Genomic DNA, 70763 nt, shown 5'->3' on the forward strand with positions numbered 1-70763 from the left:
TACTGCTCTGATTTCCTCCCAGGATAGCAGCTTCCTGGTCTGGGAGCATATCACTCAAGGCTGCCTGCTTTGCTCCCAAGGTGGGCTGAGTTATATTGTCTGTTTGTGAAGAAACTTTCTTTTTAACTAATTGGGTTTTAAGATGCAATCTTATTTTCAAGATAGAATCCTTCCTGTTTTTACTAGTTGTTTTGGGCTTGCTTGCTACATTGCCCAGGCTGTAAATCATTTGTTTAGAACTGGACGAAGAAAAGCAGCACCTGGGTAAAGTTAGAAAAATTAATTGGGCCCCCCAGCAGGCCAAAGAAAATCTCACAATGGATTATTTTGCTTTGTGTTTTCTGGAGGCCCTCACCTACTCTGTCTAAACCTACGGTCCCTGTCTCATGGGTAAAGAGCTTAATCTCCTAAGAGAGTGTGTGAGTACGTCAGAATAGCCAGGGGTTAAGCATCAGTTTTCTAAGTAGAAAAACAGAAACTGCACTGTTTAGGCAGAAAGTCAGACATGAGTGGGGTAGAGAGAGAATAAAGCCAGTAAAGCCCACTAAAAGAGAGTCAGAGAGTTAACCAGATAGAACAAGAGAACCAGAAAGGGCTCACAGAGATAGTTAACTAGCTCAATTTGCAAAGGCCCGGAGTGACTTGGAATGTCCAGATATTCCCCAGATAAAGAAAAACGTCAGAGCCCAGCCCATGCCTTCATTGTACCAACTGGATCACATGTCCAAGGCCGAAGATTGTCAATCAAGAACTTCTCTGGCTACTCCAGGGAAATAGAACAAGGGTCATGCCATTGTAAAATCTACTCAGCCTGCAGAAAAGGCCCAGCTTATTCTTTAACTTAATCTATATGCTGTTTTTCCTCTTCTTCAAGCCCCTTAATCAATTAAGTAACTTTGTAACCAGGACAGGAGATAGACTTGAAGGGTAAATGAACCTATGTGGGCAAAGAATGCTGGGATCCAGACCAACACAGTCACCTAAATAACCCTGTTCTTAAGACAAAATTTCAAAGGAATTATGAATCACCTGTATACATCATGCCTTATGCCAACCCTTACCCAAAAAGCCCTATAAAATCTCAGACCTTAAACCCTTAAGTGTGACTACTCTTAGAGGTCGCCCACACTCCTGTCTGAGTGTGTACTCATATCACATAAACTTTCTTGTTGCATAAACTGTTCTCCACAATAAAAAAAAAACTCTCCAACCTCCACCTCTGGTAGTATGTGCCTTTGTCACTTTGCTATCTCATTCTATTTTCTATTTTCCTGACTTAAGCACAAGGCTTCACTCTGTCTCTGTTTTACTCCAGATAAGCAGGGAGGGGCTACTGAGAGCTCTGATTTGGGCTTGCAAGTTCCTGTCACCTGGGTGACCCGGACAGGACTGCAGCTGTACAATCATGCTCTTTAGTAGCCTGGCCTGTCTAACCTTAGGTAGGCCCGTTCTTGACTTAGTTTTTACTCTGACTTCCCTGCATCTCCAAACTGAATTCCTTCCCAACAACACCACTTATTTTGAGAGAGATAGTTTAACACAAAGAATTACTAACCACTGATAGAGGTGCTGAAAAGATAAAATGGAAACATTGATGTTTTCCCAGCTGCCACTCCCAGGTCTGGGAGAGAACAGGTGTTGCAGTTACCTGAATCTTCTTGCTCAAAAGAGAGAACCCTCCTGCCCCCAAGGAGCTGGAACTCAGAGCCCTGTGGATGGGCTGGATGGTGCTGATGCAGAGGAAGTTTCTGCAGAGCTGGGACTCGGAGCTCTGGGAGAAGGTGGTGGCATCTCTGAGGGGAATCATGAGGCCAGTGTGGGGAATGTTGAATGGCAACCTGCAGTCAGGTACTGCTGCTGAAACCGGGGCTGATGCCAGAGTGAAGAAGAGTTGCTAGGGTGACACTACCAGCAACAGGAGAGAGCAGATCCCTCACCCCTCTTGCCTTCTAGTTTCCCCATTGAGGCCCTGTTAGAAGATCCTATCAGGGAGAGCTGGAAGAAGGGAAATATGCTTTGCAGAGTCCCAGGCAGCTGCATAAAACAAGGCAAAGAAGAGCAGAAGCTTACAGAAAACAATGGCATAGCCAGCTTGCTCCATCCCTTCAGCTCCTCAGCATCCACTCAATCCCCCTACACATAGTGAAGGTCCATGAAAGAACAAATCAACTTCATGTCTTTGATGACAAGATGCAACTTTCCTTTTCACAAAGACATTCTCATTCTTTCCCGTAAGGGGAAGACGCAAAGTCCTAACCTTCACTGTGTCCATCCCTGGGTGACGAGCACAGCACCCACCTCTGGAAGAAAGCACTGCCTGACTCCCATCCTGTACCTCATTCATTACAGTGAGACCTCAAGTCATTTTCCATTTCCGGAAGAGAAAAGGGGTTCAATTTTAAACAGGTTTGTAGCTCTGAAAAATAGCTGCATTAAGCTTCAGGTGCTAGTTCACAGTGAATGCTTTGCTTACCAACCTCAGTTTCTTCTAGTTGGATACTCTAAGAAAGCATTCCCTCCTGCAGCTAACTTGTGTGGACCCAAGCGGCTCTGTGAAGCAGCCCACTGCAGAGTATACAGGAATCAAAGGAAAGCTCTCCTGGTCTCCTCAAGCTGCTCCTCACACCTGATCCAGCACTGTTGACTTCCTTAAGCACTGCCTTCTTCTGCTCACCTGTCTCATCTACCAGGTTGCACCCTTGCATCACATTTTTGACTGAGCACTTGGTACTAGTACCAGCCTTAGCACCCTCCTACAGATGATAAGTTTCTTTTTCTGTCTATGTAACCTCTTCCCTCTTAGGTAAAAGCTCATCCTGTTGAGCTCAGCCCAGGACTCACCGAGCTCATCTGCCAAGACTGGGCACGGACAACACCCCGTGTAGTGGTACAGCAACACTGCAGCTCACAAACTCTCCCTGTTTGTATTTTCAAGGCTGACTACACAAATCCTCAACTCTCTCTACTGCAGCCATGGTTTGTGGTAATTCACCTGAGCCAGTTGACCCTCTTATGAATTCTGTCCCTGTGGCATTAACTAGTCTGCAGACCTGACAAACTCCCTTGTATCAGACAGTTGGGTAATCTTAGTACCCTTTGGCCCACTGAGAACCTGCTTGTTCACTTACTTCAATGCGCTCAATTTGTAGCTATAATCCCTTGATCCTGAAGGGCACAAAGCTACTGCATCCTTCCAGACCTAGATTTCCTGGAGCATACAACCCCCTACCCCTTGAGCATACATCCCACCACCCCTTGCACTGAATGACCAAATTCCAGTCTGTGAGTGTTTCTTCTGAGGTTTAGTATCTTGGATCTGGAGGGGACCTGGATTTGAGGGAATTATGACCTTATTTTCAAGAGAGCATGCTTCTTTTTAATTCTTCCAAGTCAAAAGTGTTGGCAAAGATGAAAGTGAATCGATTGTTCTGATCTTTATCACTATCACTTACTTACCAGGCTCTTATTTATGTATTTTTCAGGGTTTTATAATAAATACCAATTCTTTCTTTTTAACACTTAGTTCTCTAAGATGAATAAGACATATGTCACTTATACTCTTTCTACTAAACTAAACTACATCTGTATTTAGCATTCTCTTGTGTCACTTCAGTCTTTACCCTGATTAATTGGCATAATTATGTTCAGAGCTCAAAGTCCCAGGACCTGTTCTGGAACTTCACTCTACTTATTGAGCCTTATTTTCCTTAGACCGTGTCCCTAAGGATGGTTGTGTGAATTTAAATGGAAGGATCCTAGCCAACTGATTTTCAAATGTAATTTAACACTGTTGAATGGAGCACTAAAGGCTGGATGTTGTTATGGAGGAGTATTTCTCAACTTTTCATTTGGCTGTGAATGAGCTGGGGATCTTGTTAAAATGTGGATTCTGATTCAGTAAGTGTGGTGTGGGGCCTGAGATTCTGCATTTTAAAATAAATTCCCAAGTAATGCAGTGATGCTAGTGTACAGAACATTTGTTAAATAGCAAGGTTCTGGACTGTGAGACAAGTGGCCTCTCCCTGCTTTCCAGCACGCTCAGGGTGGGTGTCATGAACACTTTCAAAAAAGCAGGTTCCCAGGGCCTGTTCATGCACATGCTGTGACTTTTGAGATTGGGTGTAAGAAAAGCAACAAATAATGGAAGATTTGGCACATTAATTTTTGTCTGTCTCTACTGAATGTCCACTAAATTGAGAGTAATTGCCTTTTGAAATTAGACAATATACACACAGGAAGAAGAGAAGGCTCACAGCAATGAAATTTTAGCAAATAGAAAGCAAGTGGACAAGTGGTAAATGATTTAACAGAACTGAAAATATTGAATAACAAGCCAGCAATGGGGAACCTAAGAAGCAACTCAGTTGAACTCCCCAAAGGCTCAAGAACTGGGGCTCTAGAAGTCTCTGGAAATGGGGGCAAAGGAAGGACTGAGAAAAGCAGGATTGTTAGACAGCCCATTTAGGAAACAGGCCATTAGACATTTTCCCAATACATAAAGCAACTTTCTCTCCCATGCCTGGGAAGAGGGCATAAAAACAATGAGTATCTAGATGACAGTGGGGGACACTTGGCAGAGGTAAGGACATGGCTATTTATTGGACTAGGACAGAGCAAAGACACACACAACTGTTAGGCAGAAAATAGATATGAGTGGGTGGTGGGAGCCTAAAAGGAACTAAACCCACTAAAAGGAACTCAAAGAATTAACTAGATAAAACTAGAGAGCCAGAAAAAAACTCACAGAGTTAATGAGTTAATTAGTTAACTTATTCAGGAGTAATTTAGAATGTCCAGATATCCCCCAGGTAAAGAAAAGTATCCCAGCACAGCCTATGTCTTCATTGTCTGAATTAGATCATGCCATTGCAAGATTTACTTTAGCCTGCACAAAGGCCCAGCTTGTTCTTTAACTTAACCTATATACCATTTTCTCCTCTTCCTCCAGCCCCTAATCAAGTAATTTTGTAACCAAGGCAGGAGACAGACCCCAGAAGTGTAAATAAACCTATGTGGACAAAGAATGCTGAAGTCCCAAACCTACAGTCACCTAAATAACCCTGTTCTTAAGACAAAACTCCAAAGGAATGATAGATCACCTGTATACATCATGCCTTATGCTGACCCTTACCCAAAAAAGCCCTCTAAAACTCCTCACCCCAAACTCTTAAGCACACCTCTCTGAGGTTGCCCACAGTCCCCTTTATTCGAGTGCATCACTCTCTCTGTCCTATTTCAGATAAGTAGGGAGGGGCTGCTGAGAGCTCTGATCTGGAGCTTGCAAGTTCCCATCACCCAGGTGACCTGGACAGGACTGCAGCTATATGACCATGCTCCTTAGCAGCCTGCCTGAAAATCTCTTTTATTTGCCTTTGGGATGTTCTCAGAACATAATCTCACTCCATCCAGTGCTCTGTGGCTCCCCCAAAGTCTGGGGTGGTAAGGACTTAGTTCCCATGTCATGCAGGTCCAAGTAGATGCTGGATGCCAGGTGACACTGGCTTTAGGAGTTGGTAAGAGATTATGTATGCCCAATGCTGAGCAGCAGTTCAATGAGCTTCCCTTTCCTCCCTCTCTGTTTTATTCAAGTAAACCAGCCTTTGCCTATCTTGACTCTAGCCCACTCCTCCCTTGGAGTGTAGTCAAATAAACCCACCTCTATCTACCTTACTCTGGCCTGCTCTTCTCTTTGGAATGCATTCATATAAAACTTTTATTCTGCTTCACTACTCTGTCTCTGCCCTTCAATTCTTTGTTGCAGCAGGAACAAGAACCAAGGAAAATAAACTCAATCCCTGTTAGCACAATGAGTACTGAAGCCCTGAGCCCAGACTTCTTCCTGGATTTGGCAACCACAACAGTGGCAGTCAGACACACTCCCTCCAGGCGAGAGACCAGAAAAAGTCTGAGGTATCTGACAAACCCAAGAGAAAGAAAGGTGTAGGACACTGCTATCAGGGGTCCACTGAAACAAACCAGTCACAAAAAGTAATGAAGATCATAATCAGCAACACGACCTGTTTTCAGTTCTTTAGTTTAAAAGTGAAAAAATAGCTAAGGATCAACAGACATTAGAAGAAAACATCAAGCATGAAAGATAGAGATCAAAATGAGCTCAGAGAATAAAGCCACCTGCAGGAAGCAGAAAAACAAGGGGGAAACATACACAAAACACTCTTGATATCTTCACAGAGATAAGTGAAAATATTGCACACATGAAACAAGAAGAGGATGCTATTAAAAAGGACATTTAGAGAACTAAAAAGAACTCTTAAAAATTGAAAAGCACAAAGGAAAGCTTAATGGAAGGGCTAGAATATTAAGTGAGAGCAAATCTCTCTTTAAAACAAAAGGCAAAGACATGGAATGCAGAAAAGAAAAATGTACAAAGCACCACCTCCCAATAATAGGAATTCAAAAAGAAGGCATAAAAATGACAGGGATAAAATTATCAAAGAAAAAATTTCTGGAAATGAAAGACATGAATTTTCAAATTGATAGGGTCCATGGAGCACCCAGTACAGTGGGTGAAATCAGACCCTTACTATGGCAGTGGGGTATGTGAGTGTGAAAGTCAGGAACAGTGGAGACAAAGGGAAGACCTTACAGACTTCCAGAGAGGAAAACATAATTCTTATAAAGGGTTTGTGAGAATCGCATCACATTTCTCAATAACAATGATGGAAGAGAAGGGAGCTATCCCTTAAATATGCAAAAGGAAAGGGATTTCCATTTTGGGGTTCCACACCCAGCCAATATCAATTAAATGTGAACATAAAATAAATGAAAACATTTTCAGACATGTAAATTTTCAAAAATATTATCTCCCAAGCACCCTTTGTTAGAAGACTACTCCAAAATGGGGGAATTAACAAAAAAAAAAAAAGAGGAAGATTTGAAAATCCAGGCAGCAGTGGAGCCAACATAAGAAACAGGAAAGAGGGAACCCCCCACTAGGACACAGGGGAAGGGTACCCCAGACAGCTGTGCAGAGGCAAGAGTAATCAGTCCAGACTGAGCAAGTCCAAGTCCCCAAGAAATTGTTCTATAAGATGAAATTTTACACAATACCTAAAGTGCTTGATCATACTGTGTTTTGCCAATGAGTTTCAGCCCTGGGCAAGTTCACTATAGATTCAGTGTGACCAAAGAAATCAACAGCAAACATTCTTGGGGTGAAAGGGTTATACCCAACTTTATTTCCAGGTGGCAGGTCAGTCACTAAAATCCTGTTCACTCAGAGCGAGTCTGTATGCAGCAAGCTGGTCTCTGCCTCTGGGCCCCTCTGTCTGCACAGCCGTCCTGCATAACCGTCCTCGGGGCCTCTCTGCACAGTAGTCCCGTACAGCCATTCTCTGGGCATCTGTCCTCGGAGCTGCCACCACTCCAGCCTCTACTCTGCTCTCCTGCAGCCTTGCAGCCCTGCCACTGTATCATGCCCAGAGCACTGGGCGGAGCTCTTTATATAGAGTCAAATTGCCCACAGGTGTGCAGTTAGCTTGTCAACCAGGGCCAGGTGAGAATCCTGGTCACAGGAACTCTCATTTTATCCACATACTGAGAGATGATTTACAAAACTAGGGGGAGAAGGAGGGGAAGGTCAGTCTAGTGGTAAGAACATATGAAATCTGGGCAAATGAAAAAAGATAATAACTCTAGAGAAAATCAAATGTTGTTCAGGTAATCAAAAGTAATTATTTATATAGTCAGAATGTGCCAATACTAAGTACTGATCAGGCCAAACTTCTACACAACTAAGCTGGAGAGATGGGGGTAGGGGGTGGGGTCACGGGGTGTGTGTGATTGGAATGTACCTTGGGGGTGAGGTGGAAGTGGTGGTGAAACTGATTAAGTTTCATCCTCCATAGTGAGAATGAATAGAAAATACCCAGATCAAAATCAAGTAAACCAAGCATGTTATTTACACATATGGAGGTAAATACTAAAATAATTTACTGAAAGAGTCCTGAGTGGTGTCCTCAGTGGATTGGGAAAGGGAAGGAGATGAGGGAAGTGGTGTTGTTGGTTTTCACAGCAACTATTTGATTATGTGCCGATATAATTTTGTAACAATTTAAAAAGGGATGAGATAGAAGGGCTCTCTTCTTTCCATAAGCAGTCATCTGTTGCAAAGACTAAAACTGTGATTTGGGGGAAATATCGAAAGTATAAAGAAGAAAATAAAAAGCACAGAAATCTCACCACCCAAAGATAATTGCTGTTAAGATTTCAGCTGTTGGGATTCAGTGTGTTTCCTGCCAGCTGAGCCCTGAACCTCACCCATTTTCCATTGCATCCCAAGATCCAATTTAATGGAGCAAGCATGAGCTGAGCACCTACTATGTGCTAGGTATATGTGCTAAGAACACAGACACAGTCCCTGTCCTTTAATTCTGTTGTGAGACTAACTCTCATGGATGGAAAAGCAAAGTGGAGTTTTAATTACCATGAAAAGTCCCCCTCCTTGGTTTCTTACTGAAAACAAATACTGCACTTATTAAACTTGATCTTTGCAGCTCCAGAAGTTCTAGAAAAAGAAGACACTTAGCCAAGACCAGTAACACCTTCAAAATGAAATATACTACAGGTTAATCAGGAATTTACCAAATTTATTTCTTATTATATACTTGATACAAGCAAAAAAAAAAAAATGTCCTAAGAGCAAATGCTTACAGATCTTACTTTATCCTCAGTGTGGTTTCAGTATAAAGCTGGGGCAAGGCAGTGGCCTGGTGATCCCAGGTGATTTATTTCTCCCAGCTTTGTAATCCTAGTAAGAAAATTAAGTTCTGCACACTTTAAACCCAATTTGGGTTCAGAAAGCCATAATTTCTTTTTGTAATTAATTAAACAAGGCAAACAGTGAGAAAATGTTTTGCACCAGAGCTGTTGCTGTTGGGCTCCAGCCTGTTTAAGTCCACTTACTCTTCAGCTGCAACCCTGCCTGAAGAAGGGAGAGAGACAGCATTGCACAGCAGGTCAGCACATGCCTCTGGAGCCTGCCCAATGGGGTTAGAAGCCTAGCACACCTCTTATTCAGTTCGTCACCTGTAGAATGGGCACATTAGTAACAGCAAAAGGTTGTTCAGGAAGATTAAATGAGGTAGGATTTGTAATGCACATAGACCAATGTCTGCCACCTAATAGGTACTATGCAAGCATTTCCCGATAATAGAAATAAATCCTGTCTGAATGGGATTCAAAGAAAAGTCTATGCCCTTTACTAATCAAAGATTGTGGACTTAAGAGTTGGCTAACCATTTCTTCCATTCTTTATGCTAGCTTCTTAACAAGCTGCTGGTTGGTTTACTCATCCATCTAATTTCATGAGAAGTAAGCTATTCCACTATTATTATTAGATGATAATATATCTTACCATTAGTCAGACACAGTTTTAATCATTCTGTGTGCATCACCTCATTTAATCTTCACAGCAGCCCATTTTACACTTAAGGAAACCAAGGCACAGAGAAGTTAAATTACCTCCACAAGGTGTCATAGTTGGTAAGTGGTGGATCCAGAATTCCATCCCAGACAAGCTGGTTCCAGGGACCATGCCCTTCACCAAGACCATGCACCACCCCTCAGAAAGCATGCTCTGTCAGGAGTAACATGCAACTTTAAATGCTCCTGATCTTTTTGTCTCTGTTATAAACAGAAATCAGGTATTCTCCAAGTCTCAACAACACTCACCAGTTCCCTATATGATGATGTCACTGCTGGCCATGCAACCACCATCTTCTTCCCTACCTGAACTTTTTTCCACTTTCATCAAAATTAAATTAGTTTTATTCCACAGAAAGATCAGAACCTACTGATTCTGAATTCTCTAACTGCCAGATTCATAGTCAAAGTACAGCTAAGGAAAAGTCAGCAGGGGAGTCAGTTGACCACTTACACCAGGCTGAACCCCAGTAGCGGGCTCTGATGGCAAAGGATCCCTCAGCCGACCCCATATTTCAGCTTTGCTGGTCCTTACGTCCAATTCCAGCCATTACCCAGGAAGATCTAACTGCGGGAGGAGGCTGATTTACAAACCGAGAACCCAATGTCCAGAAAAAGCTACTTTGAGGTGTAAAACCCACCTAGGGCATTTTCTCAGGACACTGACTTATTCTGGGTGAGACCGAGAACACCTGGAGTCCCACCACAAACCAGATGGTTGTCTTGTGAGGGCAGGATTAGAGCCAGAGGAATGAGTGATTTTAAAGACACCTGGATTTCCATCAAGTTACTGCCCTGAGAGAAATGCCCTCCCCCACCTCAGGCTGCAGAGGGGCAGAAGGGCAAACAGCCGCTCCCCTGGGCGGGGCAGCAGCCAGTCTGGGAGGCTCTCCTCCTTGGCTCCCTCCTCCTTAGCAGCATCACCTGTCAGGACCCTGTCATACTCACACTTATTGCAGTGCGTCAAGTGCTTGCATGTAATGTGCACATATCACATTCCAGGCCAGCTTTCTTGGGGACTGGTTTACCCCAGTGAAACTCAGGAGTTTCTCGTGACACTTCAGCATGACACTGACAAGCCACCACCTGGGTAGGGTTACTTCTAAGATGACTCACCTCACAGTCAGAGAGTCACATTATTTCTAAGCTTATTCCCAAATTCTGAGATCATCTCACCACTTAGAACCAACAGCTGCTCTATGCATCAGGTAGGGATTCAACATTTATAAGTGAAATGATAAGATAGGGTCCTCACCACCTAAAAGATAGGTGATTTGCTGAAGGGGGAAAGAAGGAAGTGAGAACTCTGTGGTCCAGTTAAGCCTGGTTAATTGCCAGTGGTTATTTATTCAAGGAACTTTAGAACTTTGATCTCATTTTGTTTTATTTGTCTTGGTCAAAAATAAATATATAATCTGTTGTTACAAGAATGACCTTAGAATTGTGACCCTTGAATCAAGCAAAGATTTGACAGAATCTAAACAGATATCATCTGAGGATCTGTAAGACTTGTAGCACCACAGATAGGAGAAGTATGAAAATAAATCAGCTTGGAATAACTGGAAATGATCTGTTGGGTCCAATCAGTTGATGAAGCAATGTGGATGGGGTTTGCAGGCTTAAATTAGACATGAAAATTAGGGGCCCCACGCTCAAAAGTAGGGTCAGGGCATTGTCTGAGTTCCCCGCATCTGACATTGAGACATTAAAAGAAACTTCTAGTAACGCTTGTCCAACACTGTGGGAAAGCTCATCCTAGACATTGTTGAAATAAGCTTCTAGGCCAAGATGGAGTCGCTCCTGCCCAGGGTGCCATGTCAGCAAACTGAACTTTTGTTCCTATAAATGCTGTACTTGACCAGAAAGGCAGTGTATCCAATAAGTCAATCCAAAATGCCTGGCCAAGTCTGGACTCTATACGTCTTTGTTCCTGGATTTTTCTACATAAGGTCAGATATGCAACCCCAGCCCACCACGGCTTGTTTGGCACAGGCACTTCCCCAAAACTCACCATTGCCCCAAATCCCTGGGGAGCAGGGCTCCACTGCTCAAGAGGCACACTGTTCCCCCAGTCCGTGGATTGTTTTCTCTTGAACAAAGGACATCAAACTCCTTACTACATTTTTTCGTTTTGTCATTTCACAATGTCTCTAGCTATAAATATTCTTACCCTGATCAAATCTCAGATCTAAATGCAACCTCAGCTATCCAAAAGGGCAATGTCAAATTACTTGGGAGGAAATAACTTCCTCCTTCTACACATCTGGGAAGATTTAGAATTAAGTACAGAGAAGCTCAAGTAAACCAAACCCTGAATTAATACTATTTTGAATTAAATTTGAGAATACTCAATAGCTATATATACAGTATTTTAAATACTTAAAACATGCAAGAGAAGTTGGCATATTAAAGAACAATTTAGTATCGCAGACTAACAGATTTGCCTTGTAATTCCAATTTTTAAATATATAATGCATATTTATTAGATTTGTGATTTTAAGATAAAAGGAAATTATGCTAAATTCATAAACCATATTAGAAAGTTTAAAATAACTTGACTTTGCCATATATGGATGGTATTTGATTTATAAGACTTATTTAAAGTTTATTAGTCACCCAATCGGTGTACTTAAAAAGAAAACTACATACTTTAAATTTATAAATGCAGTTTAAATTTCTCAAGGGAGTTTAATTAGCAAAACCAAATAGTAAGCAAACTCCCCCTTACAACTGATAAAACTTGCTAAGCGTATGGATAAAACAAGATCTATGAAGTGAACAAACTATTAAAGAAAAAATGTTTTAATTACAGCTTCAGTAAATCAAACATTAATTTTAATAATAATAGCAGCCCCAAAAAGTCTTCTCTAAGACTTCATAAAAGCCTTGCTCAGGGTTACACACACATGCCCACATGCACACATGCAAAAATTCATTTAACACCTATCAATATAAAATGGGCTCTGAGTGCAAGGGATCCTGGGGACTGATCTAACTCCGAAGTGAAAAAAGGTATTCAAATTACTCAGTAGTAAAATAAGCAAGAGATGGGAATACTCATTTTACAAAAAGGAAAAGTACCAATAAACACATGGAAAGAAATTGAGCCTCCTCAGTTGTTAAAGAAGGGCCGAGTAAAACCAGAATGCTTTTGCAGTGACCGACAGTCTTGTTTGCTTTGCTTCGTTTTTAATGCCAGGGTCCAGGTTAGCAAGAATTCAGGGACCTGTGTACTCATACACACGTAGTGTGGGCCAAGGGCAATTTGGTAGCTCACAAAAAATTTTTAAAGTCACATAAATTATGCATGCCCATTGGACAACTATTTTTATTCCCAAAACTTTATGCTAACGTAATCATAAAATAACAGTTTAAGCATTGAAGCACCTTGCAGTGCTGTGGATAACAGCTAAAAGTTAGAAAGAATGCAACTGGCCAAGAATAGATAAAATATGGCCTATTAATACAATGAAAACTGTGATTTAAATATGACATAAAAGAAATTTAGCACTTAAATCTACATTAAAAGAAAATAGTATCGTATGAACACTATGACCCATTTTTAACATATATACATGCATAAAGAAAAGTCTGCATGAATGGTCAAAAAAATAATAATAGTAATTATCTCTGAGTGGTACAATTATGCCATTATTTCCTTTTCTTTGTTATTCATATGTTTTAATATCTCACAAGGAACATATATTATTTAGTTATGTAATAAGGAAAAACACACACATGTTTGTGCATACTTGTATTTTGCTCATTTGTTCATTGATTTTTAAGGTATGAACAAACCGTAAGGAAAATGGGAAAAACAGATGAGGCCTCAGAATGTATAGCACAGGTAAGGTTTACTAAATATATAATTGACATCTGCTCAGGAGCAACATAAACAAAATTGCTCTAAGGGGAAATCTGCCTGACAAACGCACCTTTCCTTCAAGAAGCAAATAACTATGTGACATTCATCCCACAAACATTATTGAACACTTCCTATGACCAGGGCATGGTGCTGTGAGTGGGGTAGAGAAATGAAAACAATGTCCCTGCCCTCCAGGAACACACAGACTCCATAAGGAAGATCATCGGGCACAATAATAATAAAGGATGCTAAGCATACAGGCTGTGGAAGTTGAGAGGACAGCCATCTCATGTGGGAGGGATTCAGGGAAGGCTTCTTGGAGGAGGTGATGCTTAAAGGACCCTTGAATGGCTGGTGGGAATTGCTTGGGTAGAGATGGGGAGGACACTCCAGGACACACTCTCCACTTCTAGAAATGCTGTGTGAAATAGGTTTCAATCTCTAGAATAGAGACTAAAAGGCAAGGTTGATTCTAACCTGAGTTGCAAATCCCTCCTAGGAAAATAGGGCTCTCCGGACTCGCCAGGTCCCCATCTGCAACCTTCCTAAAAACAAATGAACAACATAAGGGCAGTGGAGATCATATCGTGTTTGTGGATTTGCAAATCATTTTGACTTGACTAGAATGAGAGCAGTGCAAAGGTTAGAAAATGTGCCTATGGAACAACCAAGCAGATAAAATCACTTCGCTTTTTAAAAGCCTACTCCACAGTCCAATTTTGAAAAAATGGGAAACTGGCTTAGAGAAAAAAAGTAGAGATAGAACTGTAAGTAGTGGAGGACACAAGGAATCAGTAATAATACTGATCATGTTTAAAACTGCTGTTTATTCCAAGCTTATCATAATGCCTGCTCTGAGGAAATCTTGCCACTCACATTCTCTCTCTTACTCCTCAAAATGACTCTGCTGTAAGGGCAAGACATAACTCTCCTAATTTTAGCAGTACACACTGGCCTTGGGAAAGACCATCTGAAGAGAGGAGGTGGCACGCGCCCTCGTGAAATGGCCCAGGTGGCTGCTTCGTTGCGGCCTGAGCAGCGGGAAGGGGACCAGCCCTCCTAGCCTGAGAGGACAGCGAGCCCCTCACATGTGCTCATGATCAAAGTGCAGAGTGCCAACCAGACACAAAGGCTCAGTGACTGGCTCGAGGCAAATTTGGCTCAGATCAGGGCTCTTGGCTGTGTGACCCTGAACAATTATATAACCTCTCTGGGTCTGTTGCCTCTTTTGCAAAGCAGGAGAAATAACATTTCGTGAACACAAAGGTGATAATGTACATAAACATGTGTATGTAGATACTTAGTCCAGGGCTTGACACATAGGAAGGGCTCAATAAATGTTGGCTGCTAGTATTAGTTTGTTTTTTCTCCTCTATTGTTAAAGGCTTTCACACCTATGACACTGGGAAACTCCTACTTTGAAAAAGCTAGTAACCTGACATTTACTCTAGGGTGTCCTTTTCTTCCACTGGGGAGTCAAAAAGAGACCACCGTTGGCAGGTTACAACAGGTCTGTGGCAAGCATTGCCCTTGTACCTTTGTCACTTATGAATAGTTGAGTCATTCACATTTAATTGTCCTCAAGTGAGATGAAAAACACAACCTGACATCCCCTGCCCTCCTCCACCACACACACACACACACTATTGGCTGCGGGTGTCTCACAGCCTTGGGCCACCCCCCTGCTCCCCGGATCATACAAGAACCCTAGGTATCACTGAATGAGAAGGTTGCCTACTATTTCCTCTCCCAGCAGGAGTGTTAAAAGGGAAGTCATTTATTCTAAAACTGGACAGTCTGGGTTGACTCTTCACACTCAAGAGCTTTATATTCAGCCAAGTGTTCTGAGTCATGTTTGTAAAGGGATTTGTCAAGACTTGGCATTACATTGGAGTTAGTGGCCACCAGTGTATTTGGCTTAAACATCCAGGTAGCATCTGGACCCCGGTAATGGGTCCAAGAGTGGGTCCACCTCACTTACTACAGGTTTTTATGAAGCCCCATTTAGAAGCAGGGGTTCTTCCAAGAAAGCTAATTAGTAGGTAAGAGGGGATGCATCATAACTTGGCAGAGCAGTAAGAGTGCAGCTGTGAAAAAGTCAGTGTGTGCCTCTTGCTCTCTGTCCCTCGAGACAAGAGATTTGCTTCTGTCAGTAGCGTTTATTATTGATACAACTTATGGCAACACAATGGAAGGCTCCTTCAAGCACAGGTAGGAAAGAGCCCTATGAGAGAAACACAGCGTGGGCCTGAGAGAGCTGCCGGGTGGTTACAAGCTCTCTATCTCTATTCCTAAGCTCCACCTGGCAGTGTGGGTAGAGTCATTCTCATTTAGTAGGGACCTCTGCTGGCTTTCTGTGACACTGCCCATTCTAGATCATTCTTATTTAGTTTTGCAGAATAACTTGATTCACTTCATATCAGAGGTGGGAGGCAACCAGAGACTGACTTACCCCAGTGATTCAACCAAGGGAGCCTAGAGATGTTAGGAAACTTGCCTAGCATCACCCAGTTACTCAATGGTAGGCCAGAACTAGAATTTCAGGGTTATCTAGTCCAACCCTTTCTTCTAGAGGCACCCCATCAACTCATTTTACACATCATATTCACAAGCTGCTGGGAAATTTGAGATTTTGTTTCTCACTCATCAGATTAAGGATTCTTTATTGCTGTATACTTATCTTTTATATCTATCTGGCTCAAATAAATATTAAAATGAGCTGGGCTTCCCTTGTCTAGCTTGGATTAATACTTAGTCTATAGGCACACACCTGATCATCTACATTTGCCCTCTTACAGCACTAAACTATGTTTTCTACCTTTATCTTGAATCTACCTACCACTTCAGCATTTTATTAAAAATAATAATAATAATAATAAGGGAGAAATGTGGGATTCACATATAAATCAAGTATAAAAATCAGACGAATATTCATATTTGACCTGATTGTTTATAGTTCATAATGCGTGATCAAAACCGAAAGTTTCTGTGATGACTGCCCTTGCACTGTTCACCATGTAAGAACTTATTCACTATGTAAGACCTTGTTCACCATGTAAGAACTTGTTCATTATGCTTCAGAAGATTGGAGACTGTTGAGAATTAGGCTTGGGGTTGATTAATGATTGTGCATTGAGTCCCCTATACAGAATTTTATTGTTGTTAACAACCATTTGATCAATAAATATGAGAGATGCCCTCTCAAAAAAATAAATAAATAAACTGGGCTTCCTGGAAGATCACAAACCAAATTACACAGGTTAGAGTGAGGCAAGCATGCAAAGCAGAGGATGATCCGAGGTAAGATGAGTAGGTGCAAAGTTGAGCAAAACTTGCCTTGGCTGCAACATTTGTGAACAACACACAGCATTAAACGAGCTGCCTGCCTAACTGACTCATTCCCCAGTCTGAGTTCAGACATTACTTTTTCCAAGAAGCCTTCTCTGAAGGCCCAAGTCTAGACTAAGTGTTGCTGCTTTTATAAGTTCCTATCAATAGCCTGTACCTCTCCTGCCGTTGTGCTCATCACACTTTAAGTACTTACTCATTTATGTCTGTCTGTTGGACCTACAAGTTCCTCTAGGGTGGGAACATTGGCATGTTCACCACCATATCCCCAGACCCTAGCACAGTGCTGGGCTCCACGGTAGCTGCTTCAACACAAAACAATTGAATGAATGAGTAAGGTATGGCCCGGGGTTTTGGCATTTGGAGGAGAATGTCTTCAGCAGCCCTTTCCACAGGGCCTGCATTGGGGCACCTCAGATATACACTACTGGTCTCACTGTAGCCAGAGCTGGAGTGCCCTATAAAACAAACTGCTAGTCTATCTATGGGCACACACAGGCTTGTGTGCATGTGCATGTGCACACACATGCAGTGGGGAAGATGGGAGAATGGGGAGATGAACATACTAGGGAGACCAGCTATCTGAGTGCAAGACCTAAGGAAGCTAGCTCTCTGGGGATTAAACCAGCCAGCTTTGAGGGGCTTGTCCCCCAGAGGTCAGAATCCTGTTTGGGGCTCAGAATCAGTTGTTCTAAACCAAAGATTAGAAATACTTGCTTGACTATTGGTAGATGAGGGCTTACATTTCTCAAAGAGATTGTACCTTTAATTTTCTTGGCTTTCCAGAGAAACATGACCCCAAATTTCCTTAAGGATGCTGTTTACCCTTTTGGGAATGAAAATGGCTGTCTTAAAGTTGCCAGGTTTTATGATGGCAAACTTTTACTCCAAAGTCGTGCAGGAACTTCCAATTGTGGAATGAAGATGTAGGCAAATCCTCTCTTCCAAAAACAAGTATAAAACTGTCAAAAACAGTGGTTTAAGTTCTATGGAAATCCATGAAAGGTAACCAACAAGTTGAGAATCATTTCTTCATGAGAAACTGCCAACTCTTCAGGTAAGATCTGCAGGAATCTGTGATCCCCTTGGCTGGGGCTGCTCTCCCGCCCCGCCTCAGCGGCCCAAAAACCAGCAGCTTTGCTGTCCGAAAGGGCAGGCTGTTTCAGGCAGGAGGTAAAGCCACACCACATCATCAGCAGAAGGAGCCAGCTTGGAAGACATGAACAGGGAAAACGACAGCTCTTCTAGCCGGAGCTTGTGGCCCTGGGCTTGGGGCAAGTCAGAGATTTAGCAGTGAGATCCTGGAATGAGAGAGCCATCAAACTACACCACTCACATGCATGGGGACGCTTGGGCGAGACAGGCTGACAGCCAAAGTCCAGGCTGATTTGAGAACTGGCTGAGCTCCGAATGCCCTCCAGACTGTGACAACCAAAATTGTCTGCAGATATTTGCAAATGTCCTCAGTGGGAAGGGGGGGGCAATATTGTCCCCAGCTGAGAACCATTGCTCTAAAGCAACTATCGAGGAAATAAAATTTTTTTAAGTTTTTAAAACTCAGGAGAGGAATTAAAAATGGTATGCTGAAAATTTTTTAACACAAAAGATGGTAGTAAATGAGGATCAGAACAAAAAATGATAGAAGATCTAAAGAAATAAACAGCAAAATGACAGATAGAAATTCAATGGCTTCAATAATTTGTTACTGTAAATGGACTAGACTTTGCAAAGGTAGAAACGGTGGATGGATATGAAAGCCAGACTCAGCTGCATAAAGTCTATAGGAGACATACTTCAGATCCAAAGACACAAACAGCTTGAAAGTAAAACAATTAAGAAAGATACACCATGTAAACAGTAATTATAAGAGAACTTGAAGAGCTGTATTAATGAATTTAAAGAATATAAATCTTGCTGGAGATAAATAGGGATATTATATAGTAACCCTAAATTTGGAAGGTGCAAAAGTTATAATGTATATGCCCATAACAAGAGAACCTCCAAAATAACAGGAAGCAAACTTAACAAAATTGAAAGGAAAAATAAACAACTCTGCAATTATAGTTGAGGTTGCAATGTTCCTCTTTTCTGTATTGATGAAACAATTAGAAAATCACTAAGACAGGAGACTCGAACAACATTATCAACCACATTGATCTAAATGATGGCTATACAACACTCTACTCACATGGCAGAATACACTTTTCATGCAAGCACATAAGAAACATTCTCTAGCATAAATGATACGCTAAGCCATACAACAAGTCTCAGTAAAATTAAAAGATTGAAATTATGCAAGATTATTCTACAACCACAGAGGAATTAAATTAGAATTCAACAAGATGAAATTTGAAAGCCTCTGCAGACACTGGAAATTAAACAAAAATATCAGAATAATCTTAGGCCAAAGAAAAAAAATCACATGGCAATTAGGAAATATCCTGGAAAACTATCCTTATTTTTATTACTCAGGAAACACACTGTAAGTGGTTACTTTTATGTTATATAGCCTTCCAGTTTTAGAAAGATTTATATTATAAATTAATATAATAGAAATATATAAATATATTTTATAAACATATACTATAAAATAGATTCATTCATGCTGTTATATAAAAATGTTTCATTTTTAAATTTTTAAACAAAATTTAAATCTTATCATAGATGGCTTTATAAACAGCCTTACTTTGCAGATATAAGGGACATTTATCTTGCTGGCCTTTAAACGGTACATCCACATACTTATCCAACTCTGTTTCTGGGAAATGCTATTATTAAGTGGTTTAAATGGAAGACGCCATCATCTTACAGATCCCAGCCACTCCCCATTCTCCACTGATTAATCAAGGGATGAGCCTGTGACCTAAGCTAAGCAGAAAATAAAACCCTGCACCTCTGGCTACAGTTAGTTGATTCAGGGATCATCATCTGACCCAAGTATTTTTTCACTTGGCTCCAGAGCAAGCAAATCTTAGCTGTGGTACCATGGCAAAGCCATGAGAAGCAAGGTTAAAGGCTAATGAAGAGGGAACCAGTCTAGAAAGAGGCTAAGATGAGGACGGGGCCAGCACCTCAGTGGTAAACTCTTGCCAACCCCAAGGTTCCAGCCCCTCTTTCCCACCCAAAGATACCAACCCAGAAATTTCCCCACCCCTCCTTCCTTTCACCCTCTATTGGATCATCACCATCAACACACAAACGAATTATTTCTTTCATCTTCAAAACAAATGGAGTCGCTTGAATCCACTTTCCTTCCAGAAGCTGCCCATCTCCTGTTCATGTTAGAGCGAATCCGTCAGAGGACCTGCCAATGTTTCTCCTGCCCTTCGCAGAGATAACGTTCTGAGACAGGGAACCAAGAAGGGACAGGCCATGGAATGGAGATGATCTGATGAGGAGAAGAGCCAAAATAGGGGACCTAGTTGGGCAGGACTGACCCTAGGAAGGATGGGGTTGTCCAATGGGGCCCAGAGACTGCCAAGGCAGAGGGGACAGACAGAAAGAAGGCAGAAAAAGCAGCAAAAGTGGGCATGCATGGGACAAACCTCAAAATCAGTGATGGTGCCAGGGGGTTACTTGGGGAGAATTGATCCTCCTATAATCCCCATCAGTGCCCTCTAGGCCACCTCATATCAATACATAATAACAAAAATAAAAATGGCATTAAAAGATGTAGTGTTTACTGTGGGCTATGCACTATTCTGTGTGCTATACACATAATAACTCATTTAGTCTTTACAACAGCCCTATGAAATAGATTAATTATATCCCCATTTTTCATATGAGGAAAATGAGTTTAAGTAAAGCAGTCAAGTAATTTGCCCAAGGTCACACAGCCAGTAAGTGGCAGAGCAGATTTGAACCCAGGAAGTCTGATTCCAGATCTGTTTTTTTAACCATTATCTGAAAGATAAAAATTTCTTGCCATGCAAAAGCAGCACCATAGCAAATGCCGAGGCATCTTGATCCACCCTAATCGCCTCTCAGGGGTCCCTCACATGAACAGTCTGAAACCCCACCACTGGGGTCTCAATGACCATGCAACCATCATGGAAAAACTGTCCCCCTGGAATCTTAGGAGATTCTTATAAGCTGATATCAAGTTCTTTCTTTCTTTTTTAATTGTTTACAACCTTAGGTCCTCCTCTGTCTTTTATAAATTTATTCCCTGCCCTTGCTTTCCCAGGTGTTTACTCCTATAGCTACTTGTCAGTGGATTCTTTCCTCTTCTGGTTCTCAATCAGAATCAGAGGGACATAGTCAGTAGGCAGAAAGAAGTACAAAGTCCAAGAAATGGACAAAAGAAATTTGGGAGAGATCAGGAAAAGAACCACCACTCTCCATAAACTGCCATGGCTCCCCATTGCACAGAAGGCAGAGTACTAATTCTCTAGCTTGGCCTGTGACTCTCTAGCTCCATTATCTGCCTCCATCTCTCCTTTACAAAGCTATTCATATGCATTATTTTATGCATATGCTTTCACACGCTTCACCACAGCCTCCTGGGGGAGGCATTATTATTCCCACTTTGCTGGGAATGACATTGAATCACTGGAGGTTAGATGACTTATCTAAGGTCCACAGAGTGGAGCCAGAATTTTATTGCAGGTATCTGAACCTCAGCTCCCAAGCTCCATTGCACTACCATGTGCAGGAGCTTTGAGCAAAGGCCTCAAATGTGGATGAGCAATACCCATTCAGAAATGTTCAAATGATCTGGGGTGAAGTCAAAGTTCTTTAAACAGGACATGAGGTGACAAATCAAAGTTCTTTAAACAGGACATCTTTCTATACAAAAGAACTTTGTAAAATTGTGAAGTGCTATATTTATTTTTTCTTGCTATAACATATTATTAACTGGTCTGTATTTAAATGAAGCATGTTTACATACCTATGGCTACACGCCATAGAATATCACTAAGTCGAGGTCTACTGTCTTGGATCCAGATGATCTCCATCAAAGCAGATAAGTTAAGAGCAAATTTTATAACTTAATAGTGTCATTCTCTTATTCAGCAGGCTGGAGTTATCTTCTCCTGGGGCCAGTATTTGGAATAAGAGGACATCTAGATTAAGAGAAATATATCTGTCATAGCTCCATATGATCCATCCCCCATTGGGAGGCCACAGCAATGCTCTCTGTCTTGGTGACATCCAAGATCACGGTCTCCAGCCAGTCTGATCTCTGGCCCCTCAGCTGCTCGGCCCACTTCTCCATCAAACACATAGCCAGCACCCTTAAGCCTTGCAGGTCCAGCTGCCTGAAGCCCAGGTCACATGTCACAATTAAGTCATAGTTGTCTTGGAGGTGGCTAACCCACCATCCGCCTCTTCCAAGATCAGCACAGAAGGCAATAGAGCCACATGGGAGGGAGAAGAAGAAACTCAGATCTCTCCTCCCTGGCAAACTTAGAGGATTTGGCATTTCTCTCCTTGCTTACAAATACCTCTGAAATATCTGCTGGGTGGAGTCTCAGTTCTGCATTTGAAATTGTTTACTTGCATTTCATTTTAATCTCCTGGTTGAGACTTGTGCCTATGAAACAAGCATGCATGGTTTTTAAAATCCTCCCACCTCCTGCTACTCTGTTTCGAAATTCCAAAAGCAACAGTTTATTTATTGTTCCAAGTTTGGCATTAAAATTCTCTGTATCTGTTTGTTCCAGTCCAGATGCAGTATTTACACTGTTCAAGAATGTCTCACAGGGTGACCAGCTGGCCCCATGATACTCTGGACTGTGATTTCTCTGCTCACCTTTCTCCTCTACTCCCCCTTCCCTTTTGGGTTGAGGTTCACTGGAGATCAGAGAACTTGCTGAGACTCCGGGAAAGGCAGGGACATCCCACAGAAGAAGAAAAGGCCCATGGAAGGCAGAGCCTCCTCTGTCTTCACAGGGAAAAAGCTGGGAGACGTGCCCAAGCAAGGCTGTTCAGGAGAAGGTTCAGAAGATCCCTGGAGACAGAAGCACGTCCCATCCCAGCCACTGGCCAGAAACCCTGCTGCAAGGGTGTGTGTACAGAGACGTCTCCTAGGATGAGATAAAGTGAAAAGAACCCCAAGAACAGGATTTTAGAGCTGGAGGACCTGCTCTGCCCACAACTTATAAACTATCTGTTACCCTCTCTGGAACTCAGTTTCTTCCTCATTAAAACTAGAGCAATTACACCTACTGTTCAAGGTTGCTGTGAAGATTAAAGTCCTTAGAATAGTGCCTGGCATGTAGTAAGCACTATGTGTTTGCTGTAGTAGTGTGTGGTGAAAGGCAAGAGCTAGAATCCTGACTCTCATTTATTAGCTATATAATCATGTGCAAATTACTTAAAACCTCTGACCTTTGGTTTCCTCCTTCATAAAACAGAGGTAACCACAGGATTTACTGAAGAGATTAAATAAAATTAAATGGGTAATGTATGGAAAGCACTAAGCACAGTGTTTGGGACTGAGTAAATGTCCCATAAACACTAGTTCTTATTATTTCTGTTGTATTATTGGTGTATTTCCCTCATCATGTCTAGTCTTGCTCTTCTCGTATCCCTCAAATACAGCTCCTTCCAACTCACTCTCCAGTAACAGCAAAAGAGACCTTCTTTAAAAGTAAGTAGACTCAAAATCTGTAGTGATGTCAGTGGTTACCTGGAACCAGGGCAGAAAGAAAGGAGGATTAACCGCAAAGGGGCACCAGGACTTTCTGTGATGAGACAAATGTTCTATATCTTCACTGGTAGTGGATTTCACGGGTATATTCAAATGTCAAAACTTTCAAACATTACAGTTAAAGAGATACATTTTGTCTAACAAAAACTTTGCCTCGATAACATTTGTTTTAAAAAAGGCACAAAAACTCCCTGGCCATCTATTGCAGTGCTACATTTTCTCTTCTCCATGGCATTTATCTACATATAAAGTTATTTCATTCATTTCTTTATATGTCTATTGTCCAACTCCTCCCCACCATCAGAACAGATACTGCTTAAGGATTCTGTCTTCTTCACCACTATAACTCCAGCATCTAGAACATAGCACATAGAACTAGCCTGGCACATAGTTGGTAAACAAAACACTGACAGATTGACTGATTATAATCTCTCAATGCTTCTACCTCCAAATTATGTACTGATTTCATTCATTCTTATCATCCCTATTACCACCAGTTTAACCAGACATCATTTCTTGCCTGGGTTATGCCATGATTTCCTTGCAGGTCTCCTTGCTTCCACCATTGCTCCTTCATTTCAGTCTCCACAGAGCCCCTACAGTGATTTTTTTCAAAATATAAATCAGATCACATTACTGACCTGCTTTCAAAAATTTTTTTAAAGGTGGGGATAATTTGATTATGTGCCTGAAAAAGTGAATAAGAAATTGAAAGGCAATTTAAAACTCCAGGAAAATATAAAAGCTATGAAAGAAATGTTATGATCCTAATATGATATAAACTAAAATGTAATATTAACAGCAGATATGAATCCCAGTCCACAAATTCAAAAAATACCTCAACTATTAATGATGGGGCAGCGAGTGGCTCTCAGAACAAAAAAATCAAGTCTTATATCTGCATAAGTTACCCTTTAAATGCCTGCTGTCGCAGTCTACATGCCCTTTATGTCTGGCAAATCTCTACTGCCTTCCTGCCATGGTAAGACAGATGAATCTTCTGTGAGGTCACCCAAGGTCTCATCTGCCTAAACACACAATGCAGACATGACTCTCTTGAGTTTTACTACCTCCCCAAAATACTTCCAGAAAATGAATCCTAGTCCCTCTTCTCTGGAAGCTCCAAACACCACTTTCTTCTCTATCAGATAGAATGAATCTCCTTGCCTTAGGGGAAAAGCCCTGCTTCTCTGAGACATTGTGTACACCCACAGGTCACATTCTCTTTTGCTTCTTTCCCCAAACCTATAATTTCTCTAAAGATATTAAGGGGAAACTAAAGCAGAAATTGCAGAAAATGTATTTTCTTATGCTGTCAAATATTTCACCCTAGGTAAAGTAGTACCAAATTGGCTTCCTACTTGGGTGAGGAAAGGGAAATAGGAAAACAAGGAGCAGTGAAAATGTGTTCATTAATATATCAAAAATATCACTTAGCCATGATCTCTGCCTGTAGTGAATTTTTGTGTCTTCAACAAAGAAAATTTATTTTCGACTCCCTCAATAACAGTGTCAGTTTTGAATTTTCCAGGTCAGTAGGTACTGTGACTGACTTCCTAACATTCCCATTCTATTCCACAATTAATGTAAACAATTCGTGGCAATTTACCCCCTTGCCAGTGATTGATTCAGGGATGGTCAAACTTAAATCAATTTGGGTCATTGAGATTCAAGGACAGTCTTGGTGAGAGCTCTGGGAAGGAACTTCCTCAATCTTTAATGCCATGGAAAGACAGGCTCTTTCTTTTCCTATAAGTTGTGACTGAGGAAGCACAGAGTTCCCCTTGCCACTGGCAGTCATACCACAACAATATGCAAAGATAATTGGATTTAAGATAAGCCAAAACTGTGGATGGCAGAGCAAAGAAATAGAAAGGACCTGCATATTTGATGACATCATTCAACTACTGAGTCGTGCCCTAACTCTTTTTTTATTGTTTAAGCCAATGTGAGTTGGATTTTCTGTTACTTACTGCTCAGTGGATCTTACCTGATACAGAATTTGGTGCCAGGAATAGAAGTGCTGCAAATAATAGACTTGGTGATTTATATGGTAGCCCCCCAAAAGATATGGCCACATCTGAATCCCTAGAATCTTAAGTGTTACTTATTTGGAAAAAGGGTCTTTGCAGGCATAATTATGTTTTATTTTGTTATTTTCAAGTTCAGTTCAGATGTTGAAGAGACACAAAGTAAAGACATTTTAATTAAAAAATTCACATTTGACCTTTATTATATGACCATTCCTCAAGATCAAAAAAGTCTTTCAAGAGAACTTCATATGGCTCAGAAGTTGAAGGCTTTTTATTTATTTATTTAGTTCCATGACTTATTTGATAGTGTTGTTAATTCCAGAAATTTATTCTCCTATAACTAGGGAATCTGAACACCTAGGTTCTATCTTGGCTACCATGCTGGGAGGCCTTGGGTAGGTTACTTCCTCCTCCTCTGAGCTTTAGTTACTTCTATAGAACTATCAGTGGTTCCCAAGCTATTATCTAGGGTCCTTGTTACAAATACAGATTTCTAGGCCACACCCCAAGCCTACTGAATCATATTTTCTAACATGGAGGCCCAGGGATCTGTATTTTTTATTAACCAGGTGATTATGACGTACAGCCAAGTTTTGGAACTACTGGACTAGATGAGCTCTAGGGTTCCTCATAGCTCTAAATATTTGATTATCTCACTTCTGTTTTTCTATTCCTATTTGTGCTATCTCTGCTACTAGGTATTGTGCTAAGCAACAAAATCACAAAATAAACAATAAAAAAACCAAGACCATGATTTAATCATCTTTATATCCTTCTAGCACCTACACGGTGCCTGTTATGTCATAGGTGATCAATAAATATTTGAAAAAATAGTCAATGAAGATTAAACAAATGATGTTATTCCGTGTGGCTCCCAATCACCTCTAAATAGAGAAATCTAAAGACAGAGAACACATATAAACTTTCGCCTGATATGATCTTGCACTCCCTGTCTGCCTTACTACATACTTCAAATAATGGATTATCTGAATGAGGTTAATGGATATTTAGAGACCCAATAGGAAAGTGGTTGAGATGCTTCTGTGGGCTAGATTATCCCACAGTATTTCCCAGTGGTGGTAATAACAGAGGCTCATGATTCAGCAGGGGCTGGTTTTCTTCTCCTGACTTTTCCAGGTCCAGACAAAGCCATACCCTGGATAGGTCCAGGTGTTCATGGGGCCCTGCTGCAAAGTAAAGGCCACCTCAGGTTTCTGTGGGGCCTCAGTGACTGGGAAGAGGCACTTGTCTTCTGTTAGAAGTTATCCATAAATTCACCAAGCTTGGGTGTTGGCCAAGCAAAGTACCCCCCAGAATATCTGACACCACCTCTGTAACCCCTCAGTCCCTTCTCCCACACCCCTCTACTATACTCCACTGACCACCCCTTGGACTTCTGCAGCTCAGATACTGTCTGCTGGCCTTGGAAGAAACCGGCTCAGGATGAAATCTGTCACACGAGTGGGCAACTTAGCCAATGGAAGGTAGAGGAGTTTAGCATCCAGGCCAGGGTTGTAGCGGATTCGGGGGCTGCGGGAAACAATGGCATGCTCCATGCTGTTGGTGACATCACGGATCCTCGGCTCTGCCAACTGCATCGTGTTTTTTAAGTTGTAAGTATCTGTTTTTGGGTGCAGGAGGGGGAAAAAAAAAAACAAAAGCTCTGTTATTCTTCATAAAAGCTGGCTTCTTCTGAATTCCATCCAAACTCTATTTCCTTCAGATACCTGACCTAGAATTTCAGGCAGATCTACCATGTCCTCCAGGAGTCCCTTACACAAACACCCTATACATAATCTTATTTCTCTTCCTGAATTCAACAACTGTGTATTGAATTAATATGATTGCATTAGACTATCACTGAGGAGAACTGTATCCAGTCTTGCCATGTACTAGGTGTGTGACCTTGAGCTTAAATTCATCCTCTGTGAAATGGGGATAATAATGCCTTCCCTAGGAAATAATACAGATTAATAATGGCAGAGTAGACAGTAGGGGAGGACAGGATAGAAAACAAGTGTATCTAAGAGCACAGAAAAATTGGAAGAAAATCAGTAAAAATACTGTCTGGCTGGTGGGATTCCTAGCCACTTTTCCTCCCTAGAGTCCCCAAATATTCTACAAAAGCTGCAGGACGAAACATTATTGAAAAATAATGACATTGTTCTGGCCTTGGTCCTAAGGCCACTATGGGGCTCAGATGATCTGAGGCACAGACAGGAGCTAGTAAGGCTCTAATGAATGTGAGGGGCTTTTCTGTTAGCATCTGCACCTGGGAATGGAGATGGATAGCAGGCATCCAAGTGGCCCAAGTCTGCAGGAGCTCACAACACAAAGATACACCATGCAATGCACTTACTTAGGGGGCCCTGGTCTGAATCCTAGTCCCCCAACTCTGGGACAGACTTTGGGACTCATACTTCAACAAAAGCTCCAAGAACTCCGGAGGAAATGGTGCCTGAGAATCAGACTTCCATAGGGAATTAAAACTTGAAAACAAAGAGGGAGCAGAAGCTGGCCAGACTTTGGGGACAGTCCAAGAAGGCAAGGAATTCACCCCCTCTGTGCAGGATGCTAGCAGGCCGTTGATGAGGGCAGGACAATGTTCAAGCACCTTCACTCCCAACTCTGAGGAACCCCCTTTCTGTTCTCTAGAGAGAAAACCACTACAGTGAAAAAGGCAATCTATATTTTGGGGTTCCCAGAAGAGCTATGCTAACTTAAAGCTAGACCAGTCATACAGTGATGATGTCTTAGGAAGGCAACACCCTGTCCTCCACCCTGGGCCTGACACAGAGTCCTCCACGGAGGGCCCCAGGCAGGGGAGGCCGGTGTCAGAGGAATCCGTTCAAGACGCTCGGGGCTACATGTGTTCCCTTGCAGCCAGGAAATGTGGGTGGGCTGATGAGGGCGAGGCAGGCTGATGCGGCAGATGGATTTGGAACTAGGCTCTCAAGGACAGCGAGGACCCACGAAGGCAGTGGGATGGCCGAAGGACATGGGAGGCAGTATAAACACTCTTTCATTGTCCTCTCAAATCTTTAATGAACTGTTTTGTGCTGGGCAACCTGCTAGACACAAAGTGGGAAGGAAGACAGAGGTTCCCATTTAACCCATCACTCTCTAAGACAGTAAGAACACGGGTTTGGATTCAGACAACTAGGAAATGTTTTTGTTAATGGGAGATAATTAAGCAAGATAAAGTCTGGAAGGTACCAGGGGCCAGACTTCAGCACTTCAGTTGTTTCTGTCCCCTTCTCTGCCAGGTCCTGGCTTCTGATCCGGTCCTCCCCACCAAGAAAGGGCGCTACAAAGGGAATTCTGGATGGCCTTCCCAGCAAGGCTGAGCTGAAGAAAGGAACTTGGCAGGTGGCGGTATTGCTCCCAAGCAGCCCTGACCCAGTTAGGCTGTGGCTCTCAGCTCCAGGCCTGTCAGGGCAAGGCCCCTGTGCTCTGTTCACAGGCCTGTCCCAGTGATTTGCATGCCACTTCTCAGGGAATGTGCCCATTTAGGCTTCTGTTAACCAGCCATTTCCAGTATGGTTCTATTTTGGGTATAGATAAAAATCACTCCAAGACACCCAGCCTGGTTCCAGGGTTCACAGGCCGGGGACCTGCTTGGCCGGCCACAGTAACTTGCTGGCATTTGTGCCCAGAGGTACTATGACTGCTCCTGAACAGTTCTTTAGTCCATCTCCACAGTGCCTCACAGACACACTGCCCCAACAGGACCCTAACTTCATGCCTTTGTTATTCCTTCACCAGGCTTCTGCAGAAGCCCCCCAGCAGTCTCTGGTCTACATCCTCCCCTCTCCCACAGTGACACAAATCTGAGCAGGTGGTTTCAGGGCCATTTGAAAGGCTCTCCAGTGCCTTCAGGATAACAGCTACATTCCTTAGTGGAGCCACTGACACTTTTTAGGAGCTGACTCCTAATCTCTCCCAGCCTCATTGCCCCCACAGACCCCTTCATGTGTCACTTAGGCCAGACTAGTAATAACAAGGATGGCTAAGGTTTGCCAAGCTTTTATTATGTCATTGAGCCAAGTACTTACATTCTTGTTTAATTTTCCTAACAATCATAAGAGAGAAATTATTATGCTTTATAATGAAGAAACTGAAGTTTAGAGGGCTGTGTAACATGGCTAGAGGGCCAGCTGTAAGCTAAACCCTGAATCCACACTGGCTCCAAAAGTGCTGTCAGGTCTCCACAATGGTGCTCATGCTCTTCCTTCTGTGGGGAACATCTGCCATCTTTTTCCCTTTGGTGAACTCCTATTCATTCTTCAAAACTCACTAGGGCCTCAGTCGTTGCCTCTGTGGAATTAAGTCTCTGTGCCACTGCCCTTTCATACGTGTGTCTGTTGCCCAGCTCCCCATGTAGTGTGGCATTTGCTTCCAGGTCTCCCCAACTAGATTCTTGGAGACTTTGTCTCATCTCTGTATCCCAATAAACACGAGTTAAACTGAAGTGAAAATCAGAGCATAGTCACTTGGAAAATATGTTACTTGGAAAGTAGTCAAATGTGAGCCTGAAATTTTTCCTCTGAAGTCATGGGGTGCACCCCAGGTGAATTTGCCTGTGGTATTTCATGAACCCAGTCCCCACTATTCTCCCAAAGAATGATGTTAGCTTTTTTGACAAGTGGTGTGCAGAGGAAGTTTGCCTCCCTTTACATATTCTGCTGTGGCTCGCACTGAAGACCACAACTCCTGCCTGCACAGAGCTCCTGGGGAAGAGGCCGTGGCAAGGCCGGAGGGAGAGCCGAGATTCGCACACAGGCAGCCTAGCCTGAGTCTGAACCACGGCAGTAAACTGCCTCTGAGAGATGTTCCCGGAAGCCAAGTAAAAGAAAATAACCAGAACCGCACATTTTGGGGGCAGTGTAATAAACAGCCTGACGCCCCTCCTCCACCCTCCCAAATGCCTGCAGTTCACAGCAGACCCTTAGCTCAGGGAGACAAAGCCTAGAGTCCCTCTTACATACTGGTGTGCTGCCCCTTTTCCCCATTATTTACGTGACATGCACTTAGTGTGTACTCAACACTCACAGGTATTAATCCTCGTAGAAATCCTGTGAGGTAGGCACTATCATTAGTTCCATTTCATGAGAAAATGGAGGCGCAGGACAGTTGGTAAAAGGCCCAGAGTCTCTTGGCTGGTAAGTGGCAGGGTCAGGATTCAAACTCAGGCAGTCTGGCTCAAGCTGTGCTCTTAATAACCTCTCTGTACTCGTGCCAATGCATTTTCAACAGACTCCCCTGCATAGTAATGTGCTGGGGGTGGGTGCCAGGCATGGGCAGCATCTCCCCTGGTGCCATCTGCCTGGCAGCTATGACTCCACCACTCCCAGCAGTTACCCACTTGGTCTCTATTCTCAAGTCCCAACTCTGCCGCTAGCTGTGTGGCCTGGGGCCCTCAGCTCCTCTGAGCCCCCAGCCCGGCACTCACAGATGCGGAAGTACTCCTCCCCGTAGCTATCCCGGGTCTCCTGTGGCAGCCTCTCCCACAGCTTCCGCATGCGCTTCTCCATACCCTCCTTGCCCAGAATGGATGTTCGGTAGTTCCCCGGCTCAATGATGCTGACTTTCACCCCAAAATAGTGGAGCTCACGCCTGGAAAAGAAGAGCTGGACTCAGTCTGGGGCCCCAAGGTGACAAGAGCCATCAGCAGAGTCGCCTTAGACACCACTAAAGGGCTTATCTCCCCAGGACCCTGGAGGTGCTCCCCCAGCCCCGCACAGGCTGGGCTTGCCTTCGTGCAAACAAGGCCTGTGTCAGCCTCTCCCCTAACCCTACTCTGGGCGATTTGCATTAGGCTCTGCCTCTCACCATGTGGCCCCCACTCAGCCCCACAGCCCACACCCACAAGGCAAAGGGAGTGAGGGGGTCTGTGCAAGACCTGCAAGGGCCTCACACAGGCACACCTGCGCAGGCCTCTCTGGGGGACTCTCCCTCCTACTCCCACAGGCCTGAACGGGGCTTTGCCTAACCTGGGACAGCTCAAGGGGAGGCAGGAAGACAGCTCCTGTCACTGCCCCATCGCTTCCCACCCTCTCCTCCTGCCTGGGGAAGGCCCCCTCAGGACTAGCCTCCCTCCTGCTCCTTCATTGCCTTCCTCACTCCAGAACTCTCCGCCTACACGCCGTCCCAGGACTCCCACTCAGAGGGGCCTGCCACAAGACCCAGTCACCTAAGGCTGTCGGAGAAGGCCTCTACACCAAACTTGGAGACACAGTAGCCACCACCGATGATAGCCACACGGCCGCCAGAGCTGGACATGTTGACAACCCTGCCCCGGGCTTTCTTGACCATGGGCAGCATGTGGAGGGTCACTTCGATCAGTCCCACCAGGTTCACATTGATCACCTTCACAAAGTCCTCCTTGGTCAGCCATTCATTGGGACCACTGGGCAGGCCCACACCAGCGTTGTTCACCAGGGCCCAGAGGCCTGGGGGCATGAGGAAGGAGAGAGAACCACACAGAAATCGTCACCATCTCTGGAAAAGCAGCAGGGTCTACGACCCACCAGTTCAGGGTGGCCAAGAATGGTTAAGCAGGTGCACAAGGCACAAGGTAGCCAGGCTGGGGGTATGGGGGGTGGGGAGCTATGACAGCTGGAAGGAAGATGTGCCTTTTACTAATGAGTTTCCTCTAAAGGAGCACTTTTTCTGATTCACACAGTCTGCCGTCTGGCTGGGACCCTGTGCTAGCTACGGTCCAGGCTTTATCTAACAGCACTTTAACTATTATCTCTTAGAAGAGAGATCATTTTCATACTAATGATTTAATGTTTGAACTCCTTCCCCCATCCTGTTCCCCCTCCCTATTCACACATCACCAAATCGCCATGCAGGAAGGTGCTACAGACATAAAATGAACAAGACAGAATCTTACCACTCAAAGAGCTCACAAACCAGAGAGAAAGTAAATAAATATATAACATTTATTCAAAAATCAATACATAGCCATTTAAATAAGATAATTTTGGGAAAACATGAGCAGGGCTATCTCTGACATATTTCATTTGAGTTGGTGTAAATGGAAAGAAACAATAATTGGTATTGTCATTCAGCACTGCAGGGGCCCAGGCTTAAAGAACCTCAGGTTCTAGACCTGCTTCTGTCCACAGCTTGGATAAGTCACTTCCTCTCTCTTCATCAGGTAGACTAGAACAGTGGCTTCCAGCCTGTGCTTTGCAATCCTGAGAGCTTTCCAGGCTGACCCCCAGAACCTGCTAAGGGAGGAAGATTCAGAGAAGTCCAACTTTCATTTGTTTTACATTCTGAGCCTCCAAGTAAAACTCCACTTAGAGGAGAATGTTGGATCAAACACCGTGTTGGAAAAGGCTCTAAACGATCCCTAAGTCAGCCTTCCAGCGCCTCACTCAGGGATCCAGGAGCCCCACTTCCCTGGCTCCTTCCCTTTCCCCAAGCCCAGACCCCACCATGACCCCAACAGCCTCAAGGTACTCCTCCAGGCACGCTATCCACCACTCCTGAGGGTGGGTCTGGATGTGAATACCAGGCCTGGTCCACCCCCCGCCCCAGGCCTGGGGTCCACACATAAGCCACGCCCACCTATCCTCCTGCCTTCTCCAATTAACGAGACCCATGAGACCAGCTGGCTGGCAAGACCAAGAATCTTCCCAGCTAGAGAGAACTCTAGTCTTACAGAGGAAGAAATGAGGTTCCCAAGACCCAGAGGCTATAAAACCCACGTGGTCTCTGCCTGTGGAGAAGGGACACACACTCACCACTACTCTGGTCATCCCTGGCAAACAGTTCTACCTGCTGGAGAACCAGGACTGCCTTATTTTTTCTCTGTAAAGAGCACCTGGAGAACCATCAGAGCAGTGTGAATAGCTCCAGGGCTACATCATGTCCAGAGATTCAGGGGCAACAGGCATGCAAGAACCCCTCTCCCCCATTTTCTAGTGGTTTTAGACCAAGGATGTTGCCCAACAGGGTAGGCAGAATAATGATCTCCCAAAGATGTCCACATGCTAATCCCTGGAAACTGTGAATATAGTGGATTATATGGGAAAGAGGAATTAAGATAACAGATGGAACTGAAAATGCTAATCAACAGACCTCAGTTGGGGAGATTACCCTGGATTATCCTGGTGATACCAATGTAATCACAAGGGTCCTTCCAAGCAGAAGACAGAGAACCAGAGTGACAGCAGTGTGGAAAGGACTCTGCTGCCCTTGAAGATGCTGGAAGAGGGTAATGCACCAAGGAGAGCAGGTGGCATCTAGAAGCTGGAAAAGGCAATGGGATGCCTCCTCCCCTGGTGCCACCAGAAGGAACACAGCTCTGTCGACACTTTGATTTTAGCCTGTTGAGATCTATTTTGGACTTCTGGCCTCTAGAACTGTAAGATAATAAATTTGTGTGGTTTTAAGCCACGAAGTTTGTCTTAATTTAGTAAAGCAGCAACAGGAAATTAATATACACAGTGACTCACTAACATGAGTGGCTCAGGGCTGAATGTAGGGCGCTGGGCGAGGCAGCCTGTTGAGAAAAGGGACTCACTCTTGATGAATTATTCATGAATTAGTTCATTCAACAAATATTTATTGAGCACCTAACTAGATGTCAGTCACTGCTCTGGGTACTAAGGGTATGTAGTAAAGAAGAAGGACCAGAAGGCCTGCTTTATTCTGGCAGGAGAAACAGACAAAAATAAGTAAAATAGATAAAACATATTGTATATTGGATAGTGGTAAATGCTAAGGAGAAAATAAAGCAGGGAGTTACTGTCTGGCCCCTCCTGGGTTCCAGGGCTGTCCTGTCCCCACCTGTGTGCAGGGCCCCAGGCTAGTTCCTGGAGGAGTCAAGACCTCCCCCAGGCTGCTGCTTCTACAGCACAGCCACCTGCTCCTCCCATTCTGTGCCCGTGTCCTGCGTGCGGGAAGCTTCCTGGGCAGGTCCAGCCCAGCGTACAAACTCCTTTCCCAGTAAAGGCAGCCACTCTGACATCAACGCTTACCCTGAAGTCAACCCAATATCCACCATGATGTGACAAAGAGAGCAAATCTCTCTCTCTCTCTGCCTCTGAGCCTGATAGTCAAGGAGAGCAAATGCCCCCAGTCAAGGAGGCCGACTTCCCATTCCCTTTCCACTCCCCACCTCCCAGCCTGAGAGGCAACTCCATCTTTAGAGGTCTGGACCTACAGAACTCAGGTTCCCTCTGCCACCGCCTATGGCAACTTCCCCGATCCCTCTGAGCGTCTGAGAGAGAAAACTTCCTTGGGAGATCAGCCCTTCATGCTGAGATACAGCAGAGAAATGGGGCAAAGGTCACTCCAGATCAACACAGTCACCTGAATAACCCTATTCTTATGACAAAACTTCAAAGGAATTATTAATCAACTTACACATCATGTCTTATGCTGACCCCTACCCAAAAGGCCCTATAAACCCCCAAACCCTAAACCTTAAGTGTGCCTCCTCTCTGAGGTCGCCTGCACTCCCATCTGAGAGTATACTGTCCTATTAAATAAACTTTCTTGTTGCATAAGCCAATTGCACTTGTCTCTGAACTCTTTTTCATGATAACCACAGGAACTCACTGGCCTCCACCTCCAGTCATAAATGTCTTTGTCACTTTGCTATTTTACTCAGCTTTCTAGACTTAACACAAACCTTTTCTCTCTCCCTGTTTTATTTCAGACCAGTAGGGAGTGGAAGTTCCCAAATCATAATCTCACTCCATTGAGTACTCCACAGCTCTCCCAGAAGCTGGGGTGGTAGGGATATAATTCCCACACCGTGCAGTGAAGCACTGTCAGTGACACTGGATACCAGGTGACCCTGGCTTTAGGAGTTGGCAGCCGAGCAGGAGCTCCCTGGACTTCCCTCTCCTCCTCGGCTCTTCCTTGCTCTCTATGGCCTGCATGGCTGCTGCCATCCACTAATACTCTCACTGTAGTGAATTCCTTTCTTGCTGGCACTTGTTTGACCTGATAGAGAATTCTTTCCCGTCCAGGTTGAGGTTTCTTCGAGTGCACAAGGAAAGACCTCCTCAGACACTGCCACCTGGCAACAATATGAACAGGCCAAACCAGGCAACAGTTTCCAATCCCACCAGCCAGAGCACCAGCCCCCTTCTCCACACCACCTCTCCCACCCCATCTGAACAACAGGGTCCCTGAGCTGTGGGAGAAAGGAAGAAGGTGAACTGGGAAAGCCAAAGAATGCAAGTAGCCCCACCTTGCTCACCCACTTGGTCCCTCACCCACTGGGCCACCGCCTGGATGCTCTCAGTCTTGGTGACATCCAGTAGTGTGGTCTGCAGTCGGTAGGATGTATCCTGCTGAAGCTTCTGGGCCCCCTCCTCCGTGAAGCAAGTAGCCAGCACCCGCATGCCCCGATCCACCAGCTGCCTGGCCAGCAGGTTCCCGAAGCCCGAGTCGCAGCCCGTGATGAAGACGTACTTGTCTGGGAGGTTGGGGACCAGATTGCAGTTCTTGAACCAGCGATACATAAAAGAGAGGTCCATGAGAGCCGCCATAGAGCAGGGGGAGGCAAGAAGGCTCAGGCTCAGGGGACAGTGGGAGAGGCTGCACCCTGCTGAGAAGAGCTCTCCTCTCTTCCACCCCTGGCAACAGACACAGGGCCCCTGGGTGAGCCACACTATAACTTCTGAAGGCGGATGCATCACCACACCAATTAGCCTAGATGCAAGAAATTCAAGTCCGACCTGAAGCCTTGTCACCTCACACAGCCCTGGCGGCTGCCACTCTCTCTCCCCCAGCCCTGATGCGTGAAGGCACCAAGTAAGGAACTAGCTCAATCTGTATCAGGGTGATGGTGGAGGGGCTGGGGGGCGGGCGCCCCTCAGGAGACTGAAGAAAGGCCTAGAGACTGCACCCCAGAATCGCTGACCCTGGAGGAGCTCAGGGTGAGGAGGAGGAGACCACCTTATAAAAGGCGCTGGTCTGGGGAAGGCACAAAAGAAGCCAGTGTCTCTGCTCTGGGCGCCTTCCTCATTGTCCCCTTTGGTTGTAGGTGGGACTGCTGAGCGCTGGCTGCAGCCCTGAAAGGGTCCATTCCTCCAGGTGGGAGGCAGAGCAGCACAACATGGCTGGTCCTGCAGAAAGCAGCCGGGTCCTGATGCTGCGGAGCCGGCCAGGACCCTCCTACGAGTCTTCCCAAAGGTGGGGGAGGAAAAAGGCTGGCGGAAGGAAGGAGCCCTGGAAACTCAAAGGGGACGGGGCGACATGCAGTTCTGACCAGTGACGGGACACTGTTCGGCGTAAGGTTCTGGTGCCTTTGCTTGGTAGGAACTGCAAATGTGACCACACATTTCCTCGACCATAAGTTCCTAAGGGGCCGTGCAGCACAGCCATCTCCCAGCCCGCACGCCTGCTGCTTCACGCTTGTGAGTAGGGAAGTAACGTGCCCACTTGCCAAGGGTGCCAGGAGCTGAGGAGTCCATCGCAGGCTGGAAGGATCGCCGGAAGTTCGGAAGAGAGCGGTACGGGGGAGAAGGAGCCCGGGGTGACCCTCACTCATCTCGGAACGGCCGGGGCCACAGCGTGAAATCCTGCAGCTGTGCCGGGGGTTGGACGCTGGCCGGAGCGATTCTGCGCTGACCCTGCACCGGGCGTCCAGCCGCGGCGATCGCCACCCCACGGCACGGCCTGCCGAAGAGTTGCTGGGCCGCCCAGGGACTGCACTGCGGGCCACGCGCGACCCCTGGTGGTGCTCTGCAGAAAGCCCGCAGGGATCACTGTCAAGGAGGCGGGGCGAAGCACTCACCCTCCCCCACCCTCCCCACCCCCCCATTCCCCTGCTCCCCTCAGGGTCGGTTTTCCAGAGAAGGGGAGACAAGGTGAGGGAAAGGACTGGGAGTAGGGTTACTTGTGCAAGCTCCTTTCCAGCCCTACAGGCATGCAACGCCCTCACACACACCTGCAGATGGGACCCCAAAATGTGCAGACACATCCGTGCCTTCACGGCTGGAGATCTGATGCTTGGAAGAGATGAGTTGTGGGTCAGGAGTCACTGACCCTGTGCTCCTCAGAAAGAACAAGGACATCAAAGATGGACAGTGAGGGCAGCTTCTTTGTGGCACCTCGGACTCTCGTGGCATGCCCGTGGCCAGGGTTCTAACCCATCAGACTGAATCTGGCTCCCTCCTCAAGGAAGAAGCCTGCAAGGAGGACAACTTGGGTTCACTGAGGGTCTAGACTGAGGACCTGGGCTGTTTGCATTGGACTTCTTTTTCACCACCACTGTGGCTCTGCCTTTGAAAGTTGGCACCCTCGAGTCTCAGGCCACAGCCTGGGCCAAGGCACCTATCTGGCTACAGCCCTGGCCCCTCTGTAGACCCCAGCATGAAGGGACAGGGGTTTGTCCCTCACGGTTCTCTGACATTCTGGAGGGGACTCCTGGGGCTGAGTCCAGCCCTCCTGAACACATGGCCCCCAGGCTGCAAACTCAGCCATCCTCCCTTTTATCTCTGTTTGTTCAGGACCTTTGGCTGCGTGTGCAGGTCAGTGTGAATGCTAATAAAGGGAAACCTCGATGACATGGAGCAGGAGGGGAGCAGGTCAGTGGGTAGGCCCTCTACACACCCCTCTGCCAGCGTTTCAGACCCCACCAGCAGAGACGAGGCCAAGCTGCTGCACTCACCTTCCACCCCAGCAAGGAGGTTCCACCTGTGCCTCCCAGTAAAGTCCAGCTGCTGAGACTGTCACGGCACAGCCAGGATGAGGAACTGCCAGTTTGCTCCGCTGGGCTTTATGCCCGCACCTGCTCTCCCAACTCAGCTCCTTTTTCTGTAAGAGCTTTCCACTTGCTCTGGGCTTACCTGTGGTTTTGCCATAGCTTGCACGTTCAAGATTGGAATTCTCTGCTATCCCAAGTAAGCCCATTTTTGCTAGTAAATTTAACTTTTATTTTTAAAGTAACATCAGTAACATTATGAAACTCTGGGGGCTTCAGGTGAAGCATGAAGATCTTGCTTTGCCTTTCAGTTGGGGCCATGGATTGACCTGGAGTAGGCTGACCTGAGCTGTGAAGGGCTCAGAAATCCTCGAGGAGCCTGCCGGTCACCTTTGTGACTAAAGCAGCCCTTTCTCTGACACCAAGCCCTCACTTCAGGGGGAGAAGGAAGGGCTCAGCCACCTTTCACTGAGACACTGATACTGCTCTACAGATGAAAGTTCCCCAAAAGCTCCCTACCCTTGGTTTTAGCAGAGGGAACAAAACTAAGACCACCCCACCCAACTCCACAGTGTTTGCAGCCCTAGAATCTGTACCACTTCTGCAAACGCTTTCTTTGCTGAGTCCTTACTGGGAAGGTCCGCAGAACAGTGGATTCTGGGAGAGTCAGGGCCTCAGGAGGCTCAGGTTAATGAAGGGATCCTGCCTGCACACAGTAGGTGGGCAACAAAGGTTAGCAGTGAACACAAACAGCCGAAGACTCGGACCCAGAAGACGCTCTTCCTGCCCTCCACTGTAGGGTGCGGCAAGTGGCCCTGGGCAGGGAAGACTGGGGTGGCCAGGACAGAGGGTGGTGACTCTGAAGGAGGGGACAGATAGAGGGTCACAGAGAGGTTGCTGCAGAGGGGAGGGGCTGGATATCTCCAGGGAAAGGTCTGAGCCCTGCCAGTGACTGAATGACCTCTCCTTGCCTGTCTATCTCGTGTCTAATCCTGTGACCCCAGGTACTTGACCAATCCTGGAGAGGAGACATTAGACTTCACCCCACCCCCTGCCCCTGCTTCTGTGGAAGGAAGGACATGATCTGACTTCCCACTAAAAATTTCTCTTCAGGTCATCCCATACCCCTTAACCTCCCCAGAGGCAGCTGACTGTACCTCTCAGAGACCCACACCCCACTGCTTCCCAAGACCACGGGACCACTGGAACTTGACAAGCTTCTCAATTTTTTATTTTGAGGCAAAAATGACTTGCAAGAATCCAGTTTCAAGATAAATCAAAAAGTGGTTTCTGTGTCATATGTTAGGATTCTGACAGAAGACACCCCCTTCTGAGCAAGGGCTGCTTGGTTGGCACATGAGGCTGATGGGTCAGCTGGGTGGTTTCCCTCCACATCCCAAACCCTGTACACGGGCATCTTCAGCAGAAGGGAGTCGTTAACCCCTAGGCCATTTCCATCCTGGGGTGAGGGAGACGCCAAGGCCAAGAACACCCTGAGGAGGAGAAGGCATGGACAGCCAAGTGGGGGCTGAGACCCACCCCACTGCTCACACTGCCCTGAAGGCATGGATTCCCCAGGGTAGCAGGAGGGCCATGAGACTCCCAGGTGTCCTATCAGGTACCTGTTCCTCAGGCACAAAACATTTTTACCACCAAGTATCCCCCAGAGTCCTGAGTAACCACCCAGGGGGGTGGGGAGGAAGGATGGGCGCTCCTGGTAACCTCAGAACCCCTCTCTCTGCTCCCCACCATTCATCCCGTCCCTCATCCAGTCCCCACTCCACCCTCCCACACACCCCAAGCTGGGGTTACAGGGCTTTGGAAGGCTCTGGAGCCACCCAATAAAGCATGGTGTCCACCAGGAAGGTGGGCATGTAGCTCAAGGGGAGGTAAAAGAACTTAGCATCCCAGCCAGGTATGTATCTGGTGCAGGGATAGCAGGCAGTCAGGGCATGCTCCATGCAGTCCGTCACCAAGGATGTATTGTCAGACCACCTAGTTTCCAACTTTGCAATGAGTTTCGTGGCTGTTCAGAAGGAGACATAATCCAAATATATTTTCATTTCCCAGTCCTCCCACTTTGGGACCAACTTAAAAGTTTCTAAAAATTCCTCTGCCCCCCAAAATCATGCTGCAAAACAAATTCATAGGTTTCATTGCAATGTGGCCCAACACTGTCCTAGAATGCTCTCTAACTAGGCACCCTTGGGCTATATCCAGTGAACACAGGCTGCACACATTGGGGCTCTGCAAACACCGGACATCTAAGCACAAAACCAGCAGGCTCTGGAATCACAGGTCTTATCATCTTCTCTGGCTTCAATTTCATCCTCAACATAACGAGGGCTTCATATGAGAAGTGGTCCCAAACTAAAAGCTCAGAGCCTCTCCTTAGTTTACCAAGTGACCACATGGGAACATGGGAACAGTAAATGTCCCCACTGTATGGGTGAGTCAGCACCCAGAGTAGCCCTGGCGCTGTACGGGGCATTCACGGGAGACCCAGGGCAGACCATGATTGCTTCTGTCCCCCACAGACTGCAGCTCACTCACAGGATGCCAGGAACTCCTCCCCATAGAGATCCTTGACCTCTGAGCTGGTCCGCTCCCATGCCTCCTGCAAGCACCTGAAAAGCCTGTCATAGTTGGTCATGGCAGTCTTGAAGTAACCGGGCTCGATCACAGCCACCTTCACCCCGAAGTAGGAGAGCTCCCTTCTGCAAGGCAGACAGGCAAAGAGGCAAAACTTCAGAGGCTTTGGGAGACAAAACACAACCAACAGGAACAATGTAACCCTAACACACGACTGGTTGAGATAATGAGGGAAACTTGGATTGTCTCAAGGTACCGTGCCAGGGGAGAACGACTGGCAACAGCAGCTTCTTTGCATAAAGCTTGTCCAGTTCTCCATGTAGTTCACACACACACACGAGCTAAATCCTGCCCAGTCGGCTGCAAGACATCCCTTAAATGCTACCTCCTCCTATTTCCCCTCATGACCCATAGATTCTTCAGACTTTGCCTGTTTCCCCTCTTCCAGACCCCTTCAGTCCTTCCTCCCCTCTCCTGTTCTAGTGCCCTGGCTGTCCTCTGTCTCTAGGAGCATCTCTGCCTAGAATGCTCTCTAACTAGGCCCCCCAGGGATATATCCAGCGAATACGGGCTGCACACATGGGGGCTAACTATCTCAGCTCCCACACACTCAGAGCCTTCCTCTGCCCACAGCCGGTTGGCTCTCTACAGGCTGATTAGGTAAGTGGCTCCCCTGATTAAATCCCTTCCATGGGGTTCTGCTGCCAACAGCATGAAGGACCACAGCCTGCCCAGGGCCCACATCCCTGCAGATCCCACCCATGCCCACACGCCCTGCATCCCTACAGCCAGGTCAGGCCTTATCCTTTACCCCAGAGGACCTTGCAGCATAGACTCATCCAGGGCCCAGGCGACCAGAAAGGCTTCCTGCCCTACTTTGCCAGGTTGCCAGCTTGACAAGTTCCATTCTTCAATCCTCAGTTCAGAGCCCTCTTGGGACCCTCTCCTCAACAACTGGCCACCACACTCACCACGGCTAACACAGTCACCAGCAGCAGGGCAGATGGCCACCCAGTTCTGTATCGCATGTCCCTGTCTCAGCTGTCAGACTTTCTAAGTGAGGGACCAAATGTTGTCATCCTCAGACACATTTATTGTGCAGTCACAGAAGTGCCCTGGGCGTGGGCTCTACAGCTGACTATGCAGGTTCCAACTTGGCCCCAGATACTTTTTGACTGTGGGCTCTCCTGCAGGCCAGGGTTAGGTGGAATCAAAACCCCCACTGGGACACCCAGGATATAGGCAGCTGATTTCCCATGACTGCATGACACCAGGCCAGAGGAAGAAACTGGAAGAAAGAGCCTCTGAAGGTGTGAGGACCTGAACCCCCAGAAAACACTCCCCAGAAGCCCAGAGGCAGAAGGACCTAGGGAGGACCTCAGTCCCAGTGCAATACCTGAGGGAGTCCGAGAAGGCCTCCACGCCGTACTTGGAGATGCAGTAGCCTCCACTCAAAAGGGCCAGCCGTCCCATAATGCTGGAGACGTTGACCACACGGCCCCTTGCCTTCCTCACTAGGGGCAGCAGGCTCAGGGTCACCTCGATCATGCCCAACAGGTTCACATCCAGTATCTTCACAAAGTCCTGCTTGACCAGCCACTCATTGGGTGTTGAGGCCATAGCGATGCCAGCATTGTTCACCAGGCCCCAGAGCCCTGGGCACAGCAGTTGGGGAGACACAGAGCACCACTGTGCTGTGACGGTGCGGTGAAGACACAGCTCTCCTCCCATTCCCCTCCCTGTCAGTAGGGCATCCTGAGTGAGGGTGCATGGGGAGCAGATCCAGCACACTGCCTTCAGGGCCTGGGGGCAAGCAGACCCTGTGAGCTGCTGGAGGACAGACAGTATGCCTTCCTCCTGACTTACAGACCCTGGCCCAGCCTGGCCCAGCCCCTGGTGCAGTGCTGTGGACCAGTGCTGGCAGGCAGTGATGTTGAGGACACTAAGTGTGGAACGTGGACAAGAACATTTAGGGTTTTCACACATTGGTGTTTTCCTCGCAGGCATTATATTATCCACCTACATTTTCAGACTTTCTGGACTCATTAATGAGGGCTCAACAGCATTCTGTGAGGGAGAGAGACTCAGAGAGAGAGAAGGAGGGAAGGAGGGGAGGAAAGGAAGAAAAGACAATGGATAAAGAGAAATGCAATAAAAGGTGGCAAAGGTCTGAGAGCAGGCCTGAAATCCCAGGTTTGGGTGAACGTGGAGAACAGGCCTGGGAGTGATCCCAGGGGACACGGCTTGAAGACCCTGCATCAGCAATGAGCAATGTTCCCAGGGAATCTGGAGAATTCCAAGGCCCAGCCTCTGTGCGGAGGCAAGGCTGTCTCACCCCAACTCCCTGCTACCACCCTCAGAACCGCCATCAAACCCTGTGGACAGATTGACCTTTGACCCCAGAAATTCTGCCCCTTTCCTACCACCTCCATAGGGCCACCGGCTTCCCCGTCCCCGTTGGTCCACAGTTCACCCAGCTTCATGGTCACCTCTCTGCAAGCCTCAAAGACATAATCCGAGGACATCAAGGAAAGAGTTTCCTCGGGGCAGCTGGAGCAGGAATTGCAGGGAGCTGGCTTGGAGGGTGCAGAATGCTGACCTGGAGAGTCGAGTGCCTGTCCTGCTCAGAAACCTGCCTGCCCTTATAGGTATAGGGATCCATATCCTCTCCCCACCCATTTTACTTCTAAGAACCTCATCAATGTACCTGGTAAGAGAGAGTAAAAAGAAATTTACCATGCCATCCATTATGTGGCATATGATGAATAAAATGTGGCAAACCATTTCATAAAGTTCCATGAGCTACTCTTACACAATGCTACTCAAAAGCTGGAGTATTCTGTCATTAAAAAGGATGTTTTGAAGAAATGGTCATTATGTTGTAGGAATGCTCATCTTCTTGCAATCAAAAGAATAGGTTACAAACTATGCAAAATAGAATACCTTATTCTATTTTACATACATACATACCATACCGTCAAAATGTCGGCAGTGCTTGCCTCTGAGTATTGAGATTATGTGTGAGTTTTGTTTTCATCAGTGTACTTTTCTGCAGTTTCAATAACTGTCATATTTTACCTTTAGAATAGATAAAACAAATTTATGTTCTTTTCTTCCCTTCATAATAAAACAGGCACAGTTGTAGTAAGAAATGCAAGAGAGAAAGAGAAAGTCACCCCATGCTAGTTTTTGACCTTCCTCAGCCAAGTCCTGAAAGCTTAGTGCCCATGCCTGAAATGGGTGGTGTTATCTCCCTGGTCAGATGGTAGTGGGTCACCAGCAGGAACGTGGAAAGTGCTGAGAACAGGGGCCCAGCTCCAGCACTTCCCCAGCTCCACTGTTCCTCCAGGAAGTGGGCCCTGGGCTGCCCTACCACCACCACCACACTAAGCTTCAAGGAAAGCAGATCTTGTGCTGAAGGAGGAAGGGACACTATAGTCAGGAATTCTGGAAGGATCTGGGCAAAGTCTTCCCAGAACTCCAGAGATCGAAGGTTGGGAGGTGGAACAAGTGGAGAGAGCAGAGGTTTATCTGGCAAGCTGAGTGAGGTGAACAAAGCCAGTTGACTTCAGCCCCCCAAAATGCTGGGAATCTTCCCAAGGGAACAGACAGGGCTCGCCCCTTCACACACACAGAAGAAATCTGGATGTTACCTCTGTGCCCCACACGCTCCTTCACCCACTGGGTGGCCGCAGCGATGTTGTCTGTCTTGGTGACATCCAGGATCACTGTCTCCACCCTGTCTGACGTCTGCCGCCTTAGCTGCTCAGCCCCCTCCTCCGTCAGACACGCAGCCAGCACCCTCAAACCTCTCATGTCCAGCTGCCTGGCCAGTAGGTTCCCGAAGCCCGAGTCACAGCCCGTGATGAAGACATACTTGTCTCGGAGGTTGCTCACCACCTGCCTCTCCCAGTACCAGCGCAGGAGGTAGTACAGGCCCACGAGGACCGCCAGGCACAGCCACATGGCTTTGCAGGAGACAGACACACAGGATGTGATCAGAAGAGTCTGTCCTCCTCACTCAGGGAGGCTGTGCCCAGTCTGGCCTCCAAGCTCTCTGGCATAAATACAGTCATTCTGGAACATGTTGTTTTGTCCCCCACCTGTCTGACCTTTGTACTATTTCACAAGAACTTATACCTTTGAAAACGCCACACCCTGGAAATGGAAAATGCCTGCCCTGGAAAGACTGTCAGCAACAATTGTCTTCCTCCACTCTGTCCTCTGGGCCCACATGGCCACACCTTCTGCCATGCAGGCCACTCTACTGAATCCTTTCTGAATGCTTCTGAATGCTTTCTGCTAGTCTGCCAACTCACTGGACCTTGATGTTCCTGAACTCAGAAGATTCTTGGCAGGAGGCTCCACTCTCTCTCATTTAAGACACATTTGCATTCAACACCATCCCTGGGCCTGGGTGCCCTCATCTGGCTCAGTACACAGGGTTCCTCCCTGAGAGATCTATGACACTCCCAGCCTCTGCAGGATTAGGAAGAAAATGCACAAGTGTTTAAGGAAGAGGCCACCTCTTGCCAAAGCAGTTCTATAGGGCAGAAAGGTGATGAGGAGAGCAAAAGGAATACCTGGCCTCAGAGGCAAGGACAAGTGTGGGAAGGGTGTGGGGGTGCCACACACAGTAGTGAGACTCTCCTGGCTGCTGGGAGGGCTGTCCGGGAGGACTTAGGTAAATCGGGTGTGGGAGTTGTTACCCTTTCACTCTGTGAAGTGGCCCTGTGCCTGTCCAGGGTGCCACTTACACTGCCCTCTGCTTGGCCCTGCCCAGGCCCTGCCCTGTCCAGCCACACAGCCAGGATCCAGGCCACTCAGACACTGAGATTCCAAAGGCAAGAAAGACTGGCTTGAAGAGGGACTGAGGGAATGGGGTCCCTAAACTTCACCCAAGTAGGGAGTATTGTCAACCCCAGTTATCAGGAAGGAACTAGCTCAGTCTGTATCAGGGTGATTGTGGAGGGCAGGGGGCAGGGGTCCAGATGCCCCTCAGGAGACTGAGGAAAGGACTAGAGACTGTACTCCAGAACTGCCAACCCTGGAAGGGCTCAGGGTGAGGTGGAGAATACCACTTCATAAAGGGTGCTGGACTGGCCAGGGAATGGAGCTGGGGCTGGGCGGCTTCCTCATGGCCCAGATGACCTCTGATGGGGTTGGGCTCCTTTCCCTGTTCAAGTCCACTGGAATGGGCCAGCCCCCCTCCTTTGGAAAAGTGGTCTGGCACAGGCACTTGAGTAAAGTCTCTATGGGTTTTACGGATGGGTTACCCTGCAGCTCTTTGCCAGTGTGGCTGTCCTGTTGCCAGGCAGCCATGTCTGGGGAGGTCTCTTCTGGGCAGTAGGTGAAACCTCAGCCTGGATGGGGAAGAGCTCTTGACTCTGATCAGGAAAGAATACTTGATCAGGTCAAATAAGTGCCAGCAAGAGAGGAATTCACTACAGCGAGAGTATTAGTGGATGGCAGCAGCCATGCAGGCCATAGAGAGCAAGGAAGAGCAGAAGAGGAGAGGGAAGTCCAGGGAACTCCTGCTCGGCGTAGGGCAGATCCCCTGCCAACTCCTAGAGCCAGGGTCACCTGGCATCTGATGCCTGCTTGATCTGCATGGCATGGGAATTTTATCCTTACCACCCCAAAAGTTGGAGAAGTCTTGGAGCACTAAATGGAGTGAGATTATGTTTTGGAAACTTCCATTCCCTACTGGTCTGAAACAAAACAGGGAGAGAGAAAAGGATTGTGTTAGGACTAGAAAGTCAAGTGAAATAGCAAAGTGAATAAGACATTTACCATCAGAGGTGGAGGCCAGCAAGTTCCTGTCTTTATCATGAAAAGGAGTTCAGAGACAAGTGCAACTGGCTTATGCAACAAGAAAGTTTATTTGATAAGACAGTACACACTCAGATGGGAGTGCAGGCAACCTCAGAGAAGAAGCACACTTAAGGTTTAGAGATTAGGGTTTTATAGGGCCTTTTGGGTAGGGGTCAGCATTAGGCACGATGTATACAGTTGATTAATATTCCCTTTGAAGTTTTGTCATAAGAATAAGGTTATTCAGGTGACTGTGTTGATCCAGATCTCATCACTCTTTATCCATATAGGTTTATTAGACTCCAGAGGTCAATCTCTCCTCCTGGTTAGAAAATTACTTAACTGATTAAGAGGCTGGCAGAACAGATAGAAAAAAACAAGAGACATATATATGCTACCTACAAGAGACTCATTTCAGACCCAAAAACATGCACAGACTAAAAGTGAAGGGATAGAAAAAGATATTCCATGCAAATAATAGGGAGAAGAAAGCAGGAGTAGCAGTACTTATATCAGACAAAATAGATTTCAAAACAAAGAAAGTAACAAAAGACAAAGAAGGACATTACAAAATTATAAAGGGTTCAGTCCAACAAGAGGATGAAACCATTATAAATATCTATGCAACCAATATAGGAGCACCTAAACATGTGAAACAAATACTAACACAGTAATCAGACAACACAAAGAAATAAAAGGCATCCAGATTGGTAAGGAAGAAGTTAAATTGTCATTGTTTGCAGATGAAATGGTATTATACACAGAAAACCCTAAAGACTCCACCAAAAAACTATTAGAACTAATAACTGAATTCAGCAATGTTACAGGATACAAAATTAATATATAGAAATCTGTTGCATTCCTATATACTAACAATGAATTAGCAGAAAGAGAAATCAGGAAAACAACTCCATTTACAGTTGCATCAAACAGAATAAAATACCTAGGAATAAACCTAACTGAGAAGGTGAAAGACCGTGACTCTGAAAACTACAAGACACTTGAGAGAAATTAAAGAAGACCACCAATAAATGGAAATCTATCCCGTGCTCATGGATAGGAAGAATCAATATTGTCAAAATGGCCATCCTGCCTAAAGCAATCTACAGATTCAGTGCAATCCCTATCAAAATACCAACAGCATTCTTCAATGAACTAAAACAAATTGATCTAAAATTCATATGGAAACCACAAAAAAACCTGAATAGCCAAAGCAATTCTGAGAAGAAAGAACAAAGTTAGGGGGATTATGCTCACTGACTTCAAACTCTACTACAAAGCCACAGTGATCAAAACAATTTGGTATTGGCACAAGAACAAAACAATAGATCAATGGAACAGACTGGAAAGCCTAGATGTAAACCCAAGCATATACGGTCAATTAATATATGATAAAGGAGCTGTGGACATACCAAATGACAGCATCTTCAACAACTGGTGTTTGCAAAACTGGACAGCTACATGCAAGAGAATGAAACTGGATTATTGTTTAACCCCATACACAAAAGTAAACTTGAAATGGATCGAAGACCTGAACGTAAATCATGAAACCATAAAACTCTTAGAAGACAACATAGGCAAAAATCTCCTGAATATAAACATGAGCAACTTCTTCCTGAACTCATCTCCTCAAGAAAGGGAAACAAAAGCAAAAATGAACACATGGGACTACATCAAACTAAAAAGCTTCTGTATGGCAAAGGACACCATCAACAGAACAAAAAGGTATTCTACAGTATGGGAGAAATATTTGTAAATAAAGTATCCAACAAGGGGTTAACATCCAAAATATATAAAAAACTCACATGCCTCAACACCCAAAAAGCAAATAACTCGATTAAAAAATGGGTGGAGGATGTGAACAGACACTTCTCCAAAGAAGAAATTCAGATGGCCAACAGACACATGAAAAGATGCTCCACATCACTAATCATCAGAGAAATGCAAATTAAAACCACAATGAGATATCACCTCACACCAGTTAGGATGGCCAGCATCAAAAAGACTAAGAACAACAAATGCTGGCGAGGATGTGGAGAAAGGGGAACCCTCCTACACTGCTGGTGGGAATGTAAGCTAATTCAACCATTGTGGAAAACAGTATGGAGATTCCTCAAAAAACTAAAATTAGAAATACCAGTTGACCCAGGAATCCTAATCCTAGGAATTTACCCAAAGAATACAAGTTCTCAGATTCAAACAGACATGCACCCCTATGTTTATTGCAGCACTATTTACAATAGCCAAGATATGGAAGCAACCTGTGTCCTTCAGTAGATGAATGGATAAAGAAGTCGTACATATACACAATAGAATACTATTCAGCCGTGAGAAAAAAACAAATCCTACCATTTGCAACAACATGGATGGAGCTGGAGGGTATTATGCTCAGTGAAATAAGCGAAGCAGAGAAAGAGAAGTGCCAAATGATTTCCCTCATTTGTGGAGTGTAACAACGAAGCAAAACTGAAGGAACAAAACAGCAGCAGACTCACAGACTCCAAGAAGGGACTAGCGGTTACCAAAGGGGAAAGGTGTGGGAGGGCAGGTGGGGAGGGAGGGAGAAAGGGACTGAGGGGTATTATGTTTAGTAAACATGGTGTGGGGGGTCACAGGGAAGGCAGTGTAGCACAGAGAAGGCAAATAGTGCATCTGTGGCATCTTACTACACTGATGGACAGTGACTGCATTGGAGTATGGGTGGGGACTTGATAAATGGGTAAATGTAGTAACCACATTGTTTTTTCATGTGAAACCTTCATAAGAGTATATATTAATAATACCTTAATTTAAAAATTGTATATCAACGATACTTTAATAAACAAAAAAAAAGAATAAACTGTGACTTTCTCTCAAGTTGAGTAGATTTTACAATGGCATGACCTTTGTCCCATTTCCCTGCTCTATATCAGTTCTATCATGCTGGGCCCTGGAGGTGGAGCCCTGGTGGCACCTTCAGCAGCATCGAAGGGTTAAGTCCTTTCAGGAAGCACGAGCACAGAGATCTAACCAGTACACAGGTCCCTAACACTCTAGAAGGATGTCTGCAGGTGGGCCCCAAAGTCTTGAACACCTTTCCCCAAGGGGCTTGTGGGTAAAATTGCAATATATCCAGAATCTCTCACCTGGCCTTAGTGCATCTCCATATCAATAGGTGTTTCCAAGGGGTGGAGAAAAGTAGTCCATCTCCATATCAATACATAATTACAAGGGCAAGCAGAGGGCTTATCTGCACAAGAGAGGTTGGGTGGGGTCCCTTCTTTGGCAGCCAGGTCTCAAGAGAGCAGAAGTGGATGACTGCTTGTAAGCAATAAATGAGTCTCTTCCATTTTATTTCTCCATTTGACTGATTTCGGTTTCAAAGGTATTTTGCCCCAGGAGTTACATCTGGCAGGACCTCTGACCCAAAATCTGTCTTCATGGGTGTAACACTTGGACGGGCTGCCCCTAGAGATGGTGGGGAGATGCCCAGAACCCTCACTGTGGATGGTGGGGAGGCCCCAGTGGCTGTAGCAGTAGAGGGTGCAGCTTCACCCAGGAGCCCTCTATCTGTGGGGCTTCCAACTGGGGAGCCCCTAGTGGGGAATTGGTCTAGGGTAAAGCACCTCCTGGAGGGGTGGGGCCTTCTCCAGAATCACGGAAGTGTGGAGACACCGGAAGCTGTGGAATTAGCCCTCAATGAGATAGAGGACTGCTTAAGGGCCCTGAGTGGCCATGTAGCAGCTGGGATTGTGGGATGTCTTTTTCTCAAGATAGAGGGAAGGGTTGTCAAGAAGAGAGAGAGACTTCATCAGGAGAGAGACACTCAGCATCACTTGGAGGAGCTGGGCAATGACCTATGGGATGCCCTTAGGAAAGAGACAGTTATTAAGAATACAGTTTGTGCTCCTGGAAGATAGTTAGCAGCGAGGGAAGAGGCAGCAAGAGAATCTGTTACTGGAGGCCATGGAGGAAGGGGAGGAAAGAGAGGTGCCTTCAGCCCCAGAGATGGTAGAGGAGATGTTGGGAGAGGATGAGGGGGTGGGGTGGAGGGCCAATCTGTGCCAAGGCCACCGCCTGAGGCACCAGCCTCTCCCATATTAAAGGCCCACCCAGTTGTAACTAAAAAAATAAAAATGCAACAACCTCAGACTTATACTCTGAAAACTACAAGTCACTCTTAAGAGAAATTAAATGGGACACTAACAGATGGAAACTCATCCCATGCTCGTGGCTAGGAAGAATTAATATCGTCAAAATGGCCATCCTGCCCAAAGCAATATACAGATTTGATGCAATCCCTATGAAACTACCAGCAACATTCTTCAATGAACTGAAACAAATAATTCAAAAATTCATATGGAAACACCAAAGACCCCGAATAGCCAAGCAATCCTGAGAAAGAAGAATAAAGTAGGGGGGATCTCACTCCCCAACTTCAAGCTCTACTATAAAGCCACAGTAATCAAGACAATTTGGTACTGGCACAAAAGCAGAGCCACAGACCAATGGAACAGACCAGAGAATCCAGACATTAACCCAGACATATATGGTCAATTAATATTTGATAAAGGAGCCATGGACATACAATGGTGAAATGACAGTCTCTTCAACAGATGGTGCTGGCAAAACTGGACAGCTACATGTAAAAGAATGAAACTGGATCACTGTCTAACCCCATACATGAAAGGGTAAATTTGAAATGGATCAAAGACCTGAATGTAAGTCATGAAACCATTAAACTCTTGGAAAAAAAACATAGGCAAAAACCTCTTAGACATAAACATGAGTGACCTCTTCTTGAACATATCTCCCCGGGCAAGGAAAACAACAGCAAAAATGAGTAAGTGGGACTATATTAAGCTGAAAAGCTTCTGTACAGCAAAAGACACCATCAATAGAACAAAAAGGAACCCTACAGTATGGGAGAATATGTTTGAAAATGACACATCCGATAAAGGCTTGACGTCCAGAATATATAAAGAGCTCACAGGCCTCAACAAACAAAAAACAAATAACCCAATTAAAAAATGGGCAGAGGAACTGAACAGACAGTTCTCCAAAAAAGAAATACAGATGGCCAACAGACACATGAAAAGATGCTCCACATCGCTAATTATCAGAGAAATGCAAATTAAAACTACAATGAGGTATCACCTCACACAAGTAAGGATGGCTGCCATCCAAAAGACAAACAACAACAAATGTTGGCGAGGCTGTGGAGAAAGGGGAACCCTCCTACACTGCTGGTGGGAATGTAAGTTAGTTCAACCATTGTGGAAAGCAGTATGGAGGTACATCAAAATACTCAAAACAGACTTACCATTTGACCCAGGAATTGCACTCCTAGAAATTTACCCTAAGAATGCAGCAATCAAGTATGAGAAAGATCAGTGCACCCCTATGTTTATCGCAGCACTATTTACAATAGCCAAGAATTGGAAGCAACCCAAATGTCCATCGATAGATGAATGGATAAAGAAGATGTGGTACATATACACAATGGAATACTACTCAGCCATAAGAAAAGGGAAAATCCAACCATTTGCAGCAACATGGATGGAGTTGGAGGGTATTATGCTCAGTGAAACAAGCCAAGCGGAGAAAGAGAAATACCAAATGATTTCACTTATCTGTGGAATATAAGAACAAAGGAAAAACTGAAGGAACAAAACAGCAGCAGAATCACAGAACTCAAGAATGGACTAACAGGTACCAAAGGGAAAGGGACTGGGGAGGATAGATGGGCAGGGAGGGATAAGGGGGGGAGAAGTAGGGGGGTATTAAGATTAGCATGCATGGCGGGGTAGGAGAAAAGGGAGGGCTGTACAACACAGAGAAGGCAAGTAGTGATTCTACAACATTTTGCTATGCTGATGGACAGTGATTGTAAAGGGGTTTATAGGGGGGACCTGGTATAGGGGAGAGCCTAGTAAACATAATATTCGTCATGTAAGTGTAGATTAGTGATACCAAAAAAAAAAAAAAAAAAGGGCAGTTCCTGTGTGGTAACCTCCAATGAGTTCTACACAAGGGTATAAAGGGCATATAAAAGTGTAGGCAAAGGGTCTGTTTGTGTTTATACAGAGGATCAAAGCCTAATTGGGCTACCCCGAAAATGAACTAAGATACGATATGAAAAAGAACTTCCAACATCAGCACTCTCTGGAAGACTCATGCCAGAAGATGATCATCAAAAAACCCCAACAAAGATCCACGCACTGCTACAGCTGTAGATGCACTCATCCCACCAGTTCCTGGACTTGCCATGGGAATGAAGGAGATATCTAAGCTGGCCTGTGCATACAGTAAAACAACAAATTTGACTGGATCTATACTGTTGGAACTCAACTAAGAATTAGGAGTAGTGCAAATTGTAGCACTCCAAAATCTTACAACTACAGACTATTTACTGTTAAAAGAACATATGGGATGTGAACAGTCCCCAGGAATGGGTTGTTTTAATTTGTCTGATTTCTTTCAGACTGTTCAAGTTCAGTTGGACAATATCCACCATATCATAGATAAGTTTTCACAAATGCCTAAGGTGCTTAACTGGTTTTCTTGGTTTCACTGGAGATGGCTGGTAATTACAGGTATGCTTTGGTTATGTAACTATACTCCTATTATGTTAATGTGTGTGCACAATTTAAGTAGTAGCTTAAAACCTATACATGCTGAAGTTACTCTATAAGAAGATATGTCAAAGAAATAATCAATCTTCCCATGTTTTCTGCCGCCTGCTACTTCTATAGCTTTTCTTCTTCCTTTCTAATTACAACCCTTAAATAGAATTCATGCCTCATATCAAATTTACCGAGTATCATAATTCTTCCAAGTGGTAAAAATACCTCAAGACAAATGCTGGGCATAGAAGCTACAGGGCATAAATATGCAAAGAAGTAAAAAGCTAACCATTTCAAACAATAAGGCTTCTCTCTCACTTACCAACTTTACATTTCCCTGTATGGCCCCGGAAGATGACTGGTTAGCCAGAGACGGGTAAGATTCCTCAAGGGAGGAACAACCTAAGACAGGCACAGTCGCAGGGGGGTCATCAGGTGAGAAATTGGGGATCAACAGAGGTGAGGCTTAGAACCTCACCCCCCCTGTTCTGAGAGAAATCTTCTGCATACGTGGATGTTTTATTGCCCTTGTCTAGCTTGGATTAACACATAGTCTACAGGCACACACCTGATCATCTATATTTGCTCTCTTACAACACTAAACTATGTTTTTTACCTTTATCTTGTATCTACCTACCACTTCAGCATTTTATTAAAAATAATAATAATAAAGGGAGAAATGTGGTATCCACATATAAATCAAGTATAAAAATCAAATGAGTATTCATATTTGAACTGACTGTTTATAGTTCATAATGCATGAGCAAAACCGAAAGTTTCTGTGATGACTGCCCTTGTACTGTTCACTATGTAACTTATTCACTATGTAAGAATTTGTTCTCCATGTAAGAACTTGTTTGTTATGCTTCAGAAGATTGGAGACTGACGAAAATTAGGCTTGGGGTGGAGTAATGATTGTGCATTGAGCATTGAGTCCCCTATACAGAATTTTATTGTTGTTAGCAACCATTTGATCAATAAATATGAGAGATGCCCTCACAAAAAATAAAAAAAAAAAAAAAAAGTACACACTTCCAATTGTAAAATAAATAAGTAACCGGAATGTAATGTATAGCATAAGGAATATAGTCAAAATATTGTAACAACTTGGTATGGTGATAGCTGGTACCTAGAATTATCATGTATATAAATGTTGAATCACTGTGTTGTACACCTGAAACTAATGTAATGTAATACTGTGTGTCAACTACCCTTCAATAAAAAATAATTATCTACAAAAAAAAAAAAATGCAACAACCTCAGGCTCCTCAGGGAGGAGCCACCCCCTCCCCAGGTTGTGGAGCTCTCAGTGCTCTGCCCCTATACCCAGGATGAGCTGGTGGACATGAGCATCTGGTTTCAGCAGAAGCCAACAGAACCTCTGCCTACATGGCTTTTGTATCTCTGGGATATGGGGGTGAGAAACATTGTTATGTTCTGAAATGGGTAGAATGGCTTCGCTGATGACTCATCCTTCCCTGCAGCAGCAGTTGCAAAGTGCCCATCACACCTCAGGGTATCCAGCACTTCTGCAATGGCTGACATCAGTCATCAGAGCAGTTTAGTCTAATCAGGGTGATTTACCATACTTACCCACTAGCTGGAAAATATAGGCAGAGCTCCTGCAGCTGTTATGGGAGCTGGGCATGAAAAATGTCATCTATAATATGGACCACCAGGGCCCTGATGAGGAGTTGTTTACCATAAGAATGAGAAATCTGGTGCTCCATACAGCTCCCCCATCTCTCTCTGGGTCCCTAGTTACTATTTTTGCCCCCACATAGGGTAACCCATTAGTGAGGTTCCTTGTACTTTAGCAGATCTAGGGGAGGTTGAAACAATAAGAGCATGGAAGGAAGTATGGGCTACGGCTGAAAGGAAAGGTGCAAAGGTCCCAGTGAAGGTCTTGAGGACCCAGATGTGGGTTGATTTGATAAAGGCTGGGGTAGTGAAAGAAAAACTTGATGCGCAGCCCAATAGGATCTTGTTAGAACTGTGACACCAATTAAAGCCAGAGCAGCAGTTCCAGCCGCTGAGGTCCAGGACACAGAAGCCAGAGGCAAAGCCCCATGTCCGGCCTGTGTCCCTGAAAAACTTCCTGGGGGACAGTACTCAGGATCTGCCTGGGCCCTCAACCCCACAGGAGGATGATTGGATGTCGCAGTTTGACTGGGTGGTGGTCAAAGCCCCCACCTTGGGGGACGTGGTGGGGACTGGAGGCCACATGCCAAGTTACCAATTAATTGGTCCCCTATGAATGTATGTGTCCTGGCACTGGTGGACATAGGAACTGATTGTTTTCTGATTTATGGCAACCCTGAGCATTTTCCTGGGACGCCCTGCTGTGATAGATGGCTATGGGGGTAAGACAATGAAAGTGAAGAAAGTCCAAGTCCCACTGGGGATATGGTGTTTACCCCCAAAGGAGTATACTGTGTACATTTCTCTCATTCCTGAATATATTTTGGGGGTAGATATCCTGCAGGGCCTGTGGCTACAGACCACAGCAGGTGAGTTCAGACTGACGGTATGTGTGGTAAAGGCAGTTCTGAGGGGACATGCTAACATGCACCTGTAGATCTGCCTGTACTTCAGTGGGTGACAAATACTAAGCAGTAAAAATTGCCTGGGGGACACAAGGAAATTGGAGAAACTCTACAGGAGTTGGAGAAGGTGGGCATCATAAAGCCCACTCATAGTTCCTTTAATTCCCCTGTGTGGCCAGTGAAAAAGCTGGACGGCTCCTGACATATGATCATGTATTACAGGGAATTAAATAAAGTCAAACCCCTTTACATGCTGCTGTCCCCTCTATAGCAGCCCTGATGGACACCATCAGTCATGAACTAGGGACATATCATTATGTTGTGGACCTTGCCAATGCTTTCTTCTCTATTGGCATAGCACAGGAAAGTCAGAAATAGTTTGCCTTCACATGGGAAGGCCAGCAGTGGACATTCACTGTCCTTCACAGGGATACCTCCACAGTCCCACCATCTGTCATAGACTTGTCGCCCAGGATTTGGCCTCATGGAAGAAACTGCAAATGGTGCAGCTGAATCACTACATTAATGATATTATGCTCACATCTGATTCTCTTGCAGATTAAGAAGGGGCAGTTCCTGGACTGCTGCAACATCTACAGAAGAAAGGTAGGCACCATCTACAGAAGAAAGGTGAACAGCACCAAGGTTCAGGGACCTGATTTGTCTGTAAGTTCTTGGGGGTTGTCTGGTCAGGGAAAACTAAAGTTATCCCAAAAGCAGTCACAGACAAGGTCCAGGCTTTCCCTATCCCTACCACTGTGGCAGTATTACAAGAGTTTTTGGGTCTTTTGGGCTACTGGAGAGTGTTCATCCCGCACTTGGCACAAGTTCTGAAGCCATTATGTTGGTTGGTATGAAAGGGCATCAGGTGAGACTGGGATGAAACACGTGCAGCTGCTTTTACTGCTGCTGAGCAAGGAGTCAGGGCTGTACAGACCTTGAGTGTAATGGCCTCATCAAGGCCCTGTGAGCCAGACATTCATATAACTAAAGATGGTTATGGAGGGGGCCTTTGGCAGCAGCTTGAATGGACATGTCAACCTTTGGGATTCTGGTCACAACTATGGAAAGGAGCAGAGGTCCGGTACAACTTGATAGAGAAGCAACTGGCTGCTGTGTGCTGTGCCTTACTGGCTATGGAGCCAATCACTGGAACAGCTCTGATCGAGGTGATAACCACCTATTCCATCACAGGTGGGTGCAAGACTGGACAGTGCTATGGCGTTTGAATGAGAAGCCCCAAAAAGGAGCCTTGAGCCCTGTGGATATGCTACACACATTGCTGCCTCTCCTATACAACTGTATGTGCAAACCAAAGAGGAGTTATTGAAGCCAGGATATGGCCAGCAGAGCAACATCCTGCTGCCAGCCCCAACTGCATTAAACCCTGGAGACACTATTGAACTGATGTGGCCCCGGACATTTCGACACATGAACCAGCGATGGCTGGCCTTTCTGGCACCTTGGGGAAAAGGTCTGGAAGCTGGCCTTGTAACTCCCACAGGGAGTGGGGTGAAAGTCCAGTCTACTAGACCAGGATGACATTCCATTCCTACCACTGTCCTATCACAGGACCACTCTCTTGCATGTATCCTACCTGATGGACAAGATTTGCCTATGCTGCTGTCATTAAAACATGGATCTTATCGTCCATAAGGTTATTTTCTTCTACAGTCACTGCAGCCTGGATGTGTGCCCTGGCTGCCCCTGCTGCATAGTGATTGCTCTGAACTGCCTACCTATTCAGCTACTGTGGAATGAGCAAGCTATGAACTTAATCTGCATAGGACTTTGAACCTAGCTGAATCCTCTGGCTTGAGGATTATCGTGATTTTATTGCTGTTGCTATTGTATGTTATTAGTCTGGACACTATGCTTCAGTTTTCTCACACAGGGGCCATTGTAGAAGATTGGGAATGAGTAGATTGTGAGGTGAGATTTCTGGAAGGGTGGGCTGGGGGTAAAATTGTAGTATTTCCAGAATCTCTCACCTGGCCTTAGTGTATCTCCACATCAACAGTTGTTTCCAAAGGGTGGAGAGAAATAGTCCATTTCCATATCAATAGGTACAAAGGCAAGCAAGGGCATATCTGGACAGGAGAGGTTGGGTAGGGTCCCTTCTTCTGCAGCTGGTTTGCAAGAGACACAGGAGAGCAGAAGTGGACAACTGCTTGTAAACAATAAATGGATCTCTCTCACTTTATCTCCCCCTTTGATTTCAGTTTCAAAGGTATTTTGTCCCAGGATTTTCTCCCCAGAGTTACAGGGCTACAGAAAAACTCAATAATGATTGAGTCTTGGGAGAAGAGAACTGATCGAAATGGAGGAACTCCAGGTAGAGACTGAAGCTGTTGTTTCATTTTAATGAAGCAACAGGTATGTGCCTGAGTGTCTGAACTCTAGAGTTCCTGAGGGCCTTGACTTGGAGCCCTGGAGGGCAGGGGTTGAGTCTCCTAAGTTTTATTTTTCCAGCACCTGGCAGTGCTGAGCATTAACAGAGATGCAGCAATGTTGAGGTGGTGACACTGTGACATTCTGCTTCTTTCTCCATTTTCCCCCCATATTTCTACATTGTCTGACAACAGGAGAGGCCCCAAAACTGCCACCTCCCTGTGTTCACAGTGAGGGAGAAGAATCAAGGTGACTAGTGAGTCCTCTCAGCTCCAACTCTTGGGGCCTAAGAATATATATGTTGTCATCCAAATGGTGAGACTATAGGAATTCGAGCCTCAGGAAGCACTGGATTATTCAAGGGGACTTTCTGTCCAGTACACATCAGGTGTTCAACCCAAGTTAGCAGAAACGGAATAAATCTGGAACAGCAAGGGACTGTCAGCATCTCCACAGAGACCCTAGGGGAGGCGCTGGTGATCAGGAGGTGGGGGCAGCTGAGGCACAGAGGCCAGGGAAGGGATAAGAAACTGAAGGAGGGGACAAGTCTGAAGTGGGCTGGGAAGCTGCTGGGCAGAGCCAGTTCCCCTGGGTAGTACCGGGGCCCTTCCAGTCTCTGTCAGTCTCACCTCCCCAGGCTGACCTTGCACACCTCCACACACAATCACCAGGGGAATTACAGTGAGGAAACAATTGTCCTTCGTTGTGGAAGGATAAAGGCTGGGAAACAAAGACAATTTATCTTCCCTATCTCACCTCAGATCATGCCCCGCTTCTCTCGCTCTCTGTGGAGGGGACCTCCCCCTCACTTGAGAACATTCCCAGAATGCCTAGGGCTGAGACCACCCCAGAAGTGTTAACCCTGTACCTTACTTCTTATCCTGGGCCTGGTCCATGAGAAGCTCTGCTGAGGCAGTTATTTTTAACCCTTTGGACATTATGGACCCCTTTGAGAAACTAAGGAGGCTCTGAGCCCCATAAAAATGACCAAACATTACAGACAAGATTTTGTATACACTTTTCAGGGAGCCCACCCAAAGCCAGGAGTCCAGGTCAAGAGTCCCTCTAATAAGGGTTTACTGAATTACTAGCCCTGTGACTCAGGCAAGTCGTTCAGCCTTCCTATGCCTCAGTTTCCTTACCTAAAAAGTGCCCACCTCCTTGAGTTGTTATAAGGATTAAGTGAGGTGATCTATGCAAAGCACCATGACCACCTTGTGATCATGCTTGGCAAACAGTAAGCAGTCGATGTTGATACAGCCCAGACAGGAGTACCGCCATTTTGAATAAGCCCACCCGCCATCTCAGAGAGACCTAGGTTTCATTTTACTTAGGCTACCAGCATTTTCCAGAGGACACGTCAGCAAGCCACAAGCCCACCTTTTCCCTGGCCCATCCCCTTAAAAGCCCACCAAAAAAAACAGCCATAAAAAGCCTCTTAGCCTGTAAGAGACGCCTTCTCTGTTCTGCTAGCCAGAACAGAGGGGACCCTCTCAGGTTTAGCAATAAACCTGCTTAGACTCTTGTGTTTGCATCCCTTCTTTTTCTTTTAGATGTTACCTGCCATTCTTAGTGCATCTCTTCAGTGGTAGTTCATCTCAGCGTGTGGGGATGCTCTTGACCCTCCGTGTAAGAAATGCAATGCCAGACAACTAAATGGGGGAGGAAGTTGGCATTGATCCAGATCAGGGAAGAAATGGCTGGTGGTGGTGGGAGAGGCATCTCAAGGTCAATTCCACAAGAACAGATCTTTTCTTCCTCATCCCCAAAGGTGGAAAAGCTAAGCGCTTTGCATATAGTATCTCATGTTTCCCACCCGCTATCCCCCGGAGGGAATCACTACCTTCATTTTCCATATAAAGAAACAGACTCAGCAATAGTATGGTGACTTGCCCAGAGTCACACAGCTCCTAAGGGTGGAACAAAGAGTAGAATCATGTCTGGTCCCCAAACTTGTGTTATCTCCTCTGTGCCTTAGTGAAGAAAGAGTGAGCAGGAAAGAGCCGAGCAGAGCCAAGAACACGGTCACTGGTCCACATCCTTCTCTGGGGAGCCCCTTCCCTGGTGCCACTGGGCAGACAAGGCTGCCTCCCTGGGGTGAAGTCCTGGCAAGGGGCAGAGCACTGTCTGTGGCTGGATTTGACTTGTGTGCTCAGTGACCTGGAAGGTCAGGCTGAGAATGGAAGCACAACTGTTGCCAAATTCCTCGGCCCTGACCTGTCCATACTCCACCTGCCCTTATCAGTGAAGTAGGGTCCTCAGCCACACAGATCAGGCAAGGGGGGGATTCCTGGGACAGCCCACCCCACCCCTTTCTCCAGGGTCCAGGCAAAAGCCCTTGGCCCTCACCCGACCCTGGGAAGCTGCCTGCCTTTATCTGTGCCTCCCAATAACTCCCCACTGGTACCTTCCTTCCTTTCTGATTGCTGATTACAATGTCTTGTCTATGGTTTTTTAAAGAAAAAGGTGACAGGGGTGGGAGGGAGGAGGAAGGAGAAGGAGTAAATTTCCAGCAATTGTACTGCTGCTCCTACTGCTTGGAGAAAAGCTGTTTGCCCCATCTCCTCTTCCCCAGATTGGCAAATAGCCTGGGCTCCTGCCCCTCCCTCTTTCCCTGCCTTTCAATCTCTCTCTCTTTCCAGCTGTCCCCTTCCTCCCTCCAAAGAAAAACACCCACATGAAAACTGCAGAGCCATCACTTACTTCTTCCTGTGGGAGCAGTGTGCCCTCTGCACGAGGAACCACCGTCACCTCCTCTTGCTGCAAATGCACCCTGATGATGTGAGACACGGAGGACTGGGAGCAGGTGGAGGTGAGGCTGTAGGGGGTGATGCCTCCTCAGGGAAGGGAAAAGGTCCTGGGCACAGGACTCAAGAGACCCAGGAGACACAAAAATGCAGTCTTGACAGGAATGGAAATGGCCGTGGGTCAGAATGTGTGGCCTGTGGGGAGAGGAGACCAGAACTAGGGTCTTGCAGGAAGGTACCTGGTGGAGAAGGTCCTCCATTTGCACGTGTCAAAGGCATAGAGAAGGATACAAAAATTCTCGGAAGGTCCCTCATTGAGAAAAGATATCTATAGGCTAGAAACTGAGATCCTAAAGAGGGCAGAACTGTCTGAAAAATCAAAGTAACCACATTTGTCATTGTCATAGCTCATCATGAGAGTTTTTGATCCAGGAAAGGTCTGATGTGTGGGTGGAGGTGTGACATAATAAATATATATTTGCTCTTTGCCTCCAGTTCCTGACATACAGCTCTTAAAACCCCTGGGTGGTGGGGCTGACAGGAGCAGCTCATATGGAACACCCAAATCCCTGGGGATCTCCTGGGTGGTGAAGCATCCTTTGTTCTGACAAGGAGACTCTGGATGGGCTCCTGGATGGCTTCAGGATGGGACTGGTCACCCAAGATCAAGCCATGAATCCAGCCTCATACCCTGCCCCTATCCTCAGGCAAAAGTGGGACTGGAGATTGAATGAATCATTGATCGTGCCTACGTGATGAAGCCTCCATTAAAGACTCCTTATCTATGAGGTCCAGAGAGCTTCCAGGTTGGTGAAAGCATCCACGTGCCGGGAGGGTGGTTCATCCCAAGTCCACAGGGACATTAGCTCCAAACCTTTCCCAACATCACCCTATATACCCGTTTAGCTGGCTATTCATTTGCATCCCTCATTATAAACCAGGAAACATAAGTAAATGTTTCCCTGAACTTTGTGAGCCTTCCAGCAAGTTATAGAAACTGAGGGGGCTTTGTGGGAGTCCCCAGTTTTGGGACCAGGTTAAACAGAAGTGTGAGGACCTTGGGTACCCATTGCTTGTGAATGGCATCTAGTGTGAGGACAATCTTATGGGACTGAGCCCTTAACCTGTGGAGTCTTACACTAACTCCTGGTGGGTGGTGTCAGAATTAAACTTTAGGACACCCAGCTGGAGTCTAGAGAGCTGGAAAACTGGTTGATGTGAGACAAAAATCCCTACACACTTGGTGTCAGAAGTGTTATGAGTAGAGAAACAGTTTATCTACAGGAGGCTTTGGAAACCATGGCATTAGAAGTATTCCCTCCCATGGGGGTGCCGGAGGAGATGCTGCACAGCGATGTGAATGGGCTCTGTGCCCCTGAACTGTACACGTAAAAAATTAAAATGATAAATTTGATGTTATGTTTACTTTACCACAATAAAAATTTAATTAGAAAAAAAAAACCTCTTAGAATGAATAAACAAAATGTGGAATATCCATGCCATAGAATATTCTCAGCCATAAAAAGTAATAAAATACAGATACATGCTACAAGGCAGATGACCCTCAAAAATGTTATGCCGTGAAAAAAAAAAGCAGACACAAAGGTCACACGAGTATGATTGCATTTATATTACTATCCTTAAGTAGAATGGCAGTTACCAGTGGCCAGGGAAGAGGGAAGAGGGAAGGAGGGCTTAAGGGGCATGGGGTCTCCTACGTGGGCGATGAAAATGTTTGGAACTGAATAGAGGTGGTGTTTGCACAGCAATGGTACTGACTGCCACCAAATTGTACATTTTTAAATGGTTAATATCGTTAGGGTAACTTCACCTCCATTAAATGCCTAATCTCCTCCAGCCAGTACACCCTCAGCCCTACAGTCTACAACACATGGGCCCAGCTCCAGGTGGCCCTGCTGTTAGCACGGTATGGCTTGTGTGAGATGGGTGACCTCTCTGGGCTTCCCAGAGGATAAGGACGCCCATCCTTCCTCCCCACAGGGGTTCCTAAGGATCAAATTATTAAGTGAGGTGACATAGGTGTTCACCAACAGCACAAACCCATGGGTGCCGAGCCTCACCCTCTGGCTTGAGGGGAGACAGAAGCCTGGTGACTGTCTGTCTGACTCTCTCTCTGCCACCCTTGCCACACCTCTCAGGGAAAGGATGGGACGGTGAGGGGAAAGGGTGCTTCTCCCCACCCCCATCTGAGTTTCCCTGCAGCCCAGGGCTGCCTCCTTCCCTGTCAGGCATTCAGTCTTCCGTCTGTCTCCAGATTCTCATCTCAGATGGCAAACTGAAGGCTGGGGACAATGGTCGGGGGTGGGTGTGAGCCAGCAGGGGGGGCCAGAGTGATTAAAAGCTGGACTAACTCTCAGACTTATCTCCCACCCCAATCCAGTTCCCCTTAGAAGAAATCAAGACAGGGCAGAGTGGGATTTAAAGCCAATTTAGAGAGTGAAAAACACATATGCAAAGCATTTACCAGTCTTGACTCTGATAAGCACCTCATCTTGGTGATTATTTAATTCTCACAATTAATTCTCACTAATATCTCCCTATTAGTAGATACTATTGTTGGCCCATTTTGCAGAGAAGAGAACTGAGGTTTAAAGAGGTAAATTCACATAGCTAGTGAGGGAGGAGTCTGGATTTTAATGCTTGCAGCCCGACTCCTCCCTGCCGCTGGCACGTGGTTCTTTGGCTGTGACCTCACCCTCTAACTGGATTGGGGAGGCAGGAAAAGCCCCCACCCCCCACCATCTCCCACAGAGCCTCAGCCAGTGATTATGCTTCCCGGATGAGAAGGGCGGCCCAGAAGCCCAGCAGGGCCAGCTCCAGCAGCAGTCCCTGCAGTCTCGGCGCAGCTCTCCAGCAGTCCAGCCCTGCTGGCCCTCCAAAACAGAGGTGCTCCTGACAGAAACTCAGGTGAGTGCCACTCTGTCTCAGAGGGAAGAAGGTAATCCACACAGACACTACCAGCTTTCCTGCATGACCTACAGATGTCCCCAAGGGTGAATTAGAGGGGCGTGTGTGTGTGTGTGTGTGTCCCACATCCAAGGCCCAAATGGCAAGACAGAGCAAGAGCCCCTAAGAAAAGCCCACATGAAGGGCCAGGAGGTGAAGGGCCAGGAGAGAACTGGAGTTGGAGTCCACCTAGGGCTGGAAACTGGGTGGGATTGGCCAGGCTGGGAAAAAATCTGGTTGGGCACAAACAATTCTGTTCTCTCCCACCACTGAGGCCTCTTAACAAAGTATCTCTGCTCTAGGGTCAAAGCCGGCAAGTGAGTTTACACTATTTATCCACAGCTTGAAGGCTAAATGTCCCTTCCTTGACTTTTCCGACCCAGAATCTTTCCCCAAAGCCTCCTGGTCCCTGTGGCCTGCTACCTTGGAGACCTAAGGCTGCTTTCAAGGTCTCTTTTCTCTTCCATCCCTCTCTTCTCCTGACTAGGCATTTGCTGGTCCTAATGTCAGTCAAGGCCAGTGTGGGGCCTGGCCCCTCTGAGGGGTTCACCACAGAGCCTGCCAGCAACTTCGGGGAGATCCACAGCTGGGACGAACTGCTCTCCTTCTTCAACCACACTTTGCCCGAGTGCCACATAGAGCTCCGGGAGGACACCAAGCAAGTGGCCCTGTTTGTCCTCTACCTAGCCATCTTTGTGGTTGGGCTGGTGGAGAACCTCCTGGTAATATGTGTTAACTGGCGTCCCTCGGGCCAGGAGGGGCTGCTGAGCCTCTACATCCTCAACATGGCCATAGCGGACCTGGGCATCGTCCTCTGTCTGCCCGTGTGGATGCTAGAGGCCACGCTGAACTACACCTGGCTCTGGGGCAGCTTCTTCTGCCGTTTCACTCACTACTTCTATTTCGCCAACATGTACAGCAGCATCTTCTTCCTGGTGTGCCTCAGTGCCGACCGCTACATCACCCTCACCAGTACCTCTCCCTCCTGGCAGAGCCGCCAGCGCCACGTGCGGCGGGCTGTGTGTGCAGGCGTCTGGGTGCTCTCAGCCATCATCCCGCTGCCCGAGGTGGTCCACATCCAGCTGGTGGAGAGCTCTGAGCCCATGTGCCTCTTCATGGCACCCTTTGAAACGTACAGCGCATGGGCCCTGGCAGTGGCCCTGTCCACCACCATCCTGGGCTTCCTGCTGCCCTTCCCTCTCATCACAATCTTCAACGTGCTGATGGCCTGCCGGCTTCGTCAGGCAGGGTGGCCCAAGGGCCGACGACACTGCTTGCTGGTGTGTGCCTACGCAGCCGTCTTTGTCATCTGCTGGCTGCCTTACCACGTGACCCTGCTGCTGCTCACCCTGCATGGGACCCACATCTCCCTCCACTGCTACTTGGCCCACCTGCTCTACTTCTTCTATGACATCATTGACTGCTTCTCCATGCTCCACTGTGTCGCAAACCCCATCCTTTACAACTTTCTCAGCCCAAGATTCCGGAGCCAGCTGCTGAATGCTGTGGTCCGCTACCTTCCCAAGGTCCAGGCTGGGGCAGCCAGACGTGCTTCCTCTTCCTCTTCCTCCACTCAACATTCCATCGTCATCACCAAGGAGGGCAACCAGCCACTGCAGCAGCCACTCCCGACCAGCCAAGCCTGAACTTCCAGGCACCAAAAGCCTCACCCATCTCCACTCCTCAGTCTCTTGGAGCCAGCTCTCCTCCAGCACTGAGGGAGAAAGCTGGTGTAGGTGGGATCTGGTGGGGAGTGAGGGTCAGGGTCAGAGCACTCGTGGTTAATTTTGAGTTTGTCTTAAAATGTTGAGGCGGGGAAAGGAAGAGAATAGGGAGGGGGAAACAAGTCGTTGGTGTTGTACTGTCTCAGTCTTTGTGTCTAAGGGAGACACGCAGGAAAAAAAGGTGAAATAAACAATAGAGACAACCATCACTCTGAGTCTCTCAAAAATCTGCACTTCCAGCTGGGATTGGGAAGGGAGCTTAGATAAAGAGATGTCAGCAGAAACTACACGCAGTCATTTCAGAAACCACCCTGGCCGGAAAGAGTGACCTCTGCAGGGACCTCACAAAACTTTCCTTTTGTGTTTATGTATGCTGTTCATCTGCCAGCACACCAAGCAGGCTGTGGGGACAAGAGGCCAGAGGCCAAGGAACCAGAAGGCTTCAGCAGGACATTTCCTAGTAGTGCATCCTCAGTGATATGATACATGGAGGGGACAGGGACAGGAGGGGTGGGGTGAAGCTGGGGTCTGAGATAGGCGCCCTGCAGCTGAGTCGGCAGGGTGGTTCTCAACCCCCACCATCCAGGAAACGACTCCATTTCCTTGCTGTTGCTCTCCCCTAGGTCCTTCCCGCTCCCCTCCCCCCAAAGCACAGGCACTGTCCCAGTCAGTGCTCCTCCTAGCCCGATCCTCCCCACTTTGGGTCAACATTTCCACACTTCCGGGAAGAGATGTTATCAGAAATCCACCCCGTCTCTCCTTCTCTCCCCAGATCATCGGAAATGATCGAGAGACATCCATTCTGAGCAGAGCTCGGGACAGCCAGCAGCAGGCACTGACAGATGCCAGGTCCCTCAGCCTCTGTCCCCTCATGACATGGGCAGGCAGAAATTTCCCAACTCTGCCACAGGACAGAGTTCTGGTATTCTCCCAGATCAGCTCTCACCCTTACACTTCCTTCTCCCCGGCTGTCTTCTCATCTCCCTGCCCAGCATCTTACTTCTACAGCACTTGTCCTATCGATAGGGAAGCAAGTCTATTTGTTAACAAGTAGGTTTTCTGGGAAATGCTCACTTCTCATTTTGGGAAACTTGGACCATGCCTGTGAACTCTGATGTTACAAGCCTAAGAACAGGTCCTGGTCTACCTGTTCCAAGTCCTGGGCCTCTTAATTCTGACTGTGGAGTGTAAGACTTGTGGACATAATCACTGAGGGCCTCCTCCTGCTCAAATGCTCAGGACGCCTGGAATGTTTAACTTGGAATAACCACTCGCTCACTGACCTGGGTGGTCTCCTCTGCTCTTAGAAATCTGAAACTGTATTCACCAGATGCATTAAACATGTACTCCAGCAGGGCAGGTACCCATTTGTCAGGAGCATAGAGAGAAAATCTGTATTTACAATCCCCTTGGCTCAGGGGGCCCAAATCCAAAGGGGCCTCAAGCTGTGAACAGCTGCTCAGTGACACAGAGCTGTAGGCTTTTCCCCAAGAGTCTAGGTTTTGACTTGGGATTGCAGTAAGGGCTTCAATGCAAAAAATGCATTAAAAACTTTCCTCCCTGTACCCACATAAAAACCAAGCCCATATCACTGGCTCCTCTGACTTGGACTCTGAAGTTTCCTAAAGAAAACCCAATTTTACATTTCTGTCACATCCCAGGTATCTCAGAGGCTACTTCCCCAAGATCTTGCTCTTCTCACAGATCTCTCTGGCAACCAGTTACCACCCTGGCACCCCGAGTTCTTCCTTAGGGCCAGGGAAGGGGAGGGTGCTGTTCTGCTTGCAGCAAGGCTGCTCCCCTCAGCATTTACTGGGCACTGACATTGGGCCAGGCACCAGCAATGCGCTGAGACCACAGGGACCACATCACACCCTTACTTCTAGAGGTCTGTCTCCTTCCCTGGGGGTATATTTGTTAGCAACCTCATGAGATGATGCCAAAACTCGGCCTCCTATCTGAATCTGCCTCTCTCCACTTCAACATACCCTGTCATGGTGAATTAAATGGCACTGGCGAGACAATTTGTGGCCACATCTCTCGTCCCACCAGACATTAGCGGTCCCACTGCTCTCACTGGGCCAAAAGAAGATTCCCCCCCTCACCCCCAGGGATGTTCCCCCTCAAAGGGCGCAGGGTCACTGACTTAACTTCCCTCTAAAAATAGGTCAACAAGTTAACTCTGGGGAATTTCAGGTACAGGAAAGGAAAATGTGCCATCTGAAAGCATGCTGGCATCTGCTGGGCAGGATCCTGCTGCTGAACAGCCGAGGGCCTGATATGCTGAACTCAAGAGGGGCACGACCACAGCAAGCAGATAAGGAACTCCCAGTTCAAATTTCCTTTTTTTTATTCTAAATAAAAAACCACACTTTCTGCTGAACAATGGAATATAAAAGAATCAGATGTACACCGATTTTAGACATCTACTATCTGGGAAAAGAAGTTTACAAAATATACAAAACTTTACAGCAATAGATAGTAAACACTTAAATATTAGGAGGTCAGTACTTATTAATTTAATGGAAGGAGTTAGACGTCAACAACTCTTCTTGGTTTCGTAAGAGACTTCAGCTAGTACAGGTGGAGGGGGGAGTGGACTGGACAGGGGACGGATGTTAGAGTTAACAGTAAAACCGAAAGTTTCATTTTCAGCGTTGCGCATGATGAGTGATCACACTGAGAGCAGTGCTGTGCGCCCACTCTTCCTGACTCTGCGCAGGATCAGGGAAAAGGGCGTGTGGGGGCTCCCAGGTGGGCACTCCTCCACACGGCCCACTCCCATGCCAACAAAACCAGTGTCCATCTATAAAGGGATTTAAATTCACTTCCAAAGTTGAGTAGTCTAGGCAAACAGGCCACAGCAGGTGGCCAGAAAAGGAAGAAAAATCATCAGTAGCAAACCTGACTGGAGAGCAAGTTTTAAGCCCAAAGCCTTGTCCTGGAGACAAAAGGGAGCTGCTCAGAAGAGAAAAAAGTTAAGAACTTCTACTCATTTCCTGATTCGTAGGGGTCCCCTGAGCCCAACCTCAACTTCCTTTTTTCCCCAACTAAGAACGATAAAGACTCCACAGAGCCATAAAATTTAGGACCGAACATTAGGGTACAGCAGAGCTTCCCGGTGGGTACTGTGGCATCAGGGAGCCAACCATAGGTCACAGGTTGGCTGGAATACTGATGCCCTCCTCTGGCCACAAGCAGCCTCTGCTGTTCAACCCTGTGTGTGCCAGGCAAGCATTAACCTTTTCCCCTAGGAAACAAGCTGGGAATGACCTCGTGTTTAGTTTACTGCTCTACAGCCCCACCTTGAAATTCTTACTAATTTTTAAACAAAGGGCTCTGCAAATTATGTAGCCAGTCCTGACTACGGAACAAGGAGAAAAATGGGAGACAAGACATTCAGGGTCACAGTGAACCTTGGAACAATACAGCAGGAGACAGTGCTAACCTGGGCTCTGGGGCAGAGGGGGCAACAAAGTTAGAGAGGGTTGGGAAAAAAGGCAGACCTTCCCCCAGGGATCCTGGAGTGGCCTTTGCCACAACATAGTGTTTCAAGTAAAACAGTTTAGAAAAGGGTGAGCTGGAGGCAAAGGCAGTCAACATGACTCCACAGAGGTGGGTTCAGGTGTGAACGTGGGGGACACAAGGATCAACAGGTCTGGTCAGTGAGCCCCATGAGCTACCGATGCTGCCACAAGTCTGCCTGCAACCAACCAGGTCACTTGCTTGACCACCTGGCCCCAGGAGGGTCAGGGCTGCAGCTCTTTGTTTAGTGTTTCAGGGCAAACTTTCAGGATTTACTTTTTGGTTTACTGGCAAAAAGGGAAAACTTCACAGTTTGAGGTTAAGTAATACAGACTACCCAGCATCCATGATGCCCTCTTGTTTAAAAAAAAAGGGTTTCTCCAGCACACTGATCCCTTCTCAGCTACCTGGTGGGGCTGGGGTCCAGTAAGTATCACCCCTCTCAGATTCAGACTCAAAAAATCAATGCTCACCAACAGTCTAGGAGGGAATCATTCAGGCTTGAAAGGCTCAGTAGACACTTGATTGTAACTTTTATACATTTTCCTTGTTAAATTTCTAACGGTCAATGTGGGAAACGGAAAGCCAATCAGGGAAAAGTCTCAGAACTGCTCTCCTCACAGGCATGTCCGAGGGAGCACTGAGCCATCTGGGAGGGGTGATGAAAGGTGGCCATGAGTTCAAGGCCCTTCGTGTGCTGGTCACTCCACCAGAGAGCCAGGCAGCCAGCTGGGAGGCTTTATGAGCTTAGGGCTAAGAAGAAAGGCAGCAGACCCAACGTGTATAGGGCTTTGGTCCATCCTCACACCTTAATGCAGCTCTCCGAGTTCAGGGAGGGGGAGAAAATGCACAGACAGGCCCCCATGTGACTTGACCCCTCCAACCCAGCCCCCTGTCTATCGGGTCACAGGAAGGGATGGGAGGAAAGGCCTAGGAATTTAACAAGCCCCAACTTTTCAAACTTACATTCATTACCTAAAGAGTTCCCTGGGTTTATTCTGCAAGAGACTATCTGGAGAGAAAGAGAAGAACTTGCTTGTTTAAAGGCTTGACACATTCTCCCCTAGTTCTGGCCCCATTTCCCAAATCTCTGACCAGGACTGTCTCCTAGAATATGGCTACTTGCTGGGGAGAAACTCATTTTCCTGAAGTCACTTATCTAAGAGATGCTGGATAACATGTATATGAAAAAATATATAAATAAATATTAACGTCAAAAGGCTTTGTGAGTTAATTAAAACTACTTGCTTGTGAAACAGCATGGGCTGCTGCTGAGTCCCATTAGGGGAGTGTCAGGGTGGAGGCCGGGGACCCCAGAACTCACCTAAGCAGGGTGAGGTAGTATGAGTTACTGAGGTGCCACCTTGTGAACACGAGATCCGAGCGCCCTCTCCCTCAAGCCTTCTTTGGGCAAGACCCCCCTCAAAAGCCAACAGAGAACGGAGCTAACCAGCCCCACCGACTGGGCAAACGGGTTTCCTAGCCACCCCAGGCGGGCCTGAACCAGCTGATGTCCAATAAGGCCCCCTGGTGGCAATGCAGTGACAGATCAGGATAAATCCCACCAGGTCAAAGATAAGCTGCCAAAGCCCCCACCCAGTCAGCACAAAGGAATCACCAGGTCCCCAGACTGGACAGACTGAATGAGCAAGCCGCTCCACGTCAGTTGCTTGGGTCTTTTTAATTCTAAAGGGCTCACAGCCCACCACTCCACCACCTCAAGGGGTCTTCTCACCTACTCTACAGAACACTTGCGGGTGGGAAACGATGCACATTAAGGCAAGGCTGCTGCTATCAGACAATCCCCACCTCTCCACCAGGAAACTCA

The 70763-nt window shown here is 46.3% G+C and overlaps 4 protein-coding genes and 1 long non-coding RNA gene across 12 annotated transcripts in view; 2 read left to right on the forward strand and 3 right to left on the reverse strand.

Annotated features, from left to right (window-relative positions):
* Nucleotides 1–10299: 10299 nt before the first annotated feature.
* On the forward strand, nucleotides 10300–25446 carry LOC130679087 (uncharacterized). Its single transcript, XR_008992048.1, has 3 exons — nucleotides 10300–10652; nucleotides 17444–17714; nucleotides 22324–25446. It is a non-coding gene; the product is annotated as an uncharacterized LOC130679087 (long non-coding RNA).
* Nucleotides 25447–26083: 637 nt separating this feature from the next.
* On the reverse strand, nucleotides 26084–39121 carry SDR9C7 (short chain dehydrogenase/reductase family 9C member 7). Of its 7 annotated transcripts, XM_036894912.2 has the most exons (4): nucleotides 35565–36987; nucleotides 31539–31797; nucleotides 30798–30961; nucleotides 26084–26966 (listed from the first exon to the last, which is right to left on the reverse strand). In XM_036894912.2, the coding sequence occupies exons 1-4, from the start codon at nucleotides 36010–36012 to the stop codon at nucleotides 26749–26751; spliced, it is 1089 nt and encodes a 362-aa protein (XP_036750807.1). In that variant the 5' UTR covers nucleotides 36013–36987; the 3' UTR covers nucleotides 26084–26748. The 7 variants fall into 7 exon arrangements, 1 of the variants encoding a protein (XP_036750807.1); XR_008992044.1 differs by lacking the exon at nucleotides 26084–26966 and having other exon boundaries at nucleotides 30801–30961; nucleotides 31715–31797; nucleotides 35590–39121; XR_008992047.1 differs by lacking the exons at nucleotides 26084–26966; nucleotides 30798–30961; nucleotides 31539–31797 and adding exons at nucleotides 32274–32580; nucleotides 37269–39121 and having other exon boundaries at nucleotides 35565–37063.
* Nucleotides 39122–39237: 116 nt separating this feature from the next.
* Nucleotides 39238–44706, reverse strand: RDH16 (retinol dehydrogenase 16). Its single transcript, XM_036894914.2, has 4 exons — nucleotides 44270–44706; nucleotides 42013–42271; nucleotides 40578–40741; nucleotides 39238–40050 (listed from the first exon to the last, which is right to left on the reverse strand). Exons 1-4 carry the CDS (start codon nucleotides 44580–44582, stop codon nucleotides 39833–39835), a joined length of 954 nt encoding a protein of 317 aa, XP_036750809.2. The 5' UTR covers nucleotides 44583–44706; the 3' UTR covers nucleotides 39238–39832.
* An 18800-nt stretch (nucleotides 44707–63506) lies between these two features.
* On the forward strand, nucleotides 63507–65483 carry GPR182 (G protein-coupled receptor 182). Its single transcript, XM_036894872.2, has 2 exons — nucleotides 63507–63647; nucleotides 64174–65483. The coding sequence occupies exon 2, from the start codon at nucleotides 64190–64192 to the stop codon at nucleotides 65330–65332; it is 1143 nt and encodes a 380-aa protein (XP_036750767.1). The 5' UTR covers nucleotides 63507–63647; nucleotides 64174–64189; the 3' UTR covers nucleotides 65333–65483.
* A 2259-nt stretch (nucleotides 65484–67742) lies between these two features.
* The window catches only part of ZBTB39 (zinc finger and BTB domain containing 39), a 7475-nt gene continuing 4454 nt past the window's right edge, over nucleotides 67743–70763 (reverse strand). For both annotated transcript variants that reach the window (XM_036894869.2, XM_036894870.2), the window contains exon 2: nucleotides 67743–70763. This exon is cut by the window's right edge and continues 3000 nt beyond it. The gene's annotated coding sequence lies outside the window, so the exon portion shown is untranslated.

The sequence above is a fragment of the Manis pentadactyla genome, chromosome 10 (assembly GCF_030020395.1).
Source record: "Manis pentadactyla isolate mManPen7 chromosome 10, mManPen7.hap1, whole genome shotgun sequence".
In the NCBI taxonomy this organism is placed as follows: domain Eukaryota; kingdom Metazoa; phylum Chordata; class Mammalia; order Pholidota; family Manidae; genus Manis; species Manis pentadactyla.

Coding starts and splice junctions, on each gene's coding strand:
- SDR9C7 (XM_036894912.2), bottom strand. CDS start 36,012: ATGCATCCGCCTTCAGAAGTTATAGTGTGGCTCACCCAGGGGCCCTGT. Junction 31,798..35,564: donor GGACCAAGTGGGTGAGCAAG/GTGGGGCTACTT, acceptor TCATGCCCCCAG/GCCTCTGGGCCCTGGTGAAC. Junction 30,962..31,538: donor GCCTTCTCCGACAGCCTTAG/GTGACTGGGTCT, acceptor CTTCTTTTCCAG/GCGTGAGCTCCACTATTTTG.
- RDH16 (XM_036894914.2), bottom strand. CDS start 44,582: ATGTGGCTGTGCCTGGCGGTCCTCGTGGGCCTGTACTACCTCCTGCGC. Junction 42,272..44,269: donor GGAGCGTGTGGGGCACAGAG/GTAACATCCAGA, acceptor TGCTGTGCCCAG/GGCTCTGGGGCCTGGTGAAC. Junction 40,742..42,012: donor GCCTTCTCGGACTCCCTCAG/GTATTGCACTGG, acceptor TCTGCCTTGCAG/AAGGGAGCTCTCCTACTTCG.
- GPR182 (XM_036894872.2), top strand. CDS start 64,190: ATGTCAGTCAAGGCCAGTGTGGGGCCTGGCCCCTCTGAGGGGTTCACC.